This window comes from Melitaea cinxia, chromosome 11, assembly GCF_905220565.1.
Source record: "Melitaea cinxia chromosome 11, ilMelCinx1.1, whole genome shotgun sequence".
Classification (NCBI taxonomy): Eukaryota; Metazoa; Arthropoda; class Insecta; order Lepidoptera; family Nymphalidae; genus Melitaea; species Melitaea cinxia.
The window spans coordinates 12,684,219-12,740,670 of record NC_059404.1 but is presented as its reverse complement, the minus strand read 5'-3'; the positions used below and the strand labels follow the sequence as shown (position 1 = coordinate 12,740,670).

At 32.1% G+C, this 56,452-nt stretch overlaps 2 protein-coding genes and 1 long non-coding RNA gene across 3 annotated transcripts; all 3 read right to left on the bottom strand.

Annotated features, from left to right (window-relative positions):
* Positions 1-2,428: 2,428 nt before the first annotated feature.
* Positions 2,429-14,098, bottom strand: LOC123657804 (anosmin-1). The gene is made up of 9 exons (XM_045593314.1): positions 13,940-14,098; positions 8,297-8,483; positions 7,478-7,676; positions 4,882-5,066; positions 4,406-4,548; positions 3,896-4,037; positions 3,526-3,667; positions 3,161-3,236; positions 2,429-2,973 (listed from the first exon to the last, which is right to left on the bottom strand). Exons 1-9 carry the CDS (start codon positions 14,093-14,095, stop codon positions 2,806-2,808), a joined length of 1,398 nt encoding a protein of 465 aa, XP_045449270.1. The 5' UTR covers positions 14,096-14,098; the 3' UTR covers positions 2,429-2,805.
* Positions 14,099-24,939: 10,841 nt separating this feature from the next.
* On the bottom strand, positions 24,940-31,061 carry LOC123657690. The gene is made up of 2 exons (XR_006743738.1): positions 30,896-31,061; positions 24,940-25,362 (listed from the first exon to the last, which is right to left on the bottom strand). It is a non-coding gene; the product is annotated as an uncharacterized LOC123657690 (long non-coding RNA).
* A 4,578-nt stretch (positions 31,062-35,639) lies between these two features.
* LOC123657689 lies at positions 35,640-51,819 on the bottom strand. The gene is made up of 5 exons (XM_045593210.1): positions 51,543-51,819; positions 44,870-44,978; positions 44,165-44,311; positions 41,315-41,486; positions 35,640-35,851 (listed from the first exon to the last, which is right to left on the bottom strand). The coding sequence occupies exons 1-5, from the start codon at positions 51,660-51,662 to the stop codon at positions 35,698-35,700; spliced, it is 702 nt and encodes a 233-aa protein (XP_045449166.1). The 5' UTR covers positions 51,663-51,819; the 3' UTR covers positions 35,640-35,697.
* Positions 51,820-56,452: the final 4,633 nt, after the last annotated feature.

Here is a 56,452-nt window from a genome sequence, read left to right as displayed (position 1 = left end):
CATTTACTAAGGGTTGCTAGCCTCGAATGTATGGATTGAAGTTTAAGACTGGCATTTGTATATTGAGTAGCCATAATAAAATATTAAAATGTTATAGATTATTTTTGTTAGCACAGTTTGAGAATGAACTTATGCGAATGAGATGTTTTTTACTACGCCAACTAGATTCCAGAATTCACACTCCTTGGTTCATTTTATCATGTTCATTTTAACGACGACAGACCATGAGTTCTACACCCCGCTTTTAGCGTTCTCACTTCTTGCTATAGCAGATACATAGGCAGAGCTAGTAAAAGTGAGAACAACATAATATATCTTTAGTTAAATCTCTATTACACCTTATGATTTTTTTTTATTATTATTGCTCCTTATTTTACATAACAATATAACTGTAGTGGTAATCGATAAAAAAAATTTTGCTTTTCTTTTACTATTTTTACATCGAGGCAGTTCGAAAACGTTATTTCTCGTTGTGATGTTACCCTAGTATGCGAACAACAAACTATCCTCAAAGGAACTTTTTTATTATCTGTTATCAGCTATAGCCTGATTTACACATTACATTACAAGCTGGAATATACTTCCTTAGGGACAAAACCTAAATTTAGAATTTCGGTTGTTTCGATTGGTTGGTCGTATTTATGACCATCTTGAATTGTAAAATTTTTCAAATATGATCGCGCATCCACTGTAATTGTATTTTCTTCAACGGTAACGAAGCACAGGCATGTATAGCACAATAATTAGGTACATATCTTTTATTCTAAAAATAATATAACATAAAGTAACGTTAAGAATACTGATGTAATTAATTTTCAATCTTTAAATTTACATTTACAGGGTTACAAAAGATTTATTTCACATGATTATGGTTCATAACTATATGATTCTACTTCTTATTTTTCTTTTTTATTCTTAAGACTAATGGCACAACCATATGACAAATAACGTCACATATATTCGTTATAGTCAGATAGAGGCTCGAAATTCAAATAACTGTGACGGATATTGTCAAAAAAAAGTATTTGTCAAATGGTTGCATTAAAATCAGGTATTCAATATCAGTAGGTTCTAATGACGGAGATTTTTAATAAAATGGACTGTTTGTCAAAAGGTTGACTTCGAAATAAAACCTTGATTATATTTCTTAAGCGTAGACGCTTCTCGTGACTGATAATAATGTTTCATTTCGCTTTACCCTATAATATCCCACTACTGGGCATAGACTTCTTTTCCCATTTAAGAGAAGTATCAGGACTTAATCTACCACGCTGCTCCAATGCGGGTTGGCGGATATATTCCCCACAATGAAGAATGATCGCTATAAGGTGTACATGATAACAACCGGGACCGACGGCTTAACGACGGATCTCCGAGGCACGGTGGGGAGACCTAGAAGGACTGCACAAATACCCAGATCACGGCAAACACCTATAAGACCAATACAACAATTTTTTTATTTACCTAGAACAAATCCTGCGATCCATAAATATTATCCATTGGTAGTTGTCAATTTGACGCAGGCCTAATTTTTATCAAGGTTATGTAACTTGTCTAATTGTTTCAATAATACCCTTAAATACTACCTCAGAGAATTGATACCCTTGATGCCTAGTCTGCGTAGAATATATCTTACAATTAGTGGCACCAAATATAACGGATGGTGTCATTTTTTAAAATACGATATCATTTACGAATTCTGTTTCAACTTTACCTCAGCTAAGCTGTTTGTCGTAACTAAAGTAAAAAATTAGCTATTAATCCAAAAAAATCATATTTGTGTAGTAAAAAATAAATAAATAGATTTATTATTTAAGAGATATACAAATTTTGACAAAAATGAATTTTCTCACAAGCGACGGATCTTATCTTATTCAATCCCTGATTAGTAAATTCCTTTTTATCAGTTACAAAGGCTTGATAAAAGAATTGTGTAGTTTTATGAAACCACGATGCAAGTGAATCTTTAGTGAATAAAAACATTTACGTTAATACACAGATCACACTTCAGCCTTTCGCAGTCCACTGCTGGACTTATGACTGGGCAAGTTCGCGCGGAAAATGGCGTGAACTCAAGTGTATTAACTATGGAGTCACCATGCTGCTCAGGCAAGCTGGTGACCGCAGGGCTTGCTTTATTGGACCGTAGAGGCTGCTGCTAATACACAGATCAAAACAAACAAAAACCACACCACCACCCACATTTGCATGAATAAGTGAGAATGTAAATGCTACACGATCAGCTGATATGAGCTATGAGCGCTGCCATATTGGTCTTAGCTGCTCTGATATGTACCTTTCACTTTATCCCTACTCCGCAGCCAGCTGTAATGAGACATGCGATAGATGAACGAAAAATTTTCGGACGATAGAATATAAGTTTAATTTTAAAAATAGATGGAAACATTTTATAGTAGTAAAAGGCATATAAAATAAAATATATTTATTACCAACAGTCAAGAATAAGATTAAGTATTAATATTGTAAAACATATTCATTCACAGTATCAAAACATAGAATTATAGTTCCTTATATCTAATTTTGTATAAAAAGTCATAAAAATATCGATGGCATATTTAGATGTTAATATTACATCCATATTTCCAATCTTTAACAGTCTATTTTAATTTTATTACACTAGAAAAATAAATATACAACTCTTGCTTACTATAGGCGATTAATGAAATAATATCCAAAAAAGTAAAGTTTTTAGGTACTTCTTAATTTAAATTTAATCTCAGTTCTGAGGAATTCAGGTTTATTTCACATAACAGCCCTATTAAGAAATAAAAAAAAAAATGTTTTTCAAGGTTTACAATTCACTGTTGCGGTAGTCACTTTCTTCTTAAAATAGTCACACTGGGGAACGGTCAAAATAAATTCGGAATCCGGTGTTTTCGTATTCCATGACCTATTTATGTTCACTCTGTACTTGCACTTATAATCCAATTCGTAAATTTCGAATGAATTTTGCTACAATGAAAAGAAATATTTATTGTGATTAACACAAGAATAGAGATTAAATTAATCATCTTTTATTATTATTTTATACTAAAATTTCTTGTTTCATTACTAATTATTATTGGTTAAGATCATATTTATAACAAAATAGAAATTAATAAATCAAATGAGAACTAATGTATATATTTAATGTATGTACCTCAGTCACTGCCGATAACTCCTTTAATTCTTTAACAGGATGTTGACATGCAATCATTTTCCAGTGGACATAATACCTAAAATATATATGTCAATTAGTAAAACTCAATGCAGCTCAACTAAAAAACAATGCAGTCCATTCTTATGTATCAAAGTACACCTTCAATAACTATGTCTAAATCGTACGATAAATATTTTCCCATGAAATACTAATAATATATCTAATAATAGAAAGTTATCAAGTTTTAATCCCCCCCCCCCGCGCCCACACACACACACGTCTATCAGTAGGACAGTTAAGGAATCTCTAAGGATATTTTATTTTTACTTCTTTTATGTACCAATTTTATTCATTCGTCTACCTACCTCTTGTTACCCTTAGGTTGATAAGTAGGCTCCCATGATATCTTCGCTTTTATTTTATGATCCAACCATATGAATTTGTTCAATTTTACACCCTTGATACTCCTTACATCTTTTCTTCTAGTAAGAGCTTCCGGGGGTTGTTCTTAAAATTCATAAAAACACAAATACTATCGTTACATAGTCGTAAACAACTAAAGTAGTTACAGGAGTTCATAAATATTTAAAAGGCACTTATTAGGAAACTTGCGTGATTTCCTGAAAAATTCTTCGTGCAATATAAATTCCATGTTACTATACAATGAAATATACAAAAAAAATCGGCACGAAAAAGGAAAGGAATCGTATAACACGTTAAATTTATAACTTTTACCTTCTGTTGCACTTGTTGTATTGTAGAAAATAGCTGCTTTGTCGCTCCTTAGTTTTCCGAGACCGAATACACTAATTGTTTGAACTTGCAAGAAATACATTGAATTGGGCTGCAAGTCGCTAATTTCTACATACGTTTGTTCCTGAAATCAAATATCATCATTACATTACAGTCTATACAGTCCACTACTGGACATAGGCCTCCACAAGTTTACGCCAAAAATAACGTTAACTCATGTGTTTTGCCACGTTCACCACGCTGGGTAGGCTGCCCGTCTTCGGCCTGTGTATTTCAAAGCCAATAGTTGAATGGTTATCCCGCTACCGGTCGGCTTTTTAAGTTCCAAAGTGGTAGCGGAACTGTGTTATCCCTTAGTCGCCTCTTACAACACCCACGAGAAGAAAGGGGGTGGCTATATTCTTTAATACCGTAGCCACACAGTACAATATCAATACACAAATTAAATATCACTTAATACTGTAAAATAAAAAAGTCCTTAACAACTGTTACCTTTGGAACTGTTTGATGGTTAACAAGAACTGAATCCAATTCTCCTCCTAAGCCTCGCACTCGTCTGCTCCAGAAAACTTTGTAACGCATCACGGGCAAATCAGATCGTGGTTCTTTCCATTCCAGTCTTATTGTTACTGTCCCTGTCAAATTTTAATACTTTAAATAGCTAGTTAGTATTTTTCGACTACTAAATCAAAGTTACCTTAAAATTACAAAACAAAAAAGAAATTAAGTGAACTACGTTCATTTTTGTAAGTGGCGTAATATAAGAAAATAGTATATCATCTTGTACTTTCATTAGCACACAAGTAAAATTTACTCTAAAGATAGAAATAAACCTTATGTCTAAAGTAATCGACTGTGTTCTGTGTTTTATATTAATAAAATTGCATAAAAGAGGATTTGCTAATTATTTTAACTTGTCTTCTGTAAAATAATCAATGGAAGATATAGACAAGATTTAAGATTTTTACCGTTTTCGGATCGAACTGGTGAAACTTTAAGTTTCTTTGGTGGCGGTGGTGGCCTCGGTCCTTTACGTGGTGTGAATGGTGAACTTGGTGCTGAATAACCTCTAGTACCAGATGAACTAACGGCAGCAACACGGAAACGGTACCATCGTCCAGATTTTAGAAGATTACGAAGTGATACTTTTGTCCTAAGAAGTAAATTATTGTTAGGTTGTCAGTTAAGTATTAGTACATGCAATTCTATACAAACTATTAAAATAAACATCGAAACAAAGTCTTACTGATACTTTTTATAATAACATCTTAAATTGATAAAATGTACAATACTGACACACAACAAATACAAAGGACACAGCGTAACCTTTGATAAATTGTAAATAATAATCGGATTAACTACTCCGCTTTATCTGTCAGCAATAATACCTAATGAAGAATTGTTATATCTATCAAATAGTACGCTAATATCATTTTTATTTACGTCTCATCGAAATAAATTTATCTAAATGATTAACGAATTCTTTTTATCAAAATTCAATTCTAAGAAACCAGTTTAATAAATTCGATATGATCTATTTTGCAATATACATCATCATTGCGGTTAACGCACGCAACAAGGAAAAGCGTTTAGAAAGCATTATTGCATTTGATGGTCACTTTTATTTCATCGAAACACGTCCATTGACCACTTAAAATATTAATATAGAAAATTCATAGGTATTGAAATGTTTAATATCACACAACGATGAGAGCCATTGTGAAATAATATTGGTGTAACTGTATTAAAAAAACCGACTCAGTGTGAGTCAGACTCATGCACCGAGGGTTCCGTACAAACAAAATTATTAAAAATATTTATACTATATTATGTAACTAAAAATTTATGCTTTTGGCAATTTTTCCTTTATCTGTGCTATAAGACGTTGCTTCGTACCAAATTTCAAGATTCTGAGATCACGGGAAGTACCCTGTTGGTTTTGATTCCCTTGCGAGTGTCGAAAATTTGCAGCATAAAAGAAGTTTGATTTTTGCACAGCTCCAAGGGACAGTAGACTTGAGTATTTGATATGAATTATAGCTTGATACCTTCACGCGTTCCTGAGAAAATGGGTCTTGACAGACAGACGGACAACATATCACTTTGTTGTGTCGTCTATAAGGGTTCCGTTTTTTCTTTTGAGGTACGGAACCTTAAAAACAGAGTTGAGATATTTATAAATAATAATATAAGCATAATATATATAAAGTATAAGCAACGTTTTCGGGGACAGCTAGTCTTATATATAAAATTCTCGTGTCACAATGTTAGTTAAAATACTCCTCTGAACCGGCTGGACCGATTCTTATGAAATTTTATGTACATATAGCGTAGGTCTGAGAATCAGCCAACATCTATTTTTCATACCCCTAAGCTATAAGGGGGTTAATTATATATATGGCAAAACAACGTTTGCGGGGTCAGCTAGTATATATATATATATATATATATATATATATATATATATATATATATATATATATATATATATATGTATGTATGTAACTATGTGTGTGTGTGTGTGTGTGTGTGTGTGATTAAATTTCACCAAATAATCTGTCAATTAATGCCTTCTAATATTATATATGAATGTAAATTTGGTTATTACCCTTTCACGCGAAAACTACTTAACCGATCATCATGAAACTTTGTACACATATCTTTGCAGGTATTACGAGTAGAAGTAACATAATATACTTTTATCAAAAAAAATTGAAGCAAATATCTTTTATCAAACACCATTTGTAAGTAAACATTTTTAATGAGAAAATAATTTACGTATAACCAATAACCATATCAAACGAATATAAAAATAAACACAAATGAGAATCAAAATTTAAGGTCAACTTATTATTGAAATTACATTTAAAACGAAAGTCATCTAAGTTTTTATAATCGATCTTAATCTTATAAACAAAGGAGGACGGAGAAGTTAATAACACAAACAATATCGAAGGCTGATCCGGGTTCGATCGCCGTTTCAAGTGTCTTTGCCGGAACTGGAATATTGTATACCATCTATAGTTATGGCTTTATGAGTTTTATTTATGTGCATGCTGTTTCTGACCTTCATACAAAATAATACATTTTTAAGTCTACCAGACAAAGCATTCATAATTTTGAATAACACGAGACAACGCGGTAAATTAATAATGAAAATTCAAATGTGAAAATGTCAGTTATGTAGGTAGACTTTTAAAATTAAAGCCATAACAATAGTTTACGCTAATATGAAAGCATATTGCTAAGGAACAAATAATAATGACGTTACTAGTTAGCATCATTGAGTTCGTCAAGTTAATAAAAAATCGTAACAAATGCGATAGATTAATAATTAGAGATAAGGTGTGACTAAACTAATGCGAGATCTTGACGCAAATCTCATGTCTACTAAAAGTTATAAAACCCAAGCTAATCTTGTTATTAGATTCAGTTTTTTGTCATCATTACGCACACACAGCTCTAATTAGTACATTAAACAAGCAATGGAAAAGAAAATTAAAACCTTGATTGTTTACATTATCACCTTTCCCATAGTCAGATGTTGCTATTAAATTTTCTTACTTGTTAGTTCTGAGTATAAGATTCCAGTCTCCAAGCCTCTCTTCTTCATACTTAGGGCCTAAATGATGTTGTTCTTCTAAGATATATAAAACGCGTCCCGGAACAGCTCTTGCAGAATCACCTACGCCATCAGACCATTTAATCTGTACAGCACGTCTTCTTTCCTTTATCTCATCCATTGTCGGCAGAGCTGGTAGGCCTTGAAGAAATATATGATTTAAATAGCAAGTACTTTTGTTGAATTTATTATCATTGTTCGACTGTGGGTTTTAAACTAGATTAGTATTATTAGTTTGGTTATATTATATATTTTAATTTATTTACTATAACTTAATTTTTTTATAACTTATTATTAGTTTATTTTATAACATTCATTTCTTCTTATCTCTTTTAATACTTTGTAAAATATTACACAAGAATAATCACTTTTTGTCATCCATTTCTTTTATTTATTAAGCCTTGTTAGCTTTAGTTGCGCAAAGTAGTTCACTTTCTGTTATTATATTAGTTTCAATAAAAATATTATCTTTCTTGGCTATCTTCAATCGAACAAAGTGCTCGTTATAAAAAAATATTATCTTGTAAGTGGCTGACTTTCCTTTAATGCGACTGACGTCGTAATAACCTAGTATCACTATGGTGTAATATAGATTTTATGTAAATAATTACATTGTTTAAAATAACTACACTGGTCATTATCTGTTCTTCTCATTATTTAATTATTAACGTCAATTTTAACAACCTAAACTTATAAAAAAATATATATGATATGTATATTATTTAGCTTACAATCGGTGATTTTTATAACCTTATAATTACCTGGTACAGTCATCAGATCTACGGGTTCACTACACATAGAGCTACAGCCATGTTTACAGCAACGTTGAGTACCATCGCATTGAGAGTCTTGATTGCATGCTTCTACGCATGAAGCCATCCACCTGGGATCGTCTCCAGCTGGACAAGTTCCAGGCTTTCGCTCTTCTGAACGACATGTTGAGCGACACTGTCCAGAAAAAAGTTTTTGTGATTGTAGCAGCAATCATAGTCATTAAGGCATTTGCTTATTACTCTAATATCCACAAAATTTAGCTACGGTATAAATGTTCCAAAAAAATAATAAACACAAACAACATTTTACTTAATAATTTCAGAAATATTTTTGCTGTTTAAACCAATTACGTAATTATACTGTAAAAGAAAACATTGCGAAACTCTCCACTTAATATTAGTACTTGGAAATTGGAACTACTAACTCGTCATAATTATTGAGTATACGTGAGAAAAATCTCACGCTTACGCAAACAAAAAGCAGATCTCTTTAGATGAGGCTGCTCAATAGTCAAGGGTAACCTTAAGATAATGGAACCTAAAATATCGGAAGCAATCATTGTTAGTGTAATTAAACATAAAAATATCTATCATCTACTTAATTGTATTGATATAAGCGTCACGTTAACATTGAATGACTAACGTTTCTTTTTTTTAAATACTAGTTTTGGGCTACAGCTTCATCCGGGTTCATTTCGATCCTTTTCCTTCGGTTGTTAGTAAAACCTTAATCAAATTGCACTTTGAATTGTTAAAATAAATCATGCGTTAATTCGTGTTATACCTGTTTAAGTAATAAAAATAGTAGCAATAAATAAATTAAATAGTAATAGCGTGAAAAAGTAGCGAACGTGCATCCATCCATAGTCACAAATTTTTGCTGAAAGTTATAGGGATAAAAGAACTAACTTTATATTAGAAATTGTTTAATTTTTTTATTAAGTTCACATTTATATAATCACGTCAATAAAATTAAAATAGTTAGAAATTTATAATTATTTTTTTACTTATTGATTATTCAATAATGTCCCTGCGGTCACCAACCCGCCCAGCGTGGTGACTATGGGCAAAACCCCTGAGTTCGCGCCATAATGTCTAGTGTGAACTAGTGGAGGCCTATGTCCAGCAGTGGACTGCAATAGGCTGAAATGATGATGATAATGATCATGATTTTTAGTTTATTAAACTTTTGGTTATTAGGTTGAATAAAAAATAAACGGTGAACTAACAGCACTCTGATTTTTTTACAAACACGTCATATTCTATATATATATTGTATATATATTGTACTAAAGAATGACTTAGAGAGGCTTCGTAAAATTCAAAGGACTAGAAGACAATAGTTGCTTAAAAATAGGAATCAGATTATTCAAAAGAACATTAAATTAAAATAAACTATAGCCATTGTAAGGCAATCTCAGTAGCAAGCTAGGAGGTAAAGCCAGCATCCGACAGGTTCATTAAAAGAGCATAATTAGCGTCCTCGCATTTAAAAACATAATGGTTCCTTTGAAGTCCTACGTGACTCAACTACGAAACTAACTTTGTAATTGTGACCCTTATGTTAAGGAAATAGAGACTGATATACAATGAAACGATAGTCTCATTAGAATTTAAGAGTATATTTGTGGGTCCAGTAGGAACGTGATGTGTTCTTTTAATGTGTATATATATTTTTTAATCACAATGAAAGCGCAGGTAACAATAATATGTTTCATAAGATAATTAATAAAACATGAATTGAGTGTTGTTGCATAAATATGAAAAATTTACTGAGCCATTATTATTATTGCATTTTAACTTCCGACCCACCGCTGCCCACTGCTGGGCTTAAGAATCGGAGATTAATTCACGACGCTTATGAATGGCTTTGCTCCACTGCGGGTTAGCAAATATTTTCCCTACTAACAGTAACGAACGCTATCAGGTGTATACATAATAACAACCGGAACTAACGGCTTAACATGATCTTCGAAGTACGATGGGGAGACCCACAAGGACTGACATCCAAACCGGAAAACATTTAAACAAATACAAAATTCCATTCCGATCGGGAATCAAACCCATAAACCACCGGTGTTTAGGCGCGTACTTAGCATACATACAACTACACCAGAGCGATTGTTCGCGAGACTTTGGTACATAATTTTTCCTGTTCCATTTTCTTCTGTCAACACAGCCCGTATGTCTCAGTGGCACTATAATATTCTCCTAGTGAAACAATTTTCAGTATTGCTCCATAAGTTTTTTAAATTATCCAGTACATGCAAACAAAAAATGAAATATTTTCACTTTCTAATACATATTAGTAAATATATATAAAACATAAACATATATATTAAGATTATATTCGGGATATTGTACTATGTGTGTATATTAAATACACAATTAACTAATTTAATAAACACAACCCTATTTTTAATTTAATAAGCTCGTGAACTTGCAAACCAAATTAGCGTAAATATTTGCGTAAAATATATCGTTTCGTTAGATTATTATCTCAAAATTTCACGAGTCGTTATCTAAACAAAATGAGAATGTTTTAATTAATTGATTTTAGAAGAAAAAAAATTTAAAACACGATTAACCAGTTTCCTTAAAAGTTAAGAAAAAACGTTGTTCAGGTACGAGCGATACTATTGAATTACAGATTTCTTAGACGTAGTTAATTCTTACTTTCCAACTTTGTTCGGTACAGTAAATAAAGGAACTTTGAACAATTAACATCTGAACAGTATCGAATTAAGGTAACTTGATGCCCTAAGCAATCATCCCCTGTTGGCCGCCCTATTCTTAAGTGAACTACAAAGAATTAATTGAAATTACTTTAACTTTCTTGTGTTCGTTTTTTTTTTGTTCGGTTACTCTGGTAACGGTAGACGGGATGCCCTAAGCAATTGCTTAAATGACTTAAAAGCTAATCCAGGACTGCATCTAAACAGAGATTTCTTATCTGTTAAGGATAAGAATAATTTCTCTATCTGAATCCTCACTGCTTCACAGTTTAAAAGTGTTTAGTCGTGTGTGTCTTAAAGTGAGATGTCTGATGTTCTTAATAAGAGCTTTTAAATATATGGTGATAGATAACATAACTAGTCTAAAAATTTAGAGTTAATTGGGAGAATTCGTGCAAGTTTAAGTTTATATATATCATTCAACATGTGTTGCTTTATACATGGGAATTATGTGTATGTAAAAATAGTCACAAATTAAATGTTATTATTTACACAACCTTTGTATAAATATTAACATTCAATTATTAATTTTTTTTTATTTCCTTACTGGACACGTCTAATGATAGATTAAATTATCGATGATTGAATTAATTTCCGCACTTGTCAAAATTAATTAACGTTTATATTTGCTCATTCTTAAATAAATCCAATCTTAAATAACCTTACAATTTCTTCAACAGAAAAATAGTATATTTTTTACAAACTCTCTCTCTTTCTTTAATTTTGTGAAAATACGCTAATCTAGACAATTATTACTGTTAATACAACAGTAATTTACATGGATATTTCATATATTATCAGAATTAATTATTGACCATATCGTTTCAATTATGAAATTTGAAAATAATTTACATTTATTTAAAAAAGTTCCGATCTCGAAATCTGTCTTTCAAAATCTTATTCAACCCAAAAAAAACGCATATTTTTGTCATTTCATATAAATATATAGTCGTATTAATTTAATTAAATGTGGAACTAATTTACGTACAAATTACAATTTTTATCGTTCACTCTATGAATGATTGATATAGATAGAGCATTTTTAGTACGGTTGCCAACGCTACTTTTTTTTTGACATACGCTATATAGAATTTACATAATTGAAATATATTATAAACTGTTTATTAATTTGCATTATATAAAACAAGTTATAAACTTCAAAACCAAAATCAAAACCAAATTCTAAAAGTTACTTTTTTGGAAATTAATTGTACACGAGATTTACTTCATAATAGTCGTCCCTTTTGGTACCTTATGTTAAACTGTTTGTCTGGGTTTAGATTTACTTGTATCTAGTACTGAGTCTTATCTCTTATCATAGTTACGTGTTATTTCTAAAATAACCAGCCAAAAACATTAAGTTTTGGCATAATTTTTATAATATTTTTTTTACGTTTTTGAAATAACGAACTCAACAATTGAGTCTGTCAAGCCATTCAAATAATGCTTTTTATGCATGTGAAAAATATTTTAATACCTATCTACTTAATTAATGTGAAGCAAAACTAAAAAAAAATATTTTGCGAAATCATTAATTATTTATAAGTATAATATTATTAATAGTTACGTTTATATGGCTAAAAAGTACCTTTACGGCAGGTAGACCATTAATTCAAAAACGTTAAAAATTTAAAATATACCATAGAAGTTCATTAGCTTTTGAACTAAGAAGTAGTCAATTTCAAGAATGCGTATCAAGATAATCACAAAAGAGTGCCTACGGAACAAATTTTATTTTAAACCTCCAGAACTGAGGGCGTTAAGGCAAAGCATATAATTTTACGAAGAATTCAAGATGGATAGTCCGATTACCTTCACAATCTAGCTTTCATTTAATCGTTTATGTTAAATCACATAATTAAATAAAAGCAGTCCCTGTGCCTTAAGTAAATTATATAAGAATGAGAGAAGACAAAAGCCAATATTGAATCGAACAGGTATTGAGTGCCTCATCAAGTCACGTATAGGAATCATAATTGGAACTTATTTCCTCATAACGTTTCTCTTTAATTCGATTACGTCATTAATTGCGACGAATTTATAGCACTATATTAACTAGGAATCAATTATGCAGTAAAAATAGCCATTTATGATTTAATATTTATATAGGAATCTGAGGAATCTTTAACGTTTTATATCTTATCATAAAATGGTTAAATTCAATTGTAACTTCACGCAGATTTTTCTTATTTTATGCGTAAGACGCTAACTTAATTTTTACAAAAATAATAAATTAAATTTACTTTGTTAATTGCAAACTGTGTAAGCACGGGTATAATACCAACATAGTAATGCACACAAAAACCTTCGCAACATTTTTATAAAAAGCTCGTTATTTTGTTTGACCAATGTGCACTGTAATGAAAAGAGAAAATTTAATCACCTGAGTAAATAAAAGTGTGTGTATCATTAATAAACAAAACAAGCCAAAAAGTTAATATTAATAAGAATGGTTTAAGATTGCAGTGATGCTCAGTTTATCGTTTTACTCTTAACTTCTTCTTCTAACTTATCTCTTACTCTTAAACACTCTTAAATAAATATTTATCAGACAAAAACCAGCAGAATGTTAAGTACAATCCTATCTAACTTTTTACTGAGCCTAAGTTAGCGTGAGGAATTTTTGGCATGCTTTGCGGAAGTTGTGCCTTCAAAATGTCAAAAAAATATGCAAATTATGTGCAGACATTAAGATTGTATATATATCGTGTCCTTAATACATTATAACGTTTATTTTATCTTTTGGGGTGAATTGAAATCACTCATCTAAGACATGAATTGTTTTTCATTAAATATTTATATTAAATATATATTCATCGTCAATTATTGTAAACATCTTTAGATACATTTTTATATATAGATAGTTTAGTAAAAACTCTTAAATTATTAACCGTACCTGAGATTTCGTCTCCTTGCTTGCATCAATGCATATTAAGTCACAGCGCGTCTTTGACAGAGGATCTGTTTGTAGTCGCAAAAATCTTTTCGTCTTCGCCAAAGCTTCAGGCATTAGCAACACCGCAACAAATAGCAAAATTATATTCGATTGCATTTTGAATATTCTTTCTTTATGAAATCTTATTCGATTAATTTAAAAGATTAGTTGTAACATCTGTAAAAAAGCGAAGTCATATCTAGCCTTAATGAAAAGTAATAAGCCCTGGTTAATGGATAATAAACATCGGCTTCATATAATCTGTCTAGATTTAATGACGATTAAGGACTTTTATTTCAGACAGTCTTTAAATTAAAGGTCTTAAAATTTTATTGATTGAAATAAAAACACGCTGTTGAATTTTATGTTTCGTTGAATTGGGAACCGCATTATCTTAAATAATCGCATTTACAATATCCACACTTACTCAAAAATCATTTTTTAAAACACCTCTCTCTCATCATCTGAGATTTTTTATAAAAAAAACAATAGTTATAATATAAATAAAAATTTGTATAAAATGAATTTTACTAATACGGAGTGCACGTTATTAAATCCTTAAGATAACATAAACATTCTGTTCCTCGATATTATCACACCGGCTTTTATTTTTATATCTGAAGAACTAACGTCACTTTTAAAAATAATAATCACCTCATCAAATCCGTTACCATTCATCAATGGGCCGATATTTCTAAATCAATTGAACAAAATCTCATTTCGATCAACAAGTGTCATTGAACCGGCGCTGGATTGTGAGTGCGTTGGGCGTTAGCGCGTTTGTAGCGTTTGAAATACGCGGTACGACTGAGTGCGCGTACGCATCACGAGCTACTTCGTGTCCCTACTTCATTAATACTCATCGCAATGCTTTCCTGTACAGCTATGACGGAAGGTTGCTTCAACCAAGCCGGTTTCCTAATTAAAAAAATAAATGTCGTCTTCCTGCTAACATTTTGAAGTTATCAAATGCAATCATTAACTCCTGCGGTGTAAGTTGCTGAAGGACTACAGTTGCCTTGAAACGAAGGAGTGTTTGCTTTAAGTTATTAATGATTAGAGTTATTTTTATTCCTATTTATTTATCAAAATTTGTTTTTGATATTATATAGAATAATTAAAAATACCAATTACTTCAATAAAAACAGACGCGTTTAAAAATTCAAACTAAAAAGATTTAGTAAGCATATGGTTAATGTTATCAGGCGATCCTATCAATACGTAACCCACGAAAGGGCGATCCGATGGAACAGAAGCACTAATTAAGCTCTTGAAGGGCATCCGGCGCTACAGCAATCAACCGGTCGTTGCTACTCCTGGTCTTTGTGATATATAGGTAGCCTTTTTTATTCTTATTCCACTCAAAGGCATGCGGCTAATGAGACAGATTGTTTTGTTGTGGTCGGGTGAAATCTAAGTAAATAAATTATACTCGGTGTGTTCCGTTGTACATTTTGTCACGTTTCTTGATTAGACAAAAGCAATTTTGACTTTTATGTGCATAAAACTTTGGTTTTAAATTGCCTGACGATCAGTTAAGCTAAGACTATTTAAAAATATTTTAAAAAGAGTCCACATCGTACTGCTTTTGACAGTTGAATATTAATATTTAAATTATCCGAGTTAAAATAATGAATACTGAAGTTTCAATGTTGATGTAGTAATTAATATCAGCGTATCGCGTTTCCTGCGATACAAGTACAGTAATACAGTCTGTCATATTTTCAATAAATTGCGTGCATATTTTTTGAAAAAGTCCCCAAGCATAGCCCGTTTTATTGCACATTGAGCGACTTAAAATTGTGGACCGTATGTTAAAACGGGTAGGACTCAAAACTTTTGTCTTCAAGCGTTGGGAAAGATTAGACAAAGCCAGATAAACACCGCTCAGTTCAACCGAAACCTCTTGTCGGGTTCCTTCTTGTACCTAGTTGTTTTAGCCTAGTTGAATGGTATGGCCTAGGTAGACATAATTCTAAACAACTTTGAGAATGTTACACTATCGACCCATATGGGTCTCGGTATGACTTGGTTGTTAAACACAACTTTCGTTTTGACCAAATTCATACCAAGATCGACTCATCGAGAAACATTTATGCCGCCCAGCATTTCGCGTAGCTCACGTATCCGCCAAAATGACGATATCGTCGGCAAAACGAAGGTGAGACATGTATTCGCCGTTTAAATTGATGCCTTATTCCTCCTAATCCAGGGTCTTAAAGATATCCTCCAGCGCAGTGATAAACAGTTTTGGTAATATTACATTTCCTTGTCTTACCCCATGACGAAGGAAAATATGTCTTGTTCGCTGGTCTTGGATATGGACGGTCATCGATGCCATGTCGTACATAGATAATTTTTTGATACTTTGTTTGTAATGGTGTGAGTATTTGTCGGAAGTCGTGGTGACGATTCCTGTTCGGATAAGTATTCGTATACAAAGATTTATTAGTGGTCTAGGTCCATTTTTCGTAGGTCTGCTACTGTGCCTCGGAGGGATTGTTACCTTAGCAGGGAAGGAACAGTGTAGTAGATAACGATCCAGCCTTTCTTCTATATGAAGAAGAAGCCTTTGCTCAGCAGTGGAATTTTTATAAGCCATATACACGTAATATGTAACATATTTTTTAACCGACTTAAAAAACAATTCGACCGTATATATACATTATGTATGTTCGGGGATAACTTTGTCGTTTATGAACCGATTTTGATAATTCTTTTTTAGTTGGAAAGTTGATATCCCAAGTGTAGTACCATGATAAGGAAACCAGGATCTGATGATGGAATCCTAGATAAATCAAGGGGAAACCCTTGAAAATCTGCATAACTTTTTACTAGGTGTATCGATTTTGATGATTTTTAATTTAATCAAAAGCCGATTTTTACCATGTGGTCATATTTAAATTTCATCGAGACCTAATTATAACTTTTGGAGTAATCTTTGATAATGTGTATTTAATATGTACGATTTTATTTTTGTGTTACCCACACATTAGGAATTCTAAACATTTTTGAATATCATATCAAAAATTGACCGCTCCAGCGGGATTCGAACCCGCGTCTCCGACTGACCGTGTCGGCGCTCTAGCCAATTAAGCTATGGAACGTTCCAATCCACGTCAATTTTTGATATGATATTCAAAAATGTGTATTTACTTGACTATTTTTTCGTCTACCTACGTTGTATTACTGTCGATGTAATTGAAGTTGTTTTTTTTTTTTCGTTTGCCAGCATACAGAATTATAAGTCATAGTTTTATAATAAAAATAAAATACATCCGTAAATTAAATCAATAAATTTACTTTTACCATTTTACGTGGGTTATAAGAAAAACTTTTAATGGTTCATTTAATTGCAATATATTGAGGAAACAGTACCTTTCCTACAAAATATGATAAGATAAATATTTATTGCTTAAAAATTACATTAAATAATATAAAATGTTCTTTGGTTCAATAAATAGCAACACTAGCGACCCGCCCCGGCTTCGCACGGGTGCAATGCTGATACTAAATATATTACAGTATTTCTTTATTTATAGTATGAAGCTAGCTTATAGCATGGTTATTAACATTATAACAACATTCAAATATCGTTAGATTACACGTTGTTACAGAATGCGTTGAAGAAATGAAGGTTCACTGCTCGTTCCCCGTAGGTGATAGCGTGATAATTTGTAGCCTATATGTTGACCCGACTTCTTAATAATATTTGTGTAAAATTTGAAGTAAATCCATACGTTACTTTTTGAGTTTATCCCGGACATACATACAGACAAACAGACAAACAGACAAAAATTCTAAAAACTATATTTTTGGCTTCAAAAAAACCGACTTCATTCACATCGACGAGTAATATCAAAGATTACTCAAAAAGTAGTTATCAGATCTCAATAAAATTTATATGTGACCACATGACAAACATCAGCTTTCGATTAAATTAAAAATTATTAAAATCGGTACACCCAGTAAAAAGTTATTGCGGATTTTCAAGAAGTTCCCTCGATTTCTCTGGGATCCCATCATCAGATCCTGGTTTCCTTATCATGGTACTAAACTAAGAATATCTTCTTTCCAACAAAAAAAGAATTATCAAAATCGATACACCCAGTAAAAAGTTATTGCGGATTTTCAAGAATTTCCATCGATTTCTCTAGAATTCCATCATCAGATCCTGGTTTCCTTATCATGGTACTAAACTTGAGATATCTCCTTTCCAACAAAAAAAGAATTATCAAAATCGATACATCCAGTAGAATGTTATGCGGTATAATACAACGTAGGTCGACGAAAAAAGCGTCAAGTAAAAACGCATTATTAGATATAGCTCGAAAAGTAGTTGTTACATCTCAAATAAATTTAAATGGGACCAATTAACACACACCACCTTTCGATTAAAAGAAAATTTGTCGAAATCGCTCTACCCAGTCAAAAGTTCTGATGTAACATACATAAAAAAAACACAGTACAGTCGAATTGAGAACCTCCTTCTTTTTTGGAAGTCGGTTAAAAAAATATTCAATGTAAAGTTTTGACTTTCCTACCATTTTATTATTTGTATAGGTATACATCTATCATTCACATTATGCTGTTAATGTGCCTTCAGCGTTTATTACTTATAAATCATCTTTTTATCATTTAAATGTAGCAGTCATGAGCATTTAATAGCTTCTGAGTCATCTGCTCTTAACGGTTTGTTTTTAAGTTCTTCATTAAAAAGAGCAATTGTACCAGTATGTGACTTCAATGAAGTCACTAACATTTATTTCATACACATATATGTTTAATCTACAATAAATAAATAAAATTGGAGTGTCTGTTTGTAATATTAAAATAACCGCTTTTTACTAAATGGATGGGCTGCTCTAGATTCAAATGTAACAGACAAGTATAACATAAATTTTAAGCGATACTACCTATTATATTGGAGTCGTTAAATCAACCCAATATTCAAGCGAAAATTTTATAAGGTCTTAGTTAATATTGTTGAGTTTTTATTTCACACATCAGTGATCTCGTAAACAAATAGAGGCTGATGTATAATTATTTTTATTATTTCTATCTACTACTGTCTATACGTACTGTCTATCTGTTTGTACCTGAACAATAACTTTTTTTATTAAAATCCACGCGGACGTAGTCGCGGGCACAGCTAGTAATATTATAAAAATGAAGAGTTTGTTTGTATACCCGCTTTGTCGATTTTAGTTGAAATCAAAAAAGGGAGCGAAAGTATTACGATTTGGAAAGGTCCTTTAGCTTTTGGTATCCAATGTTCCGATGTTCACAGCATTACAATTGAGAACTAATATTATCTAAAAATATTTTATAATAGTGCTATAAAGATGAAAGGTTTGTTTGTTTGTTAAACGCGCTAATCTCTGGAACTATTTGTTCAAATTGAAAAATTCTTCTTGTGTGGATAAGGCATTTACCGAGAGAGTCTATAGGTAATTTTTTTCCTCAAATTACCGATACATAACTATTACAGTGGTGATAATAAGCAAATAAATAATTATTATTGTGGCAGATGTAATGAATTGGTAGATAGAATATAAGATAACATCAAATATTTCAAATTCCTTTCCTAATTTATTATTAGAGAATTAATTAATTACAAACATCATAAAATTTTATTATAGTTAATATCTTTTATGTAATCTCATTATCAGATAGCAATGTGCGGCTGCTTTTCAAGCTCACGTATGATAACATAACATTTTTAATACCATTTGTATCGTATCTGGTATACTTATTAGTTGAAAACAATAATTATTTTAAATATATACTATACATATATTAGAAATCACTTAAACATTAAAGTAGCTTATTATGAAAGGAAATCAGTGAATAAAAAATAATTTTCTCTTATGAGATAATTATTGCCCGCTTTTTGAAATATTAGCTGCTGCTGATTGAGCTGTTTCCCGCGTTAATCTTTTTTCTCAGTAAGTGGACTCTAATAATAATCTATATAAATAAAAATGAATGTTGCTAAGCGCATTACTAGAGAATGGCTCGACCAAGTCGACTAATTTATTTTTTTATGTTCCATAACAGAATGTTTTAATACTTAAAAAAAAATTATAAAAAAATAATTTTTACTATTAACTTTTGACAGAACGAAGTATGTAAAAATACAACTAGTACAATTTAATGAACAAACTCTTTAGCTTAATAATATTAGTAGATTAGTGGGAAATATAAGATATCTCATCCATGTGTCCATTTAACGTTCCATACGTCCAGAAACTAGTTTAACTGATAGCGATCGTTACTCATAGTACAGAATATATCTGCCAACCCGCATTGGAGTAGCGTGGTTGATTAAGCTCTGATCCTTCTCCTACATGGCGATAGAAGCCTATGCCCAGCAATGGGATATCACAGGTTGAAGCGTACGTCCATTATACGTTCAGTAAAAATTCAAACAATAAAATATATACGTAATTTATATTGTATGAATGCTTAAGGTTATTTCAGCTTTATTTAAAGGCATCAGTTTGTATCTGAAATAAAACTGCTATTTCTAAATCTTGTTTAATAAATTATATTTTAGTTTCCCCAGTGAATAGTCATAGACACTCGTTTGGAGATTTCTTTAATATTATTAAATAATCCGTCATAACCTTTCATAGTTTCACAGTCACCTTTCAGTGTTGATATAACATGTATGACTATTAGATAAATAAAGTAGTTTTAATAGTACTGAAGCCACAACTCATATTTTTTTCTTATATGAATAGTGGAAACAAAATGGTAAAAATGTGCACAAAAGGAAAAATCTCAATCATTTAGTAAAATACCACTAATTGTAAGGTGGTGCTATAAAAATATATAAAAAAGTATAAACGCTTATAATAAAATTGATAAAACAGATCGCTATTAATGTTAATTAATAAAAATTTAAATCACGAATAATCTTAATAGTTTTTCAATGTAGTGCCAAAGATAAATAATTGTGTTTGCTCGCAAGCAAAACAAAACCGACTTCAATTACACCGATAAGTAATAGGTACAACAAATACACGAAAAAATAGTCCATCAAAGAAGTATTGTAAGAGATAGCTCAAAAAGTACTTATCGGGTCTCAATTAAAATTAAATGGGACCACGTAGCAAGCAACACATTTTGATAAAAAATGAATAATCGAAATCAGTACACCCAGTAAAAAGTTCTGAGGTACTACACACAAAAAAATACAGTCAAATATACCCCCCCAAAAAAAAAAAACAAAAAGTCAGCTACTTCTTTTTTGAAGTCAGTAAAATATATATTCGACGACGGGTTAGCGTAGTGGTCAGGGCAGATGAGTGATGCGCTAGCAGTCGCGGGTTTGACACCTGCACATGATAAATATTTGTGCGAATAATAAGGTTTGTCGTGGTCTGGCCATTTGCTTGAAACCAATCGGTGTATTCCTCAAAATTGCTTATTAGATTTTTTTTTTTATCTTACTAAACATAACACGCAAAATGTTATGATTATTACTTATATGAATAATAATTATCTTGCTGCGCTTTAAGGCTGCACGCATAATCGCGAGTGCGGTAACGCAACGCCAAAAGTAAAGTCTAATTAATTTATGCACATACATTTATTGTTAAAACGTTAGGCCTATTGCACAATCGATAATAATTCTGTTTATTTTTTATAGTGTGTATAGATTTTTTCATTAATCCTTTTCAAAATTATTTATATTTAGATTCAATTCTCACTGAATAGTGCTATTTAAAATAGGTAATCTTTCCGTTAATTTTTTTTTAGTTGTCTCAAAATTTATTTACTCTTTACAATTCACAACTTAAGAACTAAATAAAGGGGTAATAATAGGGTTAAAGTGGTTCAATAACTTTGAATTCGACTAACCAGTATTCCTAACTCGGTATTGTGAGAAAGAACTCGAGTAGAAATTTTTTTCGTGTTCCTTAGCAGGACCGGACCGGGCATGCCCGATCTGGACCGGATAAGGTATGTAACGCTGAAGATTTATCTGGACCTGATCAGGATGAGATGAGATTTCCTGATCGGGTCCAGATCAATCGTCTGCGTTACATACCTTGGCTGGTCCGGGTCAGGTATGCCCGGTCCGGTCCTTTTAAAAAACACGAATGTATGTACATTCTTGAAAAATATGTTTAATAAAAAAAGTGTATTTATATTATAAATATGTTACTTAACATAATTATTACTATATTTTAATTAAATTTTATTTATTAACTTCTATTCATCATTACATCATTACAGCCTATACAGTCCACTGCTGGACATAGGCCTCCACAATTTTACGCCAAAAACGTGAACTCATGTGTTTTGCCCATAGTCACCACGCTGGGCAGGCGGGTTGGTGACCGCAGTACTGGCTTTGTCGCACCGAAGACGCTGCTGCCCGTCTTCGGCCTGTGTATTTCAAAGCCAGCAGTTGGATGGTTATCCCGCCATCGGTCGGCTTTTTAAGTTCCAAGGTGGTTGTGGAACTTCTATTCATTAACTACTAATTAACTACTTTCTACTACTCACGACTGTTCCACTGTATATATACTAAGTGCGCTTAAGAAAATCCATAGCGCGATTTAGGCTCAGTTCACGTAATTTCTTTCAGGCTATCCTGATCTGGACCAGGCCTGGTCCTGATGCAATTATGCCTTAACATACTTGATTATATTTTACATCAGGCTATCCTTATCTGGACCGGACCGGGTCCTGATCCAGTATGCCTTACCATACTTGATTATATTTTCGAACCAGCCGATCAGGATGAGATGAGATTTCCTGATCTGGACCAGACATATCTTCTGCGTTACATACCGATCAGGCATGCCTGGTTCGGTCCTTCTAAGGAAGACGAAAAAATTTCTACTCGGGTACTTGATTATATTTTACATCAGGACCAGACCTGGTCCTGATAGAGCTTGCCGGATCTGGCATGTCTCATTTTCTCCTAATCCGATCCAGACACATGATCTGGTTGAGCCTGACTTTTTTTCTTGTCGGGAAAAAGAAAACATTTTTGTTCTAAAGATAATGGTTAAAAGATTATTATTGATTTCAATTAAAAAAATTATTTAAATGAAAATATTCATCATGTAGCATTTAAAAAACATTGAATTTCGGGTTTTAAAAACTCATAACTTGCTTTTTTTTTAAGTTGACTTCGAAAGGGCTTTTATTAGTCATTTTACTCATAATCGGTATTATTTTTTTAGATTTATAGTATAGTCTGCTCAATGTATATCAAAATACGTAGCGTTGAAACGGACTGTTTTCATTGACCTGTGCTTGGTTCCACAAATAAAGAACAAAGTTACATGCGAGTAAATCGTAAAATATAAAAATAACACATTATAATAACTTAAACTTAACAATGTGTAGGCGTTATTTCAACTTCCTTTTAAATATATAGTTTCCTTTACCGTTTATGACCATATATTTTTTTTTGATAAATATATCGTGAATATATGTGGGAGCATCCTTATTGTTATTTGTAATTGCGCAAGTTCCTGAATGTTCGATGAGGCTTTCACTTCATACATTACATTACTTACATAATTACATACAATTACAACACATTACCATTATAAACTAAGTATAAAGCGATGTGTGTTAATGGAATATTCTAGCATAACGTGAATTTATCATTTGATATATGTATAATTCAAGGATGTTAAGAGCCCAATTACATGAACATTATCATAAATATTTATGATTTGATTGCTGGAGAATAAATTATACTTTTTTTTCAAAGAAGTTTCAACCATTAACCGTTTTTCATAGCACACTTCTCAATTAGATATTTCAAGCATCATGCAAAAAACTTATCATTTTTTCCAATAACTTTTTGCTCACTAGTCAGAAGGGAGCTGCAATAGGTGTCATAAATTTTAATCCTACATTCTGTTTCGCTCGATTAAGTTAATTGAAGAATGAAATCTTTTTCCGTAATGCTACTATCTTGTATTCTTTGTATCAAAGCAAGAAACTCATCTTGATTTTAAGCTACAAAAAAAGTATATGAAGGACAGTGTCAAACTAATTGATACGCCAGTACTTGATCGTTTAGTAATTTATTATGTATGATACATAAGCAGTGCGATAACGTGCTGGTGCAGTAATCATAGCAATTGACCTTTACCCAAACGCTCTCGACATCGATCCCCGGTGTGACAAATTATTTTTAAGTCATATATATGTTTATTTTTAAAATACACAGTTCAATGATGGGCAACAGCGTCTACGGTGTGACTCTGGGCAATACACGCCATTATTGGCGCGACTTGTGGAGGCCTATGTCCAGCAGTGGACTGCGATAGGCTGAAGTGATATATTTATTTTTTTCTGAGTACTTTTACTTGTGTGGTCTATATGTAACTAGATCCACGACACCTGATAACTATTTATTAAACGCTTACCAGCTTTTTTACGAAAAAATACTTTTCTGTTCAGATATATAACTGCATCATCTGGTTCAAAGAGAGAGGTTTATCCAAAGGACTTTTAAAAGTATTATTTTCTCGTCTATTCTATTTACGAATGAGTACATATATATTTGTCAAATATGAAAATAATACTTTTGTATACAACAAAAATCATTATGTTCTTTTTGGTTACGTTTCTAATCTAAAAAATAGAATCCGATATTTCGTACTTGAGAAATATACGTAGTTAAATAAATAAAGAATTGGTTTTAAAATTAAAAATAATAATATGTTGTCTTTATTTTTAAATAAAATCGGGTCAGTATTGGGGTCCTTCTTTCAATACAACATATAACGATACAAAATGCCTACAAGTATACGAGACATAAATATATAAAATCTATTGCAGTAAATAAAGTAGCGACAAATTTCATTCATGTCACAATATTAGTTGAAAAATATTAAGTTTTTATAATATAAATATAATATTACAAGTATAAATTAGTGAAGGCTGGAGGATAAATCAACAAAAAATAAACAATCTCACCTTATATAATGCTTATATTTTTATGTACCTACTTGACGTATATAAACAAATGTTAGATAATATTATGAAAGATTTTCACAGAATTTACATTACTAACAAAACCGGGTTTTAATTTTTTATACCTGGACAATGTATTTTTGTAATTTTGGAACTTGTCTAAGAGACAAAGTTTTATCACGAAACAGACAAAGGCGATATAAAATTAATAATTTCTTTTTTTCTTATTTATTATGCAGCTGCAGTGGTAGGTGCTGCTGTGGTTCCTGCTGCGGTGGTACCAACGCTTGGAGCCGGTGACGAAAAACCGCCGGCTGGGGGTGTTGCCATTCCAAAGCCGTTTTGTCCTGGTTGTAGAGCATCCAAGTTGATGGACCAAACTCCATTAGTATTATTCATACTGAAATTCATTCCATTTGATGGCGCTGTAAATAATAACAGAATACTTATGTTTACTACCCGAATGTTTATGTTAAGTAGCCCCTTGGCGTAGTATATATATATATATATATTCATAATTAGTTATAACAGTTGGCTATTACCTATAACGGAAGCATTAAGTTGCTTATTAGAGGAACAGACGACTGTGTGTGTATTCTGTATATTATAAGATATTTATTACAATAATTATGTTTGTCCTTAAACAAAAAAACGGACTCATATTTACATTGCAATGTAATTTCAAATACGCATTATTGGATATAATTTTAATATTTTTTAGGGGAACCAATAATATGCACTATCATTCGAATTGAATTATTATTTATTAAATTACTGTGTGGCTACGGTACTAAAGAATATAGCTACCCTCTCTCTTCCCGTGGGTGTCGTAAGAGGCGACTAAGGGATAACACAGTGCCGCTACCACCTTGGAACTTAAAAAGCCGACCGGTGGCGGGATAACCATCCAACTGGTGGCTTTGAAATACACTGACCGAAGACGGGCAGCAGCGTCTTCGGTGCGACAAAGCCAGCCCTGCGGTCACCAACCCGCCTGCCCAGCGTGGTGACTATGGGCAGGACACATGAGTTCACGTTATTTTTGGCGTGAACTTGTGGAGGCCTATGTCCAGCAGTGGACTGTATAGGCTGTAATGATAATCATTCGAATAAACAATATATGAAAAGCGGTACAATTATTAAAAAGTTATAAGATAAAACACGTCTTCGGTACGACAAAGCCAGCCCTGCGGTCACAAACCCGTCTGCCCAGCGTGGTGACTCTGGGCAACACACATGAGTTCACGCCATTTTTGGCACGAACTTGTGGAAGTCTATGTTGTATTTAAGCCTAGCAGTGGACTGTGATAGGCTGAAGTGATGACGATAAAACACATAAAAATCGAATTATGATACTTTTTGAGGTCTTTTAAAAACCCGTGAATATACAAAACATAGTCAAGGGACCATTGCTGTCTATACATTTGCCACAAATAGGCAAAAAGTCAACTCCTATTAAATAGGAGAATGGGAGTTACTTAAAAAAATTCTATTAAAGATAAGAATTAGTTCTATAATATGTCTTTCTGTGAATTATCACATGTATATACCTAAATGACTGAGAATTACATTTCAGATATGCAAGTTTTTTCTACACGTTTTCCTTGGCCATATAGTTAGAGACAAATAAGGGAATCCTAGTACATTGTTCCGTTAAATTTAAGCATTAAATGTAAATAGATTCAAATGTTGCTTTCCGGTTGAAGATTCGTTTCACGCAAGTAAACAATTTATCCTAGATTCTGGGCTTGTAAGGTCATAGGCAATGTATTTCTAATTAAAATATCTTTTGTTTAAGTCAAATTAAATTATTTAAACGAATTATATTATTACTGAAACTAATGTATTATAATAATTAATGCATTATAAGACTTCTATTTAGCAATTAATATACTCGTCTATAACGTAGCAACTCAAAAACTTATCAAAATGTTTTATGGTAATGTGGTCACTTGATAGAAATATCGATTATAACCTTTTATACATCCAAAAAACAATACTAGCTCCATCTTGCGGTTTCATCCGCGTAATTTTCGATTCTGTTAGATTGTTGGGATAAAAATAGTCGTTTTATGCTGGATTGTCATCTTTACGCAACGTATATATATATATATATATATATATATATATATATATATATATATATATATATATATATATATATAACTCGCTATCATCATCATAATTATATATTAATACGCTAAGGTTGAGATGTTTACCTCCATTTTTAGAAATAACTTCACAATTACTCCACATAAATTATATGTATATCATTTTATAGATAATTGCTTGCTCTACCAGCCTCCACATCAAAACAAATATTCTTTTTTGTTTTTGTAAATTAATTAATTATTAAAATAATATATATGACGACTTTAATTTTGAAACTGTAAGCTGTGTGTGTACATGTGTGCAAATTTTTGTTTAATTTCAAGTTAATTTTTCCATTTAACACGGGTGGAACCGCGGGATCCAACTAGCTATAAATATTCCTTTTGAAACAGATATATTGTCATATTCCTAGCCAGCTTTTGTTTTTATAAACAGTGAAACAATAGTTTGAGGAGACAAAGCGAACAAAAAGAAAAAAGTATGTACGTTTCTCGATTGTTATCTAACTCGTAATTGTAAATATTTCAATATTCATGTTATTCTGCTATTCTTATTGAAATGTAAAACAATAGACCCGTGTTCAAACCAATCAACAATTTACATTTTGAATAGAATATCCCTCTTATTAAATTGATTTCTAGCAACTTTTGTGGTAATTAGGTTTTGGTAACAATAGACTTTTGAGTGGACGATAGAAATATTCTATTTTCAAAATTATATCCACTATGATAATGGAAAATTTTAGTTATCTAATCATCAGTCGCTATTATTTAAAACTATTAAATAAATTTTAGAATACTTCATGTATTCAAATGAATGACCGAATGTATGTACACACATAACTTCATGAGTTCACCAAATTGGATGATTGTGGTGTTAGTTATTATCAAAACAGGATAGTTATTGTCAGAATAGGAACAGAAATGGTTTGTGAAAAAAAAAAAAAAAAAAATCGATATATTCAGAAAAAAAATATAAACGAAGTTAAGTCAGCTAGATTGTACTAAGAATAAAAATCTTAACGACACCTTTACAATAATTATTTATGTCAAGTCAGTAAATACCAACATTCATTCAACCGTTAATATATGACTGTATGGTAAACACAAACTTTCGCAATGATATTGGTAAGGCAAGTGAGAATTGATATTTGCATTAGCAATTAATGAAAATTTAAGCATACAGTGTCTGTATTCACAAGAATTAATATTTTTTTAATTTTCTTAATCAAGTAGTATTTCAATCACTTCGAAATTTATCGAGAAATTATTAAGAACAAATGTAATAAAATATATCAACTAATTCGTTTGCAAAACTAAATTTGTTGCAATAACCAATTCGCTAATTTAATTATTTGCTTCGGTGACATCTATAAATTTTTTACTAGTAGAAAGTTAGTAGTAATTACAATATTTATTTATTTATGTCTATTTATTAATATTTTTATTTATATAGCAACTAACTCCGTGTCGAGGTTTTACTTGTATAGGCGCATGTCAAAATGGCCAAATTCAAAGGGAGAACCACGAACTGAAGAAATCACGTTAAACAATAAGTGGCATGAGCAACACTTGAACGTAAATTTCCTCAGAAAGTAGCCGTAGAAAGATACAGAATTCCTAGTAACATTTGAGGAACATGTAAAGGTTATAATATAAATATCTATACATATAATAAAATGGTAGGAAAGTCAAAACTGTACATTGAATATTTTTTTTAGAGAATACTTGGAGTGTGATCTACAATTGATACCGAAGCCAAAAATATAGTTTTTAGAATTTTTGTCTGTTTGTCTGTATGTATGTCCAGGATAAACTCAAAAAGTACTGCATGGATTTACTTCAAATTTGGCACGAATATTATTAAGAAGTTGGGTCGACATATAGGCTACACATTATCACGCTATCACCTATGGGGAATGAGCAGTGAACATTTATTTCTTCAACGCATTCTGTAACAACGTGTAATCTAAAGACGCATATTTGAATGTTGTTGTTATTATGTTAATAACCATGCTATAAGCTTGCTTCACACTATAAATAAAGACATTCTGTAGTATGTTTAGTATCATTGCACCCGTTCGAAGCCGGGGCGGGTCGCTAGTATCTAATACAAACACTTTGGAGATTTACTACAAAGGGTTGTTTCAATGAGTCATCATGTGAGTAAGTCCTTAACATCAACTCCGTATGAAAATAAGCTAATTGAGGTTAATAGTTCCAAAGAAGAAGCTAAAGATAAGATGAAAAACGAAGAAAATCATCAAAGAAAATGGTAAATTTAAGTCGCATGTCGAAACAATAACACTAAATGCACAATTTGTGGTGAAATTTTGACGAAGACTGGTGGCAATGCCAATAATGTCAAGAGTGTGTTCATGGGGCATTTTTTAATGTAAATGCAGATAACTTGTATTTGTATGTGACATTTATGTTGGGAAATGTCGATTGGACAGCTAAATATTGTGGTAGCTTCCGCCTACCCGCCGCGGATTTAGGGAAGCCGACATCAAGCCTATCTTTAAAATAATTTTGATTCAAGTTTCTGACAAGCTATCGTTCTTTTTGTACGATTAAAATTAATCTTAGAGATAAGTTTTGTGTAGTTTAGATTTTTATTTCATTCTTTATTTGGGATGTAATTATACAAATAGAAAAAATGAGTGGGGCTACCCCCCTTTTTTCTTTAATTAAATAACTTAATCAAATTTATTGTAATTTTTATAATTTTCAAAGTATGTAAATAACACTGTACTCTAATCTCGCGTATACATATATGTATATTCTATGTGTGTTTGTATATGCGTATGTGTGTCTGTGTGTGTGTGTATGTGTATGTGTGTGCGTGTGTGTGTGTGTGTGTGTGCGTGTGTGTGTGCGTGTGTGTGTGATCAGGTGTGATGATAAAACATTGATGAAACAGAAAGACAAATGAAAATCTACAGTTATGGTTTTAGTTTAAATTATAGAATAACCTTTTTGGAGTTTATTGCAAGTATACATTTGATAACTGCTGCGGTGCTGTGTGGCTACGGCACTAAAGAATTTAGCCACCCCCTCTCTTCCCGTGGGTGTCGTAAGAGGCGACTAAGGGATAACAAGGTTCCACAACCACCTTGGAACTTAAGAAGCCGACCGATGGCGGGATAACCATCCAACTGCTGGCTTTGAAATACACAGGCCGAAGACGGGCAGCAGCGTCTTCGGTACGACAAAGCCAGTACTGCGGTCACCAACCCGCCTGCCCAGCGTGGTGACTATGGGCAAAACACATGAGTTCACGTTGTTTTTGGCGTAAACTTGTGGAGGCCTATGTCCAGCAGTGGACTGTATAGGCTGTAATGATTGATTGATTGATTGATACATTTGATAACATCGGCTCTGATGTAATGGTGCGTCTGCCGTACTGGCGGCGCCTAAATATCAATGTTCGCGGGTTCGATCGCCACTTGGAGTGGATATTTGTGTTAGTAGAAATATAATACAAATAATATTTGCGGTCTGGTTGTTAGTCCTTGTGGGTCTGGTTCCCAGGTTGTTCTTCCTAGGTTGTTATCATGTACACCTGATAGCAATTGTTACTCATAGTAGGGAATATCTCCGCCAACCCGCACTGGAGCAGCGTGGTGGATTAAGCTCTGATCCTACTCCCATATGGGGAAAGAGGCCTATGCCCAGTAGTGCGATATTACAGGCTGAAGCGATTTGATAACAAGGTAAAACTTTCAATTTACTTTGATACACTGTCTATCTGCGCAATTTCGAAACATCAACCATAGCTATACATAACGTTCATAAAATATCAAGCTTACCATATTTATATTACTATATACTTTGTATAACTTACGCAATCTCATGTTAAATACAGGCGGGCCAAATTGCTGTCTATTGTTGGGACGCCTCGTGGTAGGGGCGCAGTCACACAAGTCGAAGTAGTCCTCAGTACTTGAGCTCGTTGTGGTCGTTGATGAGTCATCGTCATCACAAAGTAGGTCGCATAATAAACCGAAGAAAAACGGCTGAAAAATAATAAATTGATAATGAGAGAAACGAAGAGCAAAGACTACACTCACCTTTTTTCCTGAGAAGTCATTCTTCTATTCTATAGTCCTTTGGCAATACCTTGGATCATATTTCGCGTTGGCGCAACGGTTACAGCCATGGATTGTACCTGTTGGGCTGGCGGTTGCGGGTTCGATCTCCGCACATGACAAACATTTTTGTTGGCTATACAGATGTTTGCGTAGTCTGGGTGTTTGTGAAGTCTTTGTGGGTCTCCCCACCGTGACTCGAAGATCACGTTAAGCCGTCGGTCCCGGTTGTTATCATGTACACCTGATAGCGTTCGTTACTCATAGCAGGGAATATATCCGCCAACCCGCATTGGAGCAGCGTGGTAGATTAAGCTCTGATCCTTCTCCTACACGGGGAAAGAGGCCTTTGCCCAGTAGTGGGATATTACAGGCTAAAGCAGCAGGATCATATTTTACTACAAATGTTAAGATGCGAAAGTGATTAGTCTAAATATAATGATCCACTTGTTCGCTTATCATTTCTACACTAGCATCGTTTGTTGTAATTTTTTACAAGAACCATGATATTTTAAATTTTTTATTTAAAATCTTTCGTTACTTATTGTGCATCTATATAAATAAAATGAATGTTGCTAAGCACATAACTCGAGAATGGCTCGACCAATTCGGCTAATTTATTTATGTGTATATTCCTAAAGGCCCACAGAAGGTTTTAATACTTAAAAAAAAATTAACTTTTGACAAAACGAAGTCTGTCCGACTAAAGCTCAATTGTAAGTATATGCCATCAAAAACATTAATGAACAGTGTTAGTAATTTTAAGGGATTATCTACATATAACCTATTCATAGCTTTAAGTATACGTGTGTAAATACTATTTTTATGTTACAAATTAATGAAACCGTCATTTTATGTGTATTATTAAAATGAATGGCAGCGCACTGTGGACGCCCTCTGCCCCATCCAGGGGACATAGGACTTGATGATGATTAAAATGAATAATTTAAAATAAAAAATTATAAGAAACATTGTAACATATTATAATCACTATCTAAATTAGATTCTACTGTAAGTCTGTTTGTATTGCACTGAATGACTTTTTTATTTAATGTCATTCATTTGTATAAATAATGTCTTCGATTGTAGATTATTACAGAATTCAAGTTGATATGTTAGCGTTATCTGAAAACTTTGTAAATGTGTATTTAGTTCTAGGTTGACTCAACTGGGGTAGTACCTCGACCTTACAGAAGATCACAGCAAAATAAGTAGTAAGGTGACCAGAGCTCCTGGGGGGATTGGGGATTGGGTCGGTAACGCGCTTGCGATGCTTCTGGTGTTGCAGGCGTCTATAAGCTACGGTAATCACTTACCAGTATGCTTGTTTGCCGACCTAGTGATATAAAAAAAAAGTACATCAGAATTTATTTTTATTTGACTAAACGTACGGTAAGACTATGGCTATTAGACGACTCTAAAGCTGAGGCTCATATTGTAGTATAATTTTCAATTAACTTTATAGATGTGGTGCGTGTACTACTTGTAAATACAACACTTCATTTAATTACCTGTCACAAAATAATGATCTTAAAGCTTTGAAATTAATGAGAATATGAATATGTCTTGAATAATGTATGTATGTGTGTGTATGTTATAAGATTTAAAAAAAAAATGAATTCTACTTGTTTGAAGAAAACTGTCGACCATTTTAGTATGGGAAGAGAATTCATGTTATATTAATAAATTATATACAAAACCTTAGAATATATAGATTGAAACTGCCCAAGCATCACTAGCAAAATCACGTACACTCGAATTGAACTCATTTTCGTAGTATTTTTTTAAATGAAAACACTGAAACGGTTAGAATCGTTCTTATAACTAGGTTTTGCGCAAGACGCCTGAAATATTAATAGGTGCTACGCGTCAAAGAATATTTAACAGAGTATATGTGTATAGGTACTTATTTTAAACAAGTTATGATATTTTATTTTATTCATTTGTCGTCAATAAGTTTCTAAACTACATATAAACGATAATTATGGACTTTTAATTTATTGTTTTTTTTTGTGTTATAACTTAGTCAATATCACATATTTTAAGCAACAATTTACGATTGTGGAAGAAATCGCAATTGTAACGACAAAAAATGCAATATGTATTGAATACAGTACAATTGCAAACATTGCATTGCTTCAGTGATAATGTATCGTATCGTCCAATATTTTTTATAAAAGTAGCAATAATTTTTATCGTGTTAAAGCATGTCATATACTTAATTATAAATACTTATAAACAATCATTTTATAGTATATTTTAGCACGTATTGCATAGGTAAATATTTTTTGAGCCTTGATAATCGGCCCAAAATTTTATTGACATTAAGATAACTCCCACAGTTGTAATTCACGGCCATACATAACACCTTAATTTAACTATCTATTTTATTGTAACTTATTGTATGTAAAAAAAAGTGTACATGTCAAAGTGTAATGTACAAAGTACATATGTCAGAAGTGAAACTTCTTTGGAAATTTAAAATTAAATTAAATTTATAGAAATCTAAACCTTTAGATTTCCGTTCCAGCGACAATCTTTGTAGTTTCTATAGTTCACGCAAGGTGGCTTTGTTGTTCGACAAAAACGTTGCACATCTTCGTGACGCTAATATTATTATAATTGCGTTTCATCCATAAAAGTTTTACCCTCACGTACTTAAAAAAGTTTCATTTCAAAAAAGTTTTGCAAGTAAATAATCTAACGGTTCCGTAAAACAAGTACGTAGCTTTTACAATGGTATCACGTCGATGTGCCTTTCTGCCTTTCTTTCATCAAGCACGTGTTTTTGATTCTTACAGATAGCCTCTCTCTTCCAAATGCAATCAATATAATGTATTAAAATTCAAGCAACATACATTTATCGGAAGCTTTTTATGTCAATTACGGCTTAAGGTGATTTTTATCATATTTTTGTAACCTATATTGACAATAATTTCTCTACCTATTACTTTCTTGAAAAATATTGAATATACAATTTTATAGATCTGGATATTTTTATTAATATACAAATAACAAACCTACTTATAATTCTGAATAGCATTTTCTAATAACCTTCTTTTATAGCCAATAAAAATATTTATACGTAAATGACGAATTTTCTCTCAAAATTATAGAGTTAAGAATTCCTATTTTTAACTATTTGAAAATTGGAACATCTGCGTTATATTTACTTTTGTAAGTCTATGACGCGTATCCTTCGACGAGTTGTGAAAATTAACTAATCGACATAACGAATATTGTTTTGCCTGCAACGGTCGTTATAATTTTACTACGGATATTGTTGTTTTAGACACGGTCAAGTTTGAATGTCATCGCGAACGTGAATACGTAGGTTCGTGCTTACTTATTGTGTCAGAGGCAGACATACATCTCCGGCATACTAATTATACTGTAGAACAATGTACATGCCCTATCAGTTCTTTGAATTACTTCACTGCAATTGAAATTGCGTAGGGTAGGTAATAAGAATATTTGTAAATTGTATGTTTTAAAATACTTATTGTCGACAAGAATATCCTCCTTACCTAGTTATTTCTTCAATGATATTCATATTTACTATTTATCAAATAATATATCATTTATTACAAATAGTTGAAAATTTATGAAAAAATTGAAAATCTAAAAACAAATTTAAGTGCAAAAAAAAAACTCTTTGATTAAAATGGATACTAATCAAAAGATCGCGGTTTAAAATCTGGGCCAATCTGAACAAATGCTGTCTATACATTTATTACGCGCTTACCTAAATAGGAAAACTTCTTAATATGTTGCCAGTAGCAATAATATTCTATTCTTTTTGTTTTAGGCATTTTTTTTATCAGTTGTGATAACGCTATTTGACGAATTACGATATAAATATACTTTGACAGCTGGAGGTAGAATAGACCAGTAGGACCTGTTTCTCTTGAATTAATAAACTGAAACGATAAGATTAATACACGCAAATAGAAGTATCTCATAAATATAGTATAATTCGATGAGAAAAAAGAATAAGGAATCAAAAACATTATACTGTCGGTTACCGTCATCCATCATATAGCATTATCAACAACTGGTGAAATAGGCCATTTATATTAAACTTATTCATAACATAACTATCTGCGTGTTACAGTAATTTCAATTTTTTTTTCTATAATTATAATATTATTAAAGTATATTTATTTAAATTAAAATTTGTTTGCATTAGCAAGTACCTTATTTAAAGCCATACCTTAATCTTATAATATTAAGACATTTACGTACATTTGCGATACGTGTAACAATATTATACATCTTTATATGTATCTATTCAGAAAATATTCAAATTAGAGATAAAGATATATGAACTATAGTTCAATAGGACTAATCATTAACGGGCTATTTGAGTTAATTTTTTTTTTGTGCTACAAAAATCCTACCTCGATTCTTAAGAAGAGAAGAACTTAAAAGAAAATAGTATATATATTTTTTTTTGTAAATGATAATAATAATAAAAAATAAAATAAAACAAAAGTTTTGAATATATATTTTTTATTTGCGATATCAATTTTACAATGACATTACGTTTACAAATGATTCAATGCCCGAACGCGACATTGTAGCTGACACCTGGTTTCTTTGGTGCGTTGCTGCCAACTTCAACGAGAATGGGCGTGTAGTCGGACTTCGCTGGTTTATCAGTGCAGTTCTCGTGAGGAATTGGAAATACGTATTGGATGTCCACATCGTATCTGAGAAGAATAAACAAACAAACAATAAACAATATAGATAATATAATGTTAGTTACGTAGATTAACTTGAATTTTGTACAAAATTTTTAATAGTTTCAAGTAACGTGTAGTTTTCTTTGACAATTGAAATTTTAAGACATTAATTGAATCAATATACTGATGTTCTTATTTATTCGTATAAATATCTAGAATACTATGTGTGTATGTTGTTTTAATTTATTGTATAAAGGTAAACAATTAGTAAGAATAACATTGTTTTTACGTAAGTTTGATTAAAGCAATAACTTCACATTTATGTAGATATTGGGTCTTGAAAATATCCTAAGTAAACTAGTACCCAGGTAAATTACTATCATAAAAGCAAAAAAATATTAAGTACATAAACTTAATTTTCTTTGAAGTTTTTTATTTCTTAATATTATTTAGACAAATCATAAAATCGTGTTTCAATATTTTAAAAATTACAAATTTTGATACAAAGGTCTTGACCTAATTTCCAACTGAACAATATACATACGAGTAAGTATATTAAATATCCGGTTACTGGCATGTTGGCATTTTGCCATTATTGCAAGTTAGTGAGGCTAAACATGAAATAAAACCAAACATATGTACGGCGGCATTTGGAATTTACATTACTTAGAATATATACGTGTCCTCATTGAAGAATATTGTTAGGATTACCACATAAACTTTGTTATTTTTTTAAGAAATTAAGTAAACCAGAAGATAAGTTGTAAGGCACACCCAAGCGAAGGCAATAAAATTTGGAAATAACAAAGCTGAGAAAGTTTGGTATAATTTTTAATTTAATAATTCATTGGTATAAATTTTTTTATGTTAACAAGCTGTACCTCCGAATTTGTTAGTAATAACACCTGTTAAGTGTCATCCTCTTTTACAAGAGAAAAGTACTGAACCTAGTAATAAAAGTTCGCTTTAAGTAAAGTTCTAGCTTGTAATATAAACTCAAATTGAGTTAAGTTTTGTTCATAATCTTTCAGAAGTTTTAGTTGCATACGCGACCAAATAACAGATAAAAAAGAAAAATGAAAATTTATTAAATAATCTTCAGTTCGATTAAGTATAGGTGTAGTTGCCCTGCAAAAACAAAATTCCAAATATCTTCAATGTACAGAACTGTTTCTGTTGCAGTTTCATTATATGTATAAAGGTAATGTTCTAAATTCTATACCAAAAACTATTGCGAATTAATCTAGAAAAATCACTTTATTTCAATATGCTTATGATCGTGACCTGGTAGGACCATTTCAAACGTTCTCTTCACATTAGAAAACCGATATATGAAGGAATATAACCACGACGTAACGACAAATGAGTATAAATAAATTATTATTTAATAATTAAATACTTTAAAAAAAAATGTGCTAATACTTCCTCCTTTTTAAGATAAAAACAAACCAAACGACTATCGGTGCACCAATACCGTAACAATTGAATGTTTTTACAGTGAAAATATTATAAAATATATTATAATAAAGTAAGTGTATTCTACCCAACACACGAGAATAATGCATAATACTATAATTCGCCAAATCCATGATTGAACGCTACTATATATTACAAAGATCTAAATTTTGGCATAGATTTCAAACGTTACATAAGCAAGTTGACAAACGTATTTTATCTTTATGCACAATATGTTACCTAATACCTAATCTTTTCAAGTTTTGACATTGTTAATAATAGTTTGTTAATGATATTATAGTATTATTATTTATTGAGTAATATTTTTCGAGGTACATTTGTGACTTCATACTTTAGCTTTACTACTAAAAAAATTAAATAATTACATGACGCTATTATTTAACACGCCGCACTTTTCATAAAATCGTACCTATAAAATTTAACTTCAAAATGGTTTTATCAATCTAGCCAAAATTTGCTATTTTATTTATTTATTAGGACAACTTATAAAAGATACACGAATATAGATTTTACGAAAATGATAACAGTTATTTGCTGAGTGTTGTTTTATTTAAAAGTTGCCACTTTATGGTAAGAGACAGTTTTATCTAAGATTTCATTACTTTTATAATATATACTAGCTGTGCCCGCGGCTTCGCCCGCGTTGAAATCAGTTTGTCACAAAGTTTTCCCGGCAAACTTCCAGTGAAACTCTCATCAAAATCGGCTTTGCCGTTCCGTAAACCTTCCTCTTGAAACCCTCTCTCCATTTGTGAAACCGCATGAAAATCCGTTAAGTAGATTTTGAGGGAATCGGTCACATACGCTTTTGGGAACTTTGTTTTATAATACACTAACTGTTGCCCGCGACTACGTCCGCGTGGTTATGAAGATATGCATTACTATTAAGATGCTTAACGCAAATTATTTTTTTATTTCAGTCACTTGAAATACTTATCACTCTGAGTAACTTTTTCAAAGGCACAATTTAGTATAATTTAATAGTTATTTTTATAAAACCTCTCTATACACCACATTTTTAGTTTTATTTTCAAGCTGCAGTATGAATAACCTATCAGGCGAACTTGTTGCTACTGTATATGTTTCATACAAACTATCAACCCCAATTAAACCCTCTTAGCGATGGAATATCGCAAAATCCGTTCTTAGCGGACGTCTACTAACTATAATCTACCTCCCTGCCAAATTTCATCTTTGTCCATCTTGGATGGATGGACCATCCAGCGGTTTTTGAGTTCTCGTGATGTCAATCAGCGACCTTTCTCTTTTACATATATAGATTACGATGTATTATTTGGACACTTCCTCGCCATCTATAGAGCATACAATTTCAAGTTTGTAGCTGTTATAGTTTCAGAGATTTCGTGATGAGTGAGTCAACCTACCATACCCCATTTTAACCCCAAAAGGGAGTTGATTTCTAAAGATACATTATTTGAACACCTTCTCAACATCTATAGAGCATACATTTTAAATTTCGAGTCTCTTACTTCAAAAACATAGGACTTCCATACAAACTTCCAACCCCCGTTTTATCACCTTAGGGGTCGAGTTTCATAAAATTTGTTCTTAGCAAATGTATATGCCCTATAAGGAACCTACTTGCCAATTTTCAAATTTATAGCTGTTATAGTTTCGGAGATTTCGTGATGAGTAAGTCAACCTACCATCCCCCGTTTTAACCCCAAAAGGGAGTTGATTTCTAAAGATACATTATTTGAACACCTTCTCACTATCTTATCTATAGAGCATACATTTTAAATTTCAAGTCTCTTCCTCCAAAAACATAGGACTTTCATACAAACTTCTAACCCCCGTTTTATCCCCTTAGGGGTAGAGTTTTATAAAATTCGTTCTTAGCAAATGTATACGCCCTATAAGAAACGTACCTGCCAAATTTCGAGTTTGTAGGTATTATAGTTTCGGAGTTTTCGTGATGAGTGAATCAACCTACCATCCCCCGTTTTAACCCCAAAAGGGAGTTGATTCCTAAATATACATTATTTGGACACCTTCTCACCATCTATAGAGCATACATTTTAAATTTCAAGTCTCTTAATTCAAAAACACAGGACTTTCATACAAACTTCCAAACCCCGTTTTACCCCCTTAGGGGTCGAGTTTTGTAAAACCCGTTCTTAGCGAATGTCTACGCCCTATAAGAAGCCTATTTGCCAAATTTCAAGTTTGTAGGTGTTATAGTTTCGGAGATTTCGTGATGAGTGAGTAAACCTACCATCCCCCGTTTTAACCCCAAAAGGGAGTTGATTTCTAAAGATTCATTATTTGAACACCTTCTCATCATCTATAAGGTATACATTTTAAATTTCAAGTCTCTTACTTCAAAAACATGGGACTTTCATACAAACTTCCAACCCCCTTTTTACCCCCTTAAGGGTCGAATTTTGTAAAATTCGTTCTTAGCGGATGTCTACGCCCTATAAGGAGCCTTTCTGCCAAATTTCAAGTTTGTAACTGTTACATTTTTGGAGATTTCGTGATCAGTGAGCCGACCTACTATCCCCCGTTTTAACCCAAAAAGGGGTTGATTTCTAAAGATACATTATTTGGACACCTTTTCACCATCTATCTATAGAGCTTACATTTTAAATTTCAAGTCTCTTACGTCAAAAACGTGGGACTCTCATACAAACTTCCAACCCCCATTTTACCCCCTTAGGGGTTGAGTTTCGTAAAATCCGTTCTTAGTGGATGTCTACGTCCTATAAGGAGCCTACTTGCCAAATTTCAAGTTTGTAGGTGTTATAGTTTCGGAGATTTCGTGATGAATGACCTTTCGCGTTTATATATATTATAGATTATATACGGTCACACGTAATAACGTGCAAAAACTCTTAATACAATACATAAATTTATTAAATTAGTAGAATAGCAGAATGCCAAAACTTTTACCAAAGCCTTTAATGGATATCACACAAATGTAATAGAAGATACAATATGGGATAAGTTATGTAAAGTGCAGACACATACATAGATCCAACCGGAGACATGTAAACAGACAATAAACACAATTTACATGTTTTTAGTAACGATATGAAAGTTACAAACAGCCATTTTGATTTAATAAACTCATATAGACTGGTAGGAGGAGTATGATAGTATACTACATATGACATAAAACAATTTTTTTATCAAAACTTACGTTAAGCTAGCTTTTATCTCATGATTGTTATTAAAAACTTCAATATTTTTTGCTTTACACTTTTTAAAGGGATACGAATCTTTAAAGCGACCAAACATAATGGATTTCTATTATACGACGTAATATCATTAACGTGTTCAAGGGCACTGCGCCCATCAATCATTTTCTCATTACAGGCCCTTCATTAGATAATAGGATTTTTAATAACTTTTGTTATCAAAATTTAATGATGCTAAAATATTCTTTTGTAAGAAGTATATCGAAAGATTTCTTATTTCATAATCGTAATTTAATAATTGCTTATCACGTGGGAGAATTACATCATTCAATATAATGTACTACGCTTTCTAAGTGGTTTCACTCGCATATAAAGCGTGATAGATTGGGTGATATTTATGACATTGTTTGCGCTGTCCTGAGCACTCATAGCATAATGTATTGTAGCCTATGCTGTTTCTAGCAAACTTAGCCTTAGTGTGATAAAATAATTAGATAGAATAAAATAGATTAGATTCGTAATTTAAAGTAATACAAAAAAATATAGCTTTAATTTTGATCAAACGTTGTGGTAGTTCTTTACGTCCTAAATTCTGGTAAATAGACTCCAGTTTACAAATCGGAAAACAAAAGGAACTACAGTGAAACCGCATGTATAGTATTTTATTATTAATGATTTCGTTTTGTTTGTGTTATCAATTGTCTACGTTTCTCCTCAACTTAAGACCAAAGTCTGTTTAATTACTGTGCGCGGTTAACATTTATTTCATAGTAAGGCATTAAATTATTTAATATGATTCCATTAATTTTAGAAATTATTTTAACTAGAGATGGTAAAAGTAGAACATAGGTACCTTGGTAATTTGTCTCTCAAGTACGCCATAACATTTTTAGGTAGTGATGTTTTTCTAGACAGCACGAACGCACTGAGATATCTTGCTCCCTCTCGCTGTTCAGCGCAGTGGAGTAGCAACATCCAAGTCTTATACTCTGTGTCTAGCACATAGGTGTTGTAAATGCCATCATCTAGAAAATAAAAATTGAAAGCACAGGTATCATCCTCAGAAGTATTACAAATTCAATGCGGACCCAACTCTCGCTGTCAACACAGCGCAACTTCAGGGTCTCACGTTATCTCAACAGAAACATGTCACTGATAGAGAGCAGTATTGTTTGTCTATGATTTTCTGTAAGACTGACTACTTTTTTCATTATTAAATAATATTTCCTGTCCTATTTACGACTATGCACATAAGATATTATGTCTATCTGATGAGTTATTTTATTAAAATTTTCATTAATACTAACAATAATTAAAGTTGAATAATAAATAGTATAATTAATAGTTTATTAAACATTACCTATACATATTTACAATTCACAACTTAAGAACTAAATATTTACAGATAGTTTTGGTAAAAATCATGTTCGCGTGGAATTGGACCTTGGAGTAGCAGTGCTAATTTTTTTTTTTAATGAGATAACTCCTCGCCTTATTGCCTCCACTGATTACAAGCGGGCTGGTGCATTTTTTGCCCAGAGAATCGGCATAGTGATTCAACGGGGAAATGCTGCCAGCATTCTTGGCACAATTCCACAATCTACTATCTATAAATGTTGAATAATTGTCAATATGATAAAGATTTTAAATATTTTCGTGAGCATTTGTATACGTTACATAAGCGTATTAAGTTCAATATTCATTTAATTTTCAAAAAGGTAAAATATTAGAATTAGACGTTTTTGTTCTTATTATATTATATTTAGTAAAGTTTATTTTGGTAAAACATCTCAGAAACAGAGAGATTTTTTTGTACCAAGTCTAAAAATCCTTGTCTTAATATGAATCTTAACTTTCAAGAACATATGGTAATAGAAGACGGTTGTTATATTGTGAAATCGGCTCCGTAGTAATCTGAAACTTGTGAAGGAACGAGTATCATATCCTTCTTGCTTCACGGCAGCTAGTTGTAAGGCACCTTGATGTAATGCCACACCTTCATAACTACAATATTGTACTACGATATATTATGATAATCGCTTAAATTGTAGTTTCCATTCCTAATATGGGAAGAATAAATTAAATATCTTTTAATAAGTTATTTCTTTAAATTATGTTTATTACGTTAAGTACTTATTGGATTAAATTCAGCGTATTATTACGAATGGTTTTCATAGTGTACTTCTTATTAACTTTAATATTTTGTTGCTGTTAAGGGCAATAAGTAATGGTCTAATAATTTTAACAAATGAATTTAAAAACTTTAAAATACGTATATTAGAGAGAGACATGAAGGTAAAAAAAAAGAATAAATAATAAATAACAATCAATTCTAGTCCTCTGCCTAAAGGTTGCCTAGAAGAAATCGCTACTTTAGCGATAAGGCCGCCTTTTGCAACTAATGCAAGTTTATTATTTTTGTTTACTTAATTAAGTTTTTTGTATAAATAAAAAATATAATATTATAACTAATCAGTTTTACAAGCACATCCCAGTCCCAGATTTCATGTACATATACATATATGTATATGCAGCTTAATAAAATAAATTATTTAATCTTGTGTTAAGAGTAAAACTCAAGAATGGTCGGATTAAGTATGACCAAATTTTTTTCAAAGATTTTTAATACTTCGTAAAAGATTCGTATGGAATGAAAATTTAAAAAACTTGGACAGAAAACTTACTGTAGCATCACACGTTTGACAGGTCGCAATACGGGACAATGTCTGTCGGGTCAGCTAGAGTAATAAAACTTGTAATTACATGTGTCTAATAATAACAATTCAATAAATCCATGAAAGGGTAGATTCTCAGATATCTAATACGCATAGAGCTATTTTAAAAACGTTTGACTCTGCTCATCAAGAATACGATTTATCATTTATCAGTCAGCCACGTAAATTCATAGACGTCATGGAAATTAATAGCTAATGTTTATTCATACAGATTTTGCGATACTTAGACCACTTATGCCTATAAATAAAATTATGAAAGAGCATTTGGTAGGGATGGTAATTTTTGTATTAGTAATACAGTATATTAAGACAGTTCTTTAAAAAACTACTTGATCGATGACTAAGAGATTCAAAGAAAATAAACGAGTATCCAAACAAATCTGTGCTTCTTGTGACAAGTGACACAAGTCGAAAATCATTATTTTATAGGAGAGCAAAAACAAAGTTTAAAAAAAAGCTTGTTCCTGAACTAAGTGGGTCATCTTCAATTAGAGCATCTTCTTTTTTTGAGTAAAATGTTCAAACTTGCGAAAGTTTTAGCTTCAAAAGGATATAACTCTAGATATATCAGTATTCGCGAAAAAAGCACTGAAAATTATTTTTTTTAAATTGATGTGATTCATTACTGACAAAAAGGTAAATGGACATATATTTATTTTCACTAATTATATCACTTTCCAAGAAAATTATTTCCGTAACTATATCAGATAGAAGAACGTGGATTAGACCAAAAAGTTTGTTACTTTTATATGATAATGCCCACGTTGAAATCGCAAAAAAGTTCATCATCCACAGGGAAACAATGTATCGCAGATTAAACTTCAAACCTTTCCTTAGCTCCCCATGTAAAATAGATACATTTAATTTGCTATTGAGTGACTTTCCGCTCAGAACAGATCATAACACCTTGTTAACAATCAGCACTGACTATGATGATTAGTCAATAATTTTCGAAACACAAAACTCACAAGTAATTTCAGAGTGAGTCCAATGCGCTGGTTCGTTCATGTCAATTTTCCAAGTTATATTTCCCAATAAATTTTCGCCGAGAGGATCATCAGCAAAGCGATAAGTAAAGTTCATTGTTACTCCTGGCGTCCATTCGATGGAACCGTCTGAAATTTAAATGACAAAATGTTTAATAGACGGACCTTCTTAGATAATGATGGTGCCGTGATGCTGCGGCCGTCTTCATTTCAATGGTTTTTTTTTTGGTCGACAAAAATAATGGCTACCAAATTTCTTTTATATTATCAAAAATAATAAGGGAACAAGGCAAAACTCTACTATTTTTATTATATTTTTCGCAATTTTTAGCTATTTTTATAACAATTTTAACATTATTCTATACTTTGAATATAATGCTTTTATACTATCAAACTAAATTTTATCTTCACCCTTGGTTAGTTTCTAAACTTTAAATTATTTCAAGAAAAGTTGGAGAAAGATGTCTGAGACGGCATTTAAGGCTCTTATACTAATCTAACCAAGTAACAGACATTACTTTATTTTATGAGAATGAAAAAAGTAAGTCGTCACCTAGGTATACATTTATTGCTAAAATGTGTACGAGCCTTTTAATTTAGACAAGTTGTCTTGTTTATTGTCTACTTTAGATATTGTTTATCTACTTCTGGATAGAACTTTTATTAGTTTTTATTAATATAAATTACCTTCAGCTTGAACATGATCGTCCTCAGTGAAGACAGCCTTCATGCAGCTATAAGACAGCGCTTCTTCAGCACTAGCGTAATATTCTACTACATACCAATTGCCAAGCATCTGAAAGCATAATTATTGTACTGGGTTAACAAATCACATCAATCACAAATATATATATATATATATATACCATAAACAGATAACCCTAACAAAATACAAGATGAAAATAGAATCACAGCAAAAATATTGATAAAAGAATTTTAATTAACGTATAGTTTATATTTGTTGTATTTTAGGTACGGCTCTTAGCTCTACACCGGATTGTTTAAGCAGAGGCAGGCGTTATTAGACAGCGAGTATTGGAAAATCATAAGTTTTAGTTATCGCTAACTGTTAGATAATGATGGCGGTGATTAAGAGTAATTTACTTGATACATAAGAAATGCGACTAAATAAAACTAAAGCGCATTCGCTTGATAAACATTAACTGATACTTACGACAAAAAGTGTATTCTCTTAAACGCCTACTATATTTTCATAGCTATTACGAAGAACGTTTATTTTGCATAGCCTTAGTTATTATGAAAATGTATTTTATACAATAAGATTATTTTGCTTAATACATAATAAATGAGACTAAATAAAACTAAAGCGCATTCGCTTGATAAATATTAACTGATAGTGACGACAAAAAAGTGAATTCTCTTAAACGCCTGCTATATTTTCATAGCTATTACGACGAAGGTTTTTTTTGCATAGACTTAGTTGTTATGAAAATGTATTTAATGTTCAGTATACAGTAAATAGCAACTAAATTTCTACCAAGAACTATACAAAAAACAAAGATAAAACCGCTTAGGAAGCTAAAGAATTACACTATTGTTATAACAGAAACAATTAAACCGATATAAGAGAAAGATATATATCTTTATAGATAAGAAATATATCTATCTTTTACGCCCAGCTAAAACAGCTAAAAGTATAAAAGTCCTGGTCCCCATGAAATAAATAATGAAGCTTTGAAAATAGGTATACCAGTTTTACTTAGACCTCTCAAAAAATTATTCAGTCATATATTACAAACTGAAATCGTACTAATCCAATGGTGCACGTTAGATATCATACTACAAAAAATACAAAAAGTCACAAGCAAAATAATGAGACAGAAAACAAAGATAACAGATGCTCTCACAAAACTCTAAAATTTAACTGGCAGTGGGCAGGTCACGTATCGAGATAAACAGACAGCCGGTGGAAAATTATTACTACAAGGTGGAAAGGGCCAGTCGGCAAAAGAAGGGTAGGGGAAACCGAGAAGACAATGGCGGACCATATAACCCAATTCTCAGGAAAGGACTGGCAAACTATCGGCAAGGACAGGAGTGGAAAAGACTGGAGGAGGCCTTCACCCGAGGAGGTATTCATATCCTATAGCAAAAAACTCTTACTAACGTTTAGACAATGAGCAAAATGTTAAAAATGAACTGAACACTAACAAACCAATACCAACATTTGTCATAGAAAAGGATATAAAGGCTTTTTTATTTTTATTTATTTTATTATACAGTAGATTGTTTTGTGAATAAATAGATATTTCTAAATTTAATTTTATTTAAAATATAATATTCATAATTAATTATACACTTTTGAAATTAAATTAGAAATCACTTGTTATTACCTTATCGAGAGACTATACCCAATATATCAATTAGCAACAACAAATAAATCCAAATACACATTGTCTTGAAAACGCAATAAAAAGAAAAAATAAAGCGTTAATAAGTAAAAGTTAAAAATAACATGTTGTTTAGAACTGGTTCTCATTAATAATACAGTTTGTAACATACAACGGCAAATCGTCATGTTTAGGCGGACAGTTCTTAGGAATTATTTGCATATACATAATACAACCCTCTTTCAAACCTCGTTTATCTATATTAATAAGTTGAATCGTAAGTCTTATTTTCTATTGCTGTAAAGCCATTATTTGGCTGTTATACTTATTACAATGACTCACAATGCAAAGTGTACAATTTCACTTTCGAATCAAAGAAATATATTAATGTACCTTAGATAATGTTGCACGTTTTACGTAAGCATTACTTTTACGAAGATAATATTTGTGAACTAGTTGTGTCTCAATATTTCATCCGTATTACAAGTTTTTAGAAAATGACTTCGTTACGATATCTCTACGATTGTTTTTAGAGTATTAATCCTCTCCTAGATAACGTGTCAAGATTTGTATTTATCAAACTAGATTTAAGTGAGAAATTTAGAGTCTCAGCTGTGAAAACCGCATCCCATTTCAACATAAACCAATAAAACATATAAACTGACAAAGGTTTTTTTTTTAATACAATTTCGAAGAATTCTTTCGTTATTAACAAGGAAAGTATTTAGAAGTAAACAGACTACAAATGTGACTGCAGGCATTAGAATTCGCAATTGTCATTGCAGATAAGGATATGACAGCTGTAAAGCAATCTGTATGGTTATATGTATATTATTCAAGTTTTTATATGTGAAAAACATTTAGTTTTCATCATCATCACTTCAGCCTAATACAATCTACTGCTGGACATAGGCCTACAAGTTCGCGCCAAAAATGGCGTGAACTCATGTGTGATGCCCATAGTCACCACGCTGGGCAGGCGGGTTGGTGACCGCAGGGCTGGCTTTGCATTTAGTTTTGCTTTACTTATCTATGTTTATACATATAATAAAATGGTAGGAAAGTCAAAACTGTACATTGAATATTTTTTAAAAGAATATTTGGGGTGTGATCTATAATCGATACCGAAGCCAAAAATATAGTTTTTAGAATTTTTGTCTGTTTGTCTGTATGTACGTCCGGGATAAACTAAAAAGTACTGCATGGATTTACTTCAAATTTGGCACGAATATTATTAAGAAGTCGGGTCAACATATAGGCTACATTATATCACGCTATCACCTACGGGGATCGAGCAGTGAACCTTTATTTCTTCAACGCATTCTGTAACAACGTGTGATCTAACGACGCATATTCGAATGTCTTTGTTATTATGTTACCATGCTATACATAGCTTCGCACTGTAAATAAAGACATTCTGTAGTATATTTAGTATCAGCATTGCACCCGTGCGAAGCCGGGGCGGGTCGCTAGTATTGATTATAAAAGTGTTTCGTTATTATTTTGCATTGTAATGTCATTATAAGTATCAAAATTTTACGCTTCAGCCTGTAATATCCCACTGCTGAGTATAGGCGTCGTTTTTCATGTAGGAGAAGGGCCGCGCTGCTTCTACTACGAATATTAAAGATATAGACTTAAGTAAACTGAACCAAAAGCAATTTTACCTAATTGTTGATACATTTTGATATTTTGAATCGTTGGCAGCACTGTGTCTTTTTAACAATTATAATAACGATTAAATCTAATATATTTCGGTATATTTTGATTTACTAATATTATAAAAAATACACCAAACATTAAGATTTACCGCGACAGACAAACATAAATAACATCCAGTATATATTTATATCAACATATCGTTAAATATAAATTAGCTGAACCAGTAATCAAACTATGTTAATGTAAGCTGCGCCGTTAGACTGTTTAACATTAGCGGTGCGGGTTCTAGCGTGACATTCTTTTTTATATAATGTAGCAGACATCATCTGAGACATTCATCATCTTTCTAAGGCAGAATTACTAAAGTTTCAAAGATCATATTAAACAATCAATGTGTTCCCTATTATTATAATTAATTATATGTTTCTGTGGAGTAAATTAAATCGTCTTTTGATTGAGAAGCTGTTCAAAGCCCTCGCACGTCATATTTAACAAATTCTTTAAGTGTTTATCAACGCAAAACTATAATATAGTTTTAAGTTCTTTAACAAGAAGTTAAGCAAGGTTCGTGTGTTATGAAGATGATGAATAAACTCTTTTTTTCTATGAATGGTAGAAAAGTTAGCTGGTATGTGAGCCTTAGTGTACTCATTGATTTCATTCTCCCTTCATGTATTCATTATTTACTGTCAATAAATAGTATTTTATTATTCAACTCCACCAATTAAAAGAAGGTTAGGAAAAATTGTTTCTTTATAGGACGTTGAAGTATTTACCTTCTAGTCTGTTTTTTTTTTTTTTTTTTTTTTGTTGAAATTTAGCACATCAATCTTTCCATTTATTACTTTAATCTAGTTCATATACATTACTAGTTTTTGCACAAAATTTTAAAAACACAAAAACTAAAAATTGATAAAATTTGAAAAAAAAAATTGATTTTGTTTGCAATCATCAGCTTAATTTTAACTCATTTTAATTTTCTTCAGAAATAATTATGTCAATCTAACGGAAACCTTGCATTAGTTTGACATAAATTAGATTTTTATCAATCAATCATTAAAAAAAATAGCTACTCTCAATTTCACGAGATATAGGAAGGCGAGGCCTAAACCTAACTAAAACTTAAAAGCTATCATCAATATTGTAAAAGCGAAAGAGAATATTAATAAATCATAAACTGGGTTCTAGATAGTAATTCTTTATCTATAAAATTTAATGGCCATGGCAGTCTCTATATTCAGATATCTCTATATATCAACTAGAAGTATTTACATGTTCATATGCAAGTATAAAAAATAGAAAGGAAAAAAACGTTAAAGTTTTTATTTTAATAGACAATATAATTATGCTCATTGAGCATTTGAAAAAAGAATCAAACACCATTCTAATTTTTTTTAACCCTACTGAAATGATTAATAATTCCATTGAGTTAAGACATAGCAGGTTATATCTTGCTCAAAAGCACCCGCCCTGTAGCCACCCTGGGGTACCTCAACAATACAAAAAGTTTCACTACTACCTTGGAACTTAAAAAGCCGCCCGATGGCGGGATAACTATCCAACTGATGGCTTTAAAATACATAGGGCGAAGACGGGCAGCAGCGTCTTCGGTGCGACAAAGCCAGCCCTGCGGTCACCAACCCGCCTGCCCAGCGTGGTGACTACGGGCAACACACATGAGTTCATGCCATTTTCAACGCGAACTTGTGGAGGACTATGTCCAGCAGTGGACTGCGATAGGCTGAAGTGATGATGATGTGGTGATAAAATCGTTATCACCAGGTCACCAAGTATGGTGATTTGTGTTCATTATTATATCGTACAACTGTGCTCTACAATTACCTACTACTTTAGTCTTTATTAAACTCTCCAGTGAGGGCCTGTTTTACCGGTTGCCGGTTACGCTATTAGAAGTGTGACGGTATCCAACAGATAAATGTTTAATATTATATGTTATTTCTTTCTCTCCATTTAATTTTAATTTTTTTACTCGATTTTTCTATTCGTAATAGTGAATATAAAAGTTGTAACTCTATTAACTTTTGTGAAATAGGCTCTAATGGCATAATTTCCCTCCTGCTGTTAAAGTATATTCGTAGCTTATGTGCAGGATAAGTATTATTTACAACCATTGAAACAGGCCCTGACTCAAGTCTCAACTAAACTGCAATACTCATAAATCGAATAAAAGTAATGGTTTTTATTATCTCATTAAGGAACTCCAATAACGTTACTTTAGAAGATGTATCATAATCACTATTTTCAACATCATTCTAGCTTTTAATGAAGCCTATCAAGTTATTTGATATAATTAATTGTGATTTAAAACTCGAAATTAATATTATGTTCACACATTTTGTTAGAGGAATGATGAATATTTTTTGGCAGTCGATAATTTTTATTTATTTAGACATATTTAACTATGTCTATCTGTCTCTTGTAAGATTGGTTGAACGCTTGTGGTTTCTTTTTCATTTTTACAACTAGCTGTGTCCGCGACTTCGCCCGCGTGGAATTGAACAAAAAAGTTATTTTTCTATTCGCAGAGCTATAAAATAAATAAATTTCTAAAATAAAAGTAGCCTAAGTTACTCCTCACTACATCAGCTCTCCGCCAATGAATCCCGTCAAAATCGATGCAGCCGTTTCTGATATTAGCCGGTACAAACACAGACAGAGAGACAGAGAAAAATTGTACAAAATGTCATTTCGGTATATGTACCGTATATATTACACGGTACATGGATGTAAATCCATATGGATTTAGTAAAAAGCTGTTATTTTAATATTACAAACAGACACTCCAATTTTATATATTTGTATAGTTTTACAAAATAAAGTTTTGTAGCCTACAACTACGGAAAATAAAACGATCAGTGGCTTATTATAAATAAATAAATTGATAACAATTGATATGATTTGTAACTAGGATGTTTAATATTATTTTTAAATTACTATTTTTAATTTTAAATACCATCATGATTACAAGATTTTATACTTTTAGCACATTTTCTAATTAGTATTTATAATATAGTCTGAAATAATTACAGTGTATTATAATTATAATATCTATAGTTCCTCGTTATATTGTTATCAATGAAACGTCCGGCTCCTACACACAGACTCATTGACTTGCTACCAAAAATTAATATAATATTATATTTTATATGAAAAACGTTCTTAATTTATTATTTGTTTATCAAATTATAAATAATTAGTCTAAGAAAAACTTGCATGGTAAGGAAGGATATTTATACACTTACAGCTTATAAGTATTTTTATTGTAAGACAATTTTTTTTGTAAATTAATTGTAAAAAATTGTTATTATTATTTGTGTATGTGATACCTGAGACAAATCGAAATGTGGTACAGCTCTAACTTCCGGACATTTTCGTTTGTCAAATATTCTCCCGTCCACCGAATTTACCACAACAAAAACTATTAAATACATTAACACTCGAAACATGATTTAAAAATTTAGGCGCTGTTACTCTTTAAGCAAATTAAACAATGAAAAACAAAACAACATGTAATTAAAAACAATAAATTGGTTTTGTTGTTTGAAAATGTCACACTAATTGACGTATTATACAGACGAGTGATGATGTAGGACTAACAAAAGGGAATTCTTATCAATTTGTATGGGACATTTGTTAATGGCTGCCGGGACGCGATCGGAATTCCATTATCAGCTTATGTTACTCATACATTACGTGTGTGTTGTGATTATTAATGACATTTTGATTGTTTTGGACAGCTAGTAATAATAAAAATCATCAATAAGTAACTCCCAATAAGGCCTCCACAAGTTTACGCCAAAAATAACGTGAACTCATGTGTTTTGCCCATAGTCACCACGCTGGGCAGGCGGGTTGGTGACCGCAGTACTGGCTTTGTTGCACCGAAGACGCTGCTGCCCGTCTTCGGCCTGTGTATTTCAAAGCCAGCAGTTGGATGGTTATCCCGCCACCGGTCGGCTTCTTAAGTTCCAAGGTGGTTGTGGAACCTTGTTATCCCTTAGTCGCCTCTTACGACACCCACGGGAAGAGAGGGGGTGGCTAAATTCTTTAGTGCCGTAGCCACACAGCACCATACCTCCATATTATTATTTATTTATTTTTGGGATCGCATCGAATATTGTCTTATGTACAAATTCTGTCCAGACTGAATAACGAACACAAAGAAATCAATTTGGTGCAGTGGTTTGGAAGATAACACAGAGAATACACATTTTTACTTATATGCAGATTACGTGAATAAATATTTAAACTGAGGGTACATAATAAAATTAGAGACAATTACGTTGATACGATGATTACTTACTAAATAATTTAAACAAAAAAAAATAAGTACTGTTGAAATAATTTATTGATTTACTTGTATGATATTTGAGCTCTACTTTTTAATAACGACTGCTTGGATTACACCCTCCGTAAGCTAATGCTATTATTTTAAGAATAGGGTTTGTTTCTCAACGCAAGTTTTATTTCTTTGTGAATATTTGGTGACTTAAAATAAAGTTGTTTTCAATTATTACTTGGTAAAATCTTCACCGAATTTTACGAAATTTCAAAACCTACTTTATATTCAGTATGCCTGAAATGTTATGTTTTTAGGATAATGCTGGAACAAATCGATCTCACATACGCATCCTTTAGGAGATCTATAAAATTTTAAAATATAATAATATTTTTAAATCTTTTGCTCTCATATATACCCCTAATTTTTATTTATTTAATTTCTCTTATGTGAAGAAACCGCTAAGTTGCTGAAACATTTTATTACATATATGGAGGTACCATCAATCTTACTCTTACTCATAAACATAAATTTTGAAATAAAGAAATTATTAAACAACTAATTTAGATAATAAGAAAATGAATAAATTCTAAAACTTTTAAACTGATTTTATTAAATCTTTTATCATTAAAAGCAGCATTATTTAGAATTAACCTAGGCATTATTAAACATCGCATAAAAAAGCGTAAATGCAGGGGAAATACATAAGTTGTCTAATTTAATATTAAAATTTCAAATGAAGAAATTTCCTAAAAATCTTCCTACCTTTAGTTATCAAAAGTATTCAACAATAAGACTGTGTGAAAGCCGACTGAACAGTAAGACTGGCGCTTAAAAAAGTGATCTAAAACAGCCTAACGGGCAACAAACTTGAATCATACGATTTTATGTTACGATTTAATTTTACTTTTTTTATATTGATAACGGCTGTTTAATTAACTATTTTTTATCTCAAAATATCAGGTTAATATAAATATAACGTGTAATCGGTAGCATAAATTTATGTAAATGAAAAAAAACATTTATTGGTATGACTCTAGATAAGATTTTATCTTTTTATTACGCATTTAGGCTATAATATATATACATTAAAATTATTCTAATCGTCCATTGGCTAACGTCACTCATATCACTATAACATGCACATTAAATTTTAAGAGGTTTTGAACATATCGCGACTAGAAACAATACACTTTATATTTGTAAATTAGATATGCTCGCAACATCGTCCGCATGGAATTAAAAAAAAAATATTATTCAGTTCGCAGAGTTACAAAATAAGTAAATTTCTAATATAAAAGTAACCTAAGTTACTCCTTATTACATCAGCTATCTGTGTCAAAATATCGTCAAAATCTGTCTAGCCGTTTCAGAAATTAGGCGGAACAAACAGACAGATAAACAGACTGACAGAGAAAATTTTTAAAAAACGTTATTTTGGTATATGTACCGTATATATATAAATACACATGCATTTAGTAAAAAACGGTTATTTTAATATTACAAACAGATATTCCAATTTTATTTATTTGTATAGATAATATATATCAGATTAATTTTAACAAAGTATACCTGATGGTAAGCGATTACCGTATCTTATAGATGTCTGCAACACTAGAAGCATCGCAAGCGTGTTGCCGAGCCTATCCCCGATTCCCCCTAGAAGTTCTGGTCACCTTACTCACCATCAGGAACACAACATTGCTCGAAAACAATATTATTTAGCTGTGATCTTCTGTAAGGTCGAGGTACTACCCCAGTACCGGTCGCTCCATATTTTGAGCAGGAAATTTCCTGCTGTGGCCTACCTCTATTAGAATTATTATATTAATATGTAACTTGGTTTTAATTAATTATAGATGACCTAAAAGTTATAAAATATGAATATCATTAAGAAAAATGAGCTACAAAAATCTCAAAAATGTCAATTCTTAATTTGATCGTATATTATATATATATATTTTATGTGTGTTCGCGGATAACTTCGTCGTTTATGAACCGATTTTTCTGATTATTTTTTTTTGTTGGAAAGGAGATATCCTAAAAGTAGTACCCACGATAAGGAAACCAGGACCTTTTATGTTCTCAAGCCGATAATTGTTGAAAAGATATTTCGGTACACTAGTACTCAAGATGTCGAACATATGTGTCGCTACATACATTTTTCGGCGTTATTCCATTTTGAGGAAGTTTTTATCATTTAGGACTGGCGTGATGTCCCAGGGGAGTTGATAGATGCGGGGGTTCCCACTATTGTGCCGGCGGAAAAAAGATGTTGGTTTTAGTGGGTAGTCTGACATTGCAGATTCGGCTTGGAGCTCCACACTCCCGTCACCCTTGGCGACCCCTACGCACGCCGTACGCCGCAAGCCTCACGCGACACGACACAAGCCACACGCCGCACGCCACATTCCGCACGTCCCAAGCCGCACGCTACACGCCACACACCGCACGCTGCACGCCGCTCGCCTCACGGTGCACGCCGTACGCTGCACGCCGTCCGCCGCACGCTGCACCCAACACTTCACATGCAACACGCTACACGCCACACTTCACACGTTGCACGCCGCACGCTGCAGGCCGCACGCCGAACGCCTCACGCCTCACGCCACACGCCAAACGCCATACGCCGTACACCACACGTCACACGCCTCACGACGCACTCCGCACCACAGATTACACCGTTGTAATCCGCGGTGCGGAGTGTCCGTACCCATTACGGACACATTACATTAGACATTACGGACAACAACGGAAATCGTAATTCTAATAAAAAAAATCAAATTCTAGTTTTTAAGTAAATTACACCACTCGGCCTAAAAAAGGAGGCTGACGTAGGGTTGCTATTTCAGTACGTTGAGATTTCAAAAATCTTCATAGTATGAAGAAAAAATACATATACTTTATTTTAATTTTTTATTATTTTTTTTTTACATTATTTATTTGTCTAAATATATTGTATATGTTTAGGTAAAACTGTACACCTAAACTGTCTACATATATACCATTTCCTTTACCCAAAGGTTGCCTGGAAGAGATCGCTCATTAGCGATAGCCATCTTTTCCAGGCAACCTTTTGTACTTAACTCCTGTTTTTATTTTTGTAATTTTGCTCACTCTTGGTGTACAATAAAGTTTTTATTATTATTATTATTATTAAAAAATAATAAATAATATTTAATGACCACATAAAATAACCACGAGAAATACTACGTTTGGTTAGTTTGCGAGAAACTTCTTGTGATCTTCTTGATTGCGATTCTTCAGAGATACAGAAAAAAATATATTTAAATAATGCGTATCGACCTAAATAGTTCCAAGAAACATTCGCCGATGACCTTACTAGGCGCGAGGCACAAGTATCACTACTGACTACTTATCGCAAGTGTAATCAAAATAAAACGTAAAATTTATAAATTTACCTTAAAGAGGATCATAGCTAAATGTTGCTGATTTAAAGCAGTATTGTGTTCCTGTAGTAAATAAAGTGACAAGAGCTCTAGTGGGGGATTAAGTGTAAGGTCGGCAGCGCGCTTGCATGTGCTCACTGAAAATGCGATAGTTAATGATGTCATTTTATTGGTATTTACTTATATTTACAAGAATTATCCATAGGAAATATGTATGACTTCATCAATAAATAATTTAATCTTAAACAAATCATCATCATCATCATCATTCCAGCCTATTGCAGTCCACTGCTGGACATAGGCCTCCACAAGTTCGCGCCAAAAATGCGTGAACTCATGTGTGTTGCTCATAGTCACCACGCTGGGCAGGCGGGTTGGTGACCGCAGGGCTGGCTTTGTCGCACCTAAGACGCTGCTGCCCGTCTTCGGCCTGTGTGTTTCAAAGCCAGCGGTTAGATGGTTATCCCGCCATCGGTCGGCTTCTTAAGTTCCAAGGTGGTTGTGGAACCTTGTTATCCCTTAGTCGCCTCTTACGACACCCACGGGA

Coding starts and splice junctions, on each gene's coding strand:
- LOC123657804 (XM_045593314.1), bottom strand. CDS start 14,095: ATGCAATCGAATATAATTTTGCTATTTGTTGCGGTGTTGCTAATGCCT. Junction 8,484..13,939: donor GCAAGGAGACGAAATCTCAG/GTACGGTTAATA, acceptor TTTTCTGGACAG/TGTCGCTCAACATGTCGTTC. Junction 4,549..4,881: donor ACCAGTTCGATCCGAAAACG/GTAAAAATCTTA, acceptor AAAATTTGACAG/GGACAGTAACAATAAGACTG.
- LOC123657689 (XM_045593210.1), bottom strand. CDS start 51,662: ATGTTTCGAGTGTTAATGTATTTAATAGTTTTTGTTGTGGTAAATTCG. Junction 44,312..44,869: donor CGATCATGTTCAAGCTGAAG/GTAATTTATATT, acceptor TTTAAATTTCAG/ACGGTTCCATCGAATGGACG. Junction 35,852..41,314: donor TTGAGAGACAAATTACCAAG/GTACCTATGTTC, acceptor TATTCTTCTCAG/ATACGATGTGGACATCCAAT.